The 72089-nt window shown below is 38.4% G+C and overlaps 1 protein-coding gene across 1 annotated transcript; it reads right to left on the bottom strand.

The window, feature by feature from the left end:
• Positions 1 to 59304: 59304 nt before the first annotated feature.
• Positions 59305 to 65369, bottom strand: LOC133333855 (collagen alpha-1(I) chain-like; the record flags this gene model as incomplete). Its single annotated transcript, XM_061542166.1, has 10 exons — positions 59305 to 59448; positions 59519 to 60076; positions 60155 to 61212; positions 61271 to 61541; positions 61606 to 62181; positions 62241 to 63158; positions 63219 to 63479; positions 63547 to 63657; positions 63728 to 63802; positions 63862 to 65369. Coding segments are annotated over 10 exons (5480 nt in total), but the record flags the coding sequence as incomplete, so codon positions are not given.
• Between the last annotated feature and the right edge of the window lie 6720 nt (positions 65370 to 72089).

Genomic DNA, 72089 nt, shown 5'->3' with positions numbered 1-72089 from the left:
GACCCCTTAAAAAAATTATTTAAAAAATCCACGCCTTATATAGACCCCTGAAAAAAAAAATATTTAAAAAATCCACGCCATATATAGACCCCTTAAAAAAATTATTTAAAAAATCCACGCCTAATATAGACCCCTGAAAAAAATTATTTAAAAAATCCACGCCTAATATAGACCCCTGAAAAAAAAATATTTAAAAAATCCACGCCTAATATAGACCCCTGAAAAAAATATTTAAAAAACCATGCCTAATATAGACCCCTGAACAAAAAATTATTTAAAAAATCCACGCCTTATATAGAGCCCTGAAAAAAAAGTAATTAAAAAATCCTCGCCTTATATAGAGCTCTGAAAAAAGTATTTAAAAAATCCATGCCTAAAATAGGCCCCTGAAAAAAATTATTTAAAAAATCCATGCGTTATATAGAGCCCTGAAAAAAATATTTAAAAAATCCACGCCTTATATAGAGCCCTGAAAAAAAAGTATTTAAAAAATCCACGACTAATATAACCCCAGAAAAAATATTTCAAAACTCCACGCCTAGTATAGACCCCTGAAAAAAAAATATTTCAAAAATCCACGCCTAATATAGACCCCTGAAAAAATTATTTAAAAAACCAGTAAGGAAAGTAGTAAAGTCGGAGTGGGCCGACTATATAATACCCTTCACCACTTTGGGTATCTATATCTAAACCGACTCCCATCAATCCCTACACATGTCATTCTACAACCTATGCTAAATTTTGTGAATCGATTTAAAGCAAACTTGACAAACGCTTTACTAAAATTCGTGAAAATCGAATGATATATATGGTGCACCATTTACCTAAAATCCTACGAAAAATTATATGGGATCTATATCTAAATCTGAACTGATTTTCGCGAAACTATACAAAAATTCGTGCAAATCGAATGATTTTCAGGGACTTTGGTGCACCTAAAATCGGGCAAAGCTACATATGGGAGCTTAGCACACATCATTCTAGATCTGATTCAGTACGCTATAACAAATTTCGTGCAAATCGAAAGATATATAGGGACTTTGGTGTCCCCTTTTACCTTAAATCGGACGAAAGTATATATGGGAGCTATATCTAAATCTGAACCGATTTTCACGAAAATTAACACACATCATTCTGGACCTAATTCAGCACTCTATGCCAAATTTCGTGCAAAGCGAAAGATATATAGGGACTTTGGTGCACCATTTACCTAAAATCGGACGAAAATATATATTGGAGCTATATCTAAATTTGAACCGATTTCCACTAAACTTAGCACACATCATTTTAGACCTAATTCAGTACGCCGTGCATATTTTCGTGCAAATCGAACGATATTTAGGGACTATGGCGCTCCATTTACCTAAAATCGGGCGAAACTATATGTGGGAGCTATATCCAAATCTGAACCGATTTCCATGAAACTTAGCATATATCATTCTGGATCTGATTCAGTACGCTATGACAAATTTCGTGCAAATCGCATGATTTTTAGGGACTGTGGCGCTCCATTTACCTTAAATCGGACGAAAATATATATTGCTGCTATATCTAAATCTCAACCGATTTTCACGAAACTTAGCACACATCATTCTAGACCTAATTCATTACGCTGTGCCAAATTTTGTGAAAATCGAAAGATTATAGGGACTTTGGTACACCATTTGGCTAAAATCGGGCGTAATTATATATGGGAGCTATATCTAAATCTGAACCGATTTTCACGACACTTAACACACATCATTCTGGACCTAATTGAGCACTATATGCCAAATTTCTTGCAAATCGAAAGATTTATAAGGACTTTGGTGCCCCATTTACCATAAATCGGACGAAAATATAGATGGGAGCTATATATAAATCTGACCCGATTTTCTCGAAACTTGGCACACATCATTGTTGACCTAATTCAGTACCCTATGCCAAATTTCGTGCAAATCGAAAGATATATAGGGACTTTGGAGCCCCATTTACCTTAAATCGGGCAGCTATATCTAAATCTGAACCGAATTTTCCCAATTTTAATAGGGTTCGTTCTTGGGCCAAATAAGTGCACCATTTACATTAAATCGGATGAAAATATATATTGGAGCTTTATCTAAACCTTAACCGATTTTCACGAAACTTGGCACACATCATTCTGGATCTGATTCATTGCGCTATGACAAATTTCGTGCAATTCGAAAGATATACAAAAATTCGTGCAAATCGAATGATTTTCAGGGACTTTGGTGCACCTAAAATCGGGCAAAGCTACATATGGGAGCTTAGCACACATCATTCTAGATCTGATTCAGTACGCTATAACAAATTTCGTGCAAATCGAAAGATATATAGGGACTTTGGTGTCCCCTTTTACCTTAAATCGGACGAAAGTATATATGGGAGCTATATCTAAATCTGAACCGATTTTCACGAAAATTAACACACATCATTCTGGACCTAATTCAGCACTCTATGCCAAATTTCGTGCAAAGCGAAAGATATATATGGACTTTGGTGCACCATTTACCTAAAATCGGACGAAAATATATATTGGAGCTATATCTAAATTTGAACCGATTTCCACTAAACTTAGCACACATCATTTTAGACCTAATTCAGTACGCCGTGCATATTTTCGTGCAAATCGAACGATATTTAGGGACTATGGCGCTCCATTTACCTAAAATCGGGCGAAACTATATGTGGGAGCTATATCCAAATCTGAACCGATTTCCATGAAACTTAGCATATATCATTCTGGATCTGATTCAGTACGCTATGACAAATTTCGTGCAAATCGCATGATTTTTAGGGACTGTGGCGCTCCATTTACCTTAAATCGGACGAAAATATATATTGCTGCTATATCTAAATCTCAACCGATTTTCACTAAACTTATCACACATCATTCTAGACCTAATTCATTACGCTGTGCCAAATTTTGTGAAAATCGAAAGATTATAGGGACTTTGGTACACCATTTGGCTAAAATCGGGCGTAATTATATATGGGAGCTATATCTAAATCTGAACCGATTTTCACGACACTTAACACACATCATTCTGGACCTAATTGAGCACTCTATGCCAAATTTCTTGCAAATCGAAAGATTTATAAGGACTTTGGTGCCCCATTTACCATAAATCGGACGAAAATATAGATGGGAGCTATATATAAATCTGACCCGATTTTCTCGAAACTTGTCACACGTCATTCTGGACCCCATTCAGTACTCTATACAACATTTCGTGCAAATCGAAAGATATATAGGGACTTTGGAGCCTCATTTACCTTAAATCGGGCAGCTATATCTAAATCTGAACCGAATTTTCCCAATTTTAATAGGGTTCGTTCTTGGGCCAAATAAGTGCACCATTTACATTAAATCGGATGAAAATATATATTGGAGCTTTATCTAAACCTTAACCGATTTTCACGAAACTTGGCACACATCATTCTGGATCTGATTCATTGCGCTATGACAAATTTCGTGCAATTCGAAAGATATATAGGGACTTTGGTGCACCATTTACCTTAAATCGGACGAAAATATATATGGGAACTATGTCTAAATCTGGACTGATTTTCAGGAAACTTAGCACACATCATTCTGGATCTGATTCAGTACGCTATGACAAATTTCTTGCAAATCGAAAGATATGTAGGGACTTTGGAGCCCCATTTACCTTAAATCGGGCAGCTATATCTAAATCTGAACCGAATTTTCCCAATTTTAATAGGGTTTGTTTCTTGGGCCAAATAAGTGACCTATGCCAAATTTCAACCAATTCCGATCATAAATGCATACTTTGTAGTTTATTTACAATTTAACATGGACAGACAGACAGACGGACGGACATGCATAAATCGACTCAGAAAGTTATTCTACGCATATTCTCAAAAGGAACCATGTATCTATCTCGTTTCCTTTTGCCTGTTACAAATATATGCACAGAGACATAATACCCTGTACCAAAGTGTGATGAAGGGTATAAAAATCTTCGCCTAATATAGATCCCTGAAAAAAATTATCGAAAAAATCCACGCCATATATAAAGCCCCGAAATGTAAACAATATATATATATATAAAACCAGTAGGCGGAGCAGTATAGTCGGACAGGGCCGACCATACGATACCGTACACAACTACCACGGGACTCTAACTTCCTGTGGATTTTTATTCCGAGCCTGGGCAATATTTCCTAATATTTGCACCCTCTTACCTGATTAGAGATCAACAGCTCTTCCTTATACAGACATATTTTCCGAATAGTTCTAATATTCGGTACATATCTTTATTCCATTCCCCGTGGGTTATGTTTTGATGTTCTTCATAAAATTGTGGCCTATATATCGACTCGAAAAACAACACAAAAAAAACAGTTTTCGGTCCACTTTATCCCAAAATGATTATCTGATCATCACCGAAAATTATAGGCGTTGGCCTTGACCATAACTGGAACCTCATGGAACATTTCAAAGCGATCAACGCTATATATCCGCCCTCTAGTGTGGTAATGGTTTACTAAATGATATCTGAATACGTAAGCACCTGTAAATATTTAAGTGCAACTCCCACATCTGAGTACATACGACAATATAATTGGTATCAATTTAATGGTCAACCACTCCTCTTGGATCTATGTCCTTCAGGGGCAAATATATACGCCATATTATACAAAATTTTGTAATTTTTAACACAAAAGTCAGGGTCCATTTGACGCGCTAAATATTGACCAATATTTATCAAAACAGGCATTCTTATTCGTTAACCCAATTCCTATCTCCATGTAAAATTTCGCGACGTTCGGCCATAATTGCGGCCTCTGGAGCGACCAGAAAAACGGACAAATATTAAGTATATGGTCCATTTCATCCCCTAAATATAACCCGATCTTTAACAAAAACAATAGAGTTCTTCATTGGCCAGAACCCATCCTACATCCCAAATTTCGTGAAGATTGGTCAATAACTGTGACATGTATCGTGTTTACAAATTATAATGGACAGACGGACGGCCGGACACACATGTCTAGATCGACTCAGCTAGTCGAGATATGACGATCGGTATACTTAAAGGTGGGTCTAGGACCAATATTTCGCGGCGTTACACACTCTTGGGGCTGCACAAAGCTATAAAACCCTGACAACATAGTTGTGTAGGGTACAATTATTTTAAAATATAAAAAATCCACGCCTTAAGAGGGTCCTTGAAAAAAATATTTTTTTTAATCATCTAAATTTGTAACCCCAAATTGCTGATGACAGCAAATACATAATTTCCATTTTAATAATGGTCGTGATGAGGATGATTCGGATGTGACACCACATAAATGAGAGATTAAAAAAACGGAAGGAACAACAAATTGCCATCATGTAAATTTTCCACATCATTTGATGTTACTTTTTTTGAAAAAAAAAAACATTGATGAATTAATTTTAAGCTTATATCTTTATGACAAGCACTCACCCTCCACCTCCATCCACCAAATAAAAAATATAACACCCAGTCCTTGTCCATACCCTTATCACAGCAATTTGTCATCAGACAACAACAATCAAATGAAGTGAGGAGAACAAAAGGAAATAAAACATCTTTCAGCCACAAATCTTCTTACAAACAACAAAAAAAGTAGCAGCCAAATGCAAAGGAAAAAGACAAATCGTTCGGTGGGAAAAACAGCGCATCTAAGAGTTCTTTTTTTTCAAAAAATAAATCCCCAAACAAATACCATTAAAAAAGTGCTAACATAATTTGTCGGAACCCCCATTCCTGTCTTCTTTTCGTTTTTTACTTCTCACTTACGCAGTCATTTAGCGGAATTTACAAATGGTGAATTTTGTTTTTCTTAGAGTGAGGTTAGGATTTTTTTCGTCTACCTTCTGCTTCTAAGAAAATCGCTATACATTTGTAAAATGTTTGAGGATACCAGGAAAGAAAAAATCTACGGATGTTAGTGGCTGGTAATGAACAGGAACGATTTTTTTTTACAAAGATTCATGGCAATATTTATTACAAAGGTTCACGATAGACGTAGATTTTTTTAAATATTTTTTCAAAGGTGCCAAATTGGAGTGGATTTTCAAAAAAATATTTTGTCAAGGTTTAAACAAGGCGTGGACATTTATATCATATCATTCAAGTATTATAGGATTTTAAGTAATTTTCTAGAGGATCTAACAAAGACGTGGATTTTTAAATAATTTTTAAGAAGGTACGGATATTTGAAATAATTTTATTCAGTTCGTTTCGAGGCTTTGATTTAAAAAAAAATGTTCTGATGTCTATCCAAGGCGTATTTTTTTAAAAATATTTTTTTTCAGAGGCCTAAATTAGCCGTAGATTTTTTAATAATTTTTTTGAGGTCTATCTAATGCGAAAATATCCACCCAAGGAGTAGATTTTTTAAATATTTTTTTTTTCTGAGGACTATCCGAGACGTAGATTTTTTTAATATTTATACCCTTCACCACACTGTGGTACAGGGTATTATGTCTTTGTGCATATGTTTGTAACAGGCAAAAGGAATCGAGATAGAACCATGATTCCTTTTGAGAATATGCCTAGAATCACTTACTGAGTCGATTTACGCATGTCCGTCCGCCCATGTATTTTTGTGAACAAAGCACAGGACGCATTTATGCTCCGATTTGGATGAAATTTGGCACAGTTCACTTATTTTGCCCAAGGACGAACTCTATTGAAATTGGAAAAAATCGGTTTTCAGCTTTACATATAGCTCCCATATATAGTTTCGTGCGATTTGATGTTAATGATGCACCAATCTCTCAATATTTGTTTTGCTGGAATCGGTTCAGATTTAGATATAGCTCCCATATATAGTTTCGTCCGATTTTATGTGAATGATGCACCAAATTCCCAACATTTGTCCAATTGGGAAAATTTTTGCATAGAGTACTGAATTGGGTCCAGATTGTTGTCGGCGAAATTTTGTTAAAACCGGGTCAGATTTAGATATAGCTCCCATATATACTTTCGTCCAATTTTATGTGAATGATGCATGAAACACCCAATATTTGTGCGATTGGGGCAAAATTGTGCACAGAGTGCTGAGTCTAGACTGATGTCTGCGAAGTTTTGCTACAATCGGTTCAAATTTAGATATAGCTCCCATATATATAGTTTCGTCCGATTTTATGTGAATGATGCACCAAATTCCCAATATTTGTCTGATAGAACAAATTTTTTTAATTTTTTGAATGCAATTGAGGAAAAAATGATGTGTGATAAGGTCTGTTGAAATCGGTTCATATTTTGATATAGGTCTTATATATATATATTCTTTCGATTTTATGTAAATGGTGCACTGAATGGCCTATGTTTGTTCGATTTACACGAAATTTGGCAGAGGGTTTTAAACTGAATTTGGAGTAATAACATAAAAACAAATGGTGTTCGTTAGGTCCATACATAATTAGGTCCACACATAATTTTACTCGATTTCATACAAATGGTACACCAAAGAATCCAAGTCTGCCCGTTTGACATGCAATTTTTCATTGATTTCAGAATGGTATGTGTATGGGTTTTTTTCCATTGGTTCAAATATCTATCTAGATTGCACATTTAATTTCGGCCCACATTCCATCTCAATGGTCCTGCAAAGATTCTATGTCTGTTCTATCTACAGGATTTTGTAGATGTTAACATCTCTTGTATGTACCCAATGTGGTGAAGGGTATCATATAGTCGGCGCGTCCGACTTTTCAACTTTCCTTAATGGTTTTGAATAAAAGAATGGTAAAGGGCTAACCAAGACGTAGATTTTTAAATATTTTTTTTTTCTGAGGACTATCCGAGACGTGGATTTTTTTAATATTTTTGACTATCTGAAGGCTATCCAAGACGTAGATTTTTATACCCTACACAACTATGTTGTCAGGGTATTATAGCTTTGTGCAGCCCCAGAAGTTTGTAACGCCGCGAAATATTGGTCCTAGACCCACCTTTCAGTATACCGATCGTCATATTTCGACTAGCTGAGTCGATCTAGACATGTGTGTCCGTCCGTCCGCCTGTCCATTATAATTTGTAAACACGATACAGGCCACAGTTATGGACCAATCTTCATGAAATTTTGCATGTAGGATGGGTTCTTGCCAATGAAGACCGCTATTGTTTTTAGGAAAGATCGGTTAATATTTAGGGGATGAAATGGACCAAATACTAAATTTTTGTCGGTTTTTCTGGTCGCTCCAGAGGCCGCAATAATGGCCCGAACATCGTGAAATTTTGCATGGAGAAGGGGATCGGGCCAAAGAATAAGCATGCCTGTTTTGATAAAGATCGGTCAATATTTGGCGAGTCAAATGGACCCTGACTTTTGTGTGAATAATGACAAAATTTGTATTCTATAGCGTATATATTTACCCCTGAAGGACATAGACCCGAGAAGTTGATATTACATCCAAGAGGAGTGGTTGACCTTTAAACTAATACCAATTTTATTGTTGAATGTGCTCGGATGTGGGAGTTACACTTAAATATTTAAAGGTATCTCCGTATTCGTATATTATTTAGTAACCCATTATCACTCTAGAGAGCGGAACTATAGCGCTGATCGCTTTGAAATGTTCCATGAAGTTCCAGTAATGGTCAAGGACCTATAATTTTCAGTGATGATCTGATAATAATTTTGGAATGAGGTGGACCGAAAACTTAATTTTTTGTGTTATTTTCGAGTCAATATATATAGACCAAAAATGAAAGCCGAACACCACAACACAACCCACGGTGAAGGGAATCTGGACAATAGCTGTACTGAATACTCGTAATATTCGGAAAATATGTCAGTTTAAGGAAGAGATGATGTTCACCTCTAATCGGGCAAGAGGGTGCAAATATCACGAAATATTGCCCAGGCTCGGTATAAACATCCGCAGAAAGTTTGATTTCCGTGGTAGTTGTGTAGGGTATCGTATGGTCGCCCGTCCGACTATACTGCACCGCTCACTGGTTAAATTATAAATGTAAATAATTCTTCTTAAGACTTCAAATATTTCGTATAATCCTCCTTTAAATGATAATGGAGATAACAAAAAATTGCCAAACATAAATAAAGTATCACATCAGTATTCCCCAATAAGCTAAGAGGTTGAATTGGGATGAAGGAATGAATTATTAAGGATACCAATAAAAAATAAATGGCAACAGAGGAAAATCAAGAATTCGAACGAAAAGCCTCTATTGTTTACAATAAATATCTGAGAAAATCATTTAAGCGCATAATGATGATGGTTATGCCACTGTAAGTGTCACATAAAGGGGGGTTGGAGCATTGGCATGATATGATTTTTATGTTGAGGTCAAAATTTATTTCTTTAGCGTGAATTCGTAGACAAAATGATGGAGATTTGGAAGAGTTTTTGTTTTCAATGGAGACATTTTATCATTTATTCCTTCATTCCTCCATCGAAAATTATATCATCCTCTTCTTCTACTTTGCCGATGAAATATTATTTGTTTTTATAATACCCGAAATAAAGTGGAAAAACAAACAAAATTCGTCACAAAAGAAAAACCCAACTACGATGCCATTCATCTCCATCTCCTCGGCAATAGAACATCAAAAGAAATGTAACAAAATGTTGGTCTCTTTATTTTTCACCTTCCACCACAACCACCACTACGACTATTGCCACCAAATCATCTGTCATATTTTCCATTTTCTCCCCCCCTTCGGGAGAACAAAGAAAAGATGAAGGAAAACCACATCGCAAGAAAGATTGGCTTGCGTTGACATGAAAAGCAAATAAGTTATTATGGGAAAATATGACGAAATGAACATATTTTTATGCCATCCTCGCGACCTTTTTGCCTTGAGGGGGGTTTTTACTTTTCCTCTTAAATCTGTCATTCGTACGGTGGCATTTTAGCGTATTTCTTAAAAGGCAATAAAAATTGTGTTTTTTCTAGAGCTTATGACAAATAAATGCTAAATGTTCGGTATTCAGGAGGACGGTTCTTTTTGTGGTAATAAATTCAGCTGTCACAAGTAAAAGTAGAAGGTCAAATATAATAAAAAAACTCAGGAACTTGCACCTTGAATGGTCCTAAAAAAACAAATATTTAAAATAATCTACGTCTGTGTTAGACCTCTTAAAAATAAAAAAACATTAAAAATAAAGAAAAAATTGTTAAAAAATCTACACCATGTTTGGATCTCAAAAAAAAAAAAATATTTAAAAAAACTACACCTTGTTTGGATCTCAAAAAAAAAAAATTTTAAAAAATCTACACCTTGTTTGGATCTCACAAAAAAAATATTTAAAAAATCTACGCCTTGGCTGGTACCCAGAAAAAAATTATTTAAAAAATCTACGCCTTGTTCGGATCTCAAAAAAAAATTATTTAAACCAGTAAGGAAAGCTCAGAAGTCGGACTGGGCCGACTATATGATACCCTTCACCACATTGGGTACATACAAGAGATGTTAACATCTACAAAATCCTGTGGATAGGACAGATGTAGTATGTTTGGAGGACCATTGAGATGGAATCGGCCGAAATTAAATGTACTATCTAGATAGATATTTGAACGAATTGAAAAAAATCCCATACACATACCATTCTGAAATCAATGAAAAATTTCATGTCAAACGGGCAGACTTGTATTCTTTGGTGTACCATTTGTATGAAATCGAATAAATTTATGTATGGGAGCAATATATAAACACATGGACCCAATGGAGCAACCGTTGCATACAACATTTGTTTTTTGTTATCACTCTATATTCAATGTAATAGCCTCTGTCAAATTTCATGTAAATCGAAGAAACATAGGTCCTTTGGTGCACCATTTACATAAAATCGAACGACAATATATATATAAGACCGATATCAAAATCTGAACCGATTTCAACACACATAATTTTTTCCGCAAATGCATTCGCTATGCAAAATTTTACTCAATCAGACAAATATTTGGAGTTTGATGTATCATTCACAAAAAAAAATCGGACGAAACTATATATGAGAGCTATATCTAAATCTGAACCGATTTTAACAAAACTTCGCAGACATCAGTCCGGAACTAATTCAGTACTCTGTGCAAATTTTTTCCACAATCGTACAAATATTTGGAGTTTGATGAAACATTCCCAAAAAATCGGACGGAACTATATATGGTAGCTATATCTAAATCTGAAACGATTAAAAAAAATTCGCAGACATCAGTACGGACCTAATTCAGTACTCTGTGCAAATTTTTCCCCAATCGGACAAATATTTGGAGTTTGGTGCATCATTCACCTAAAATCGGACGAAACTATATATGGGAGCTATATCTAAATCTGAACCGATTTTCACGAAACTTAGCACACATCGTTCTAGACCTAATTCAGTACGCTGTGCAAATGTTTTCCCCAATCGGACAAATATTTGGAGTTTAGTGCATCATTCACCTAAAATCGGACAAATATTTGGAGTTTGGTGCATCATTCACCTAAAATCGGACGAAAATATATATAGACCTCAAGATCCCAAAAAATTATTTAAAAAATCTGCGCCTTGAATAGACCTCAAGATCCCAAAAAAATTATTTAAAATATCTTCGCCTTGAATATACCTCAAGATCCCAAAAAAAAATATTTAAAAAATCTACGCCTTGAAACGACCTCAAGATCCCACAAAAATATTTAAAAAATCTACGCCTTGAATAGACCTCAAGATCCCAAAAAAATTATTTAAAAAATCTACGCCTTGAATAGACCTCAAGATCCCAAAAAAATTATTTAAAAAATCTTCGCCTTGAATAGACCTCAAGATCCCAAAAAAAAAATATTTAAAAAGTCTATGGCTTGAATAGATCTCAAAAAAAATTAAAAATCTACGCCTTGTTTGGATCTTTAAAAATAATTATTTTAAAAATCTATGCCTGGTTTGGAAAAATCCACGCCTTGAAAAAAATCCTTTAAAAATTCCACGTTTTTGTTTTTGATACCCCGAAAAATATTTGTAAAAAATCCCCTCTGTTTTAGACCCTAGAAAAATACTTTTACAAAATTTAGGCGTGAATTTTGATGACCCTTGAAAAAATAATTTTAAAAAATCTACGCTTTGGGAAATAAAAAATATTTTAAAACCAGTGAGCGGAGCAGTATAGTCGGACGGGGCCGACCATACGATACCCTACACAACTATAACGGAACTCAAATTTTCTGCGGATGTTTATTCCGAGCCTGGGCAATATTTCGTGATATTGGCATCCTCTTGCCCGATTAGAGGTAAACAGCACCTCTTCCTCACACTGACATATTTTCCGAATATTACGAGTATTCAGTACAGCTATTGTCCAGATTCCCTTCACCGTGGGTTGTGTTGTGATGTTCGGCTTTCATTTATGGTCTATTTATCGACTCGAAAATAACACAAAAAAATTAAGTTTTCGGTCCACTTCATTGCAAAATTATTATCTGATAATCACCGAAAATTATAAGCGTTGTCCTTGACCATAACTGGAACCTTATGGAACATTTCAAAGCGATCAGCGCTATAGTTCCGCGCTCTAGAGTGATAATGATTTGGTAAATAATATACGGATACGGAGATACCTGTAAATATTTAGGTGTAACTCCCACATCCGAGCACATACAACAATATAATTGGTATTAATTTAAAGGTCAACCACTCCTCTTGGATATAATATCAACTTCTCGGGTCTATGTCCTTCAGGGGTAAATCTATACGCTATAGAATACAAATTTTGTAATTTTTCACACAAAAGTCAGTGTCTATTTGACCCGTTCAATATTTGCCGATCTTTATCAAAACAGGCATGGTTATTCTTTGGCCCGATCCCCTTCTCCATGCAAAAATTTCCGGTGTTTGGCCCATAATTGCGGCCTCTGGAGCGACCAGAAAAACCGACAAAAATGAAGTTTTTGGTACATTTCATCCCCTAAATATTAACCGATCTTTCCCAAAAACAATAGGGGTCTTCATTGGGCAGAACCCATCCTACATGCAAAATTTCGTGAAGATTGGTCCATAACTGTGGCCTGTATCGTGTTTACAAATTATAATGGACAGACGGACGGACGGACACACATGTCTAGATCGACTCAGCTAGTCGAGATATGACGATTGGTATACTTAAAGGTGGGTCTAGGACCGATATTTCGCGGCGTTACAAACATTTGTGGCTGCACAAAGCTATAATACCCTGACAACATAGTTGTGTAGGGTATAAAAACTTCGCAGACATCAGTCCGGACCTAATTTAGTACTCCGTGCAAAAATTCAGACCATTATGCCAAATTTCGTGCAAATCGAAAGATATGTAAAGACTTTGGTGGCCCATTTACCTCAAATCGGATGAAAATATATATGGGAGCTATATCAAATCTGAACCGATTTTCTTCAATTTCAATAGGGTTCGTCCTTGGGCCAAATAAGTGAGCTGTGTCAAATTTCATCCAAATCGGATCATAAATGCGACCTGTACTTTGTTTACAATTTAACATGGACAGACAGACGGACTGACGGACATGCATACATCGACTCAGAAAGTGATTCTATGCATATTCTCAAAAGGAATCATGTGTCTATCTCGTTTCCTGTTGCCTGTTCCAAACACATACACAAAGACATAATACCCTCTACCACAGTGTGGTGACGGGTATAAAAATCCACGTCTTGGAATGTCTTCACAAAAAAATGATTTAAAAAATCTACGCCTTGGATGGTACTCAGAAAAAATAATTGAATTGACCTCCAAGAATTTCTTCTTGAAGAAATTTTTATTGAGAATTCTTATACCACCATCAAATCAATATACCAAATTTTTTGCACCTTATCCCATCCCTTTCCCCCTTCTCTTAAATACCACAAACTTGCAAATTGTCACGTAACCTGACCTGATGTAAAATAAACATTAATTGTCAATAAACAAAACACACACACACGCACCAACACACAAAAAAGTTGCCTTATTTTGACATTGAATTTTTAGCTTTTAGCTATTTACCATAGAGATATGCGGATACAAGAACAACCAACATATACACACACATGAACACTCTGACTATTACATTGACTAAAAATTAATTTATATTACATACATGTTGTCCAGTATCCATTCTTTTTTGGTGTGTTTGTACAGTACTTTAATATTGACATTTAAAATGTCTGTGTTTAAATACGAATTGAAAAAAAAATCGAGGAGAAAAAATTTTTTTAAATGAAATGCCATCACATTAATGGATAAAACAATCAGACAACGATATACAATCAAACAGACACACACACAGCCACTCACACACATACACCCCCATACATTTGTACATTAAATGTTATTGCCGCCGCCATCACCATCCATCTGAAAGTCTGAAAGTGCATTTGTGTTGGAAATGATTTATTAATGTTTTGGCCCGAGGATATTTTGTGTCAACATAATATTGTGACATTCAGGCTCATTCGTTCATTCATTCATTTGTTTCACTCAATAATTATAATTGTCATCATCGACATCATGAGCTTGACAATTATCATCAGCAGAAGTTTTATTAACACAGACATACGCACACATACACATGTGTATATACATATGTGTAGGCATATAACTTTGAAATCAAATGGAAGCCATTTGGCAAAAAGGATATATGTATGAGAGAACAGCATACATACTCACCCACACTCACATATATACACACAAATATATGTGTGAACATAACATTGACAGGACATTTTAATTAGATGCCACCTTAGCATTTCTCAATAGGTGTTGTAAGGAATTCTAGCTTAAGGACATACCACAGAAAGACATCAAGGATATGAGGGGAAAAATAAGGATAGAGAGAGAGAGAGAGAGAAAAGTAAAATTGATAACAAAAAAGACAAACATTTTTAAAGGTCGATTTCTGAGGACGATTCAAGGCGTAGATTTTTTAAATAATTTTTTTCTGAGGTCCTCACAAGGCGTAGATTTTTTAAATAATTTTTTTCTGAGGTCCTCACAAGGCGTAGATTTTTTAAATAATTTTTTTCTGAGGTCCTCACAAGGCGTAGATTTTTTAAATCATTTTTTCTGAGGTCCTCACAAGGCGTAGATTTTTTAAATAATTTTTTTCTGAGGTCCTCACAAGGCGTAGATTTTTTAAATAATTTTTTTCTGAGATCCACCGTCCGTCCGTCCGTCCATTATAATTTGTAAACACCATACAGGCCACAGTTATGGACCAGTCTTCACGTAATTTTGCATGTAGGATGAGTTCTGGCCAATGAAGACCTCTATTGTTTTTGGTAAAGATCGGTTAATATTTAGGACCAAACACTTAATTTTTGTCGGCTTTTCTGGTCGCACCAGAGGGCGCAATGATGGCCCAAACATCGCGAAATTGTACAAGGGGAGAAGGGGATCGGGCCAGAGAATAAGGGTGTCTGTTTTGATAAAGATCGGTCATTATTTAGCGGGTCAAATGGACCCTGGGTGGCGTAGGGGATGATAGATAACAATGAACGGCTCTGATTGGATTTAACATGGCGAAGTCCAGGCTTACCTTGGTCACACTTTCATATCAATTGTGGACATTGACCTCCCGCGGTGTCACCTGGGGTAGCTATTTTTCATCGCCCGTTGAAATAGTGAGCTAATATGTGCTGCGAGTTCACCCATAAGGACTATAAAAAAGGGTTGAGGCGTCGGGTAGAAAACCTCTCCTACTATGAAAAAGCAAAGAAAAAGAAAACCAAACCCCCCTAATGTTGACGACCCCCGCAAACGTATACAGAACAGGCGCAGTTTTCGCTTTGGCGGATGTACTCAAGAAGTACAAAGCCGATATTATTGCCTTACAGGAACTATTCAAGACTTGTGGCCAGATGCTGGTTAGGTGCATGCACCAGCTGATTAGTACAATTTGGCTAGAGGAATGCATGCCCAATGATTAGAACCTCAGCATACTGTGTCCCGTACACAAAAAATGAGACAAGACGATATGTGCTAACTATAGGGGAATTAGCCTTCTTCCCATAGCATATAAAGTCCTACCCAGTGTGCTGTGTGAACGATTGAAGCCAATGATCAATGACTTTATTGGACCATAACAATGCGGCCAAATCCTGGAAAAGACCCTCGAAAAACACATCGACACATTCCACCTATTCGTCGTATAAAGCCATGTCTGCGTTTGGTATTCCTGCAAAATTAATTCGGCTATGCAGAATAATTTTAAGTGGCATAAGGTCAGCAGTAAAAGTCGGAAAGGATCTATCCCAGTCCTTTAATACCGAACGAGGATTCAGACAAGGTGATAGTTTGTCGTGTGATCTTTTTAACATCCTGCTGGAAAAGGTCACGCGAGACGCAAAGGTGAACAGAAATGACACTCTGTACACCAAACAACACATGTTACTCGCCTACGCCGATGACATCGACATAATGGGTCGAACATTGCGAGCGATACCAGCCACCTTTGAACAAATTGAGAAGGAGTCTGCCAAAGTGGGTCTGGCAGTTAACGACGAGAAGACCAAGCTGATGGTATCAACGCGCAAGACGTCCAGTAGACTCGGACCAACTGTGGAACTTGGGAACTATAGCCTAGAGGTAGTTAAAGATTTTATATACCTCAGTACCGCAAGGTATATAAAACGAATGACATCAGTTGTGAAATTTATACGCGGACATCGACATTGTCAGTCGTATTGAGCTGAAGCGACTGCGATGGCTAGGCCATGTTGTGCGAATGAATGAGAATGCCTCAGCTCAAAAGGTATATAAAAGCGAGCCTACTGATGGTTCCCGTAGAAGGGAAAGGCCATGAATCAGATGAAAAGACCAAGTAGAAAACCACATCTTGCAACGTGGTCTTTTAAATTGGCGGAGATGCGCACAAGACCGACGCCCTTGGAAATCTTTTTTAAGCCAGCTTAGTAAGTAAAGTAAATGGACCCTGACTTTTGTGTGAAAAAATACAAAATTTGTATTTCATAGCGTATATATTTACTCCTGAAAGGCATAGAGCCGTGAAGTTGATTGTACATCCAAGAGGAGTTGTTGGCCTTTCAATTGATATCGATTATATTGTCGTATGTACTTGGATGTGGTAGCTACACGTAAATATGTACAGGTACTTACGTATTCATATATTATTTAATAAACCATTACGCCACTAGAGGTCGGAAATATAACGCTGATCGCTTTGAAATGTTCCATGAGATTCCCATTATGGTCAAGGACAACGCCTATAATTTTCGGTGATGTTCAAATAATAATTGTGGGCTACAATTATAAGCCGAACATCACAACACAACCCACGGTGCAGGGAATTTGGACAAGTAATTAAAAGGGCTGTACTGAATATTGGTAATATTCGGAAAATAAGTCAGTGTAATGTAGAGGTGCTGTTGACCTCAAATCGGGCAAGAGTGTGCAACTATCACGAAATATTACTCAGGCTCTAAGAACCAAACAAGGCGTAGATTTTTTAAATAATTTTTTCGAAGATCCACACAAGGCGTAGATATTAAAAAAAAATTCTGAGGTCTATTACTTCACTCTAAAATAAATAATTAAAATTTAAACAACAACACCCCATCATGTAAAACCTCTACCCATATCCTGAGCCGCATTGTACTGCCTTTTAATATACAACCCTTTCATTTATCGCATCATGTTATGTTTTGTTCCTTTAATCCTTTTCAACATGTGAAATTCTCATGCACTTGTATCGTATTTTTCTGTTTTTTCATTACACGACAATTTGCAGGGTATATCCTTTCGTAAAAATGTTCCCGGTAACAATTATACCTTTAGCTCTCACATATATATGAGGGGGGAATGTAAGCCACTGGATATGCTTCTGAAGAGTTACAATAAACTATGGTGAGAAGGGGGGTATGGGACATGGTGGGTGTTTACGTTGTCATTTGACATTTCAGCCTACAAGTGTGTGACATCATAAAAGTGAAGTGTCAGTGTCAACATTAAAATCGGATTAAAACAACAGCAGCAGCAACAACAAAAACTGCAGGAGGAGCGCAGGGTGATGCAGCAAAACACACGTGAATTGAAACGATGGAAAGGGGTAGATGTGTAAGAGTTTAAATGTGGATTTTTTAAAAATATTGGACAGACCTCAACAAAAATTATTTAAAAACCAGTAAGGAAAGTAGTAAAGTCGGACGGGGCCGACTATATTATACCCTTCACCACTTTGGGTATATTCAACAGATGGAATCCTAACATACGTCGAATTTTTGAAGGACCATTAACATGAAATTAAACATGTCATTCTGCTAACCTATACTAAATGTTGGTCAGATATATAGTTGCTTCTTACAATGGGACAAGAAAGGAAATAAATTTAAAGCAAAATATCGAAATCTATTTCCGATTTCATCGAAACTTGTCACATGTTAGGTTACACTTATTTCAGTATGTTTAGTGCATTCGGCCACATTTTGAGTTAGGGACTTTGGTGCACCATTTACATTAAATCGGACGAAAATATATATGGGAGCAATATCCAAGTCTGAACCGATTTTATACATAAAATCGGACGAAAATATATATGGGAGATATATCTAAATCTGGACCAATTTTCACGAAATTTAACATACATCGTTCTAGACTTAATTTAGCACGCTGTGCCAAATTTCGTGCAAATCGAAGGATATACAAGGACTTTGGGCCACTATTTACCTAAAATCGGACGAAAATATATATGTGAGCTATATCTAAATCGGAACCGATTTTTACAAAACTTAGCACACATTTTCCAGATTAATTCAGTACGCTGTGCCAAATTTCGTGCAAATCGAATGATTTTCAGGAACTTTTATGCACCATTTACCTAAAATCGGGCGAAGCTATATATGGTAGCTATATCTAAATCTGAACCGAATTTCATGAAACTTAGCACACGTCATTCTAGACTCAATTCAGTACGCTGTGCCAAATTTCGTGCAAATCGAAGGATATATAGGGACTTTGGTGCACCATTTACCTAAAATCGGGCAAAGCTATATATGGGAGCTATATCTAAATCTGAATAGATTTTCTCGAAACTTAACACACATCATTCTAGACCTAATTCATTACGCTGTGCCAAATTTCGTGCAAATCGAAAGATATATAGGGACTTTGGTACACAATTTACCTTAAATCGGACCAAGATATATATGGGAGCTATATCTAAATCTGAACCGATTTTCAGGAAACTTTGCACACATCATTTTAGACCTTATTCATTACGCTGTGCCAAATTTCGTGCAAATCGAAAAATATATAGGGACTTTGTGCACCATTTACCTTAAATCGGACGAAAATATATATGGGAGCTATATCTAAATCTCAACCGTTTTTTCCTAATTTCAATAGGGTTCAACCCTTGGTTTTCAAGGCTTAAACCCTTGAAAAATTATTTAAAAAATCTACGCCTTGTGTGGACCTTAGAAAAAATTATTTAAAAAATCTACGCCTTGTGTGGACCTTAGAAAAAATTATTTAAAAAATCTACGCCTTGTGTGGACCTTAGAAAAAATTATTTAAAAAATCTACGCCTTGTGTGGACCTTAGAAAAAATTATTTAAAAAATCTACGCCTTGTGTGGACCTTAGAAAAAATTATTTAAAAAATCTACGCCTTGTGTGGACCTTAGAAAAAATTATTTAAAAAATCTACGCCTTGTGTGGACCTTAGAAAAAATTATTTAAAAAATCTACGCCTTGTGTGGACCTTAGAAAAAATTATTTAAAAAATCTACGCCTTGTGTGGACCTTAGAAAAAATTATTTAAAAAATCTACGCCTTGTGTGGACCTTAGAAAAAATTATTTAAAAAATCTACGCCTTGTGTGGACCTTAGAAAAATTATTTAAAAAATCTACGCCTTGTGTGGACCTTAGAAAAAATTATTTAAAAAATCTACGCCTTGTGTGGACCTTAGAAAAAATTATTTAAAAAATCTACGCCTTGTGTGGACCTTAGAAAAAATTATTTAAAAAATCTACGCCTTGTGTGGACCTTAGAAAAAATTATTTAAAAAATCTACGCCTTGTGTGGACCTTAGAAAAAATTATTTAAAAAATCTACGCCTTGTGTCGACCTTAGAAAAAATTATTTAAAAAATCTACGCCTTGTGTGGACCTTAGAAAAAATTATTTAAAAAATCTACGCCTTGTGTGGACCTTAGAAAAAATTATTTAAAAAATCTACGCCTTGTGTGGACCTTAGAAAAAATTATTTAAAAAATCTACGCCTTGTGTGGACCTTAGAAAAAATTATTTAAAAAATCTACGCCTTGTGTGGACCTTAGAAAAAATTATTTAAAAAATCTACGCCTTGTGTGGACCTTAGAAAAAATTATTTAAAAAATCTACGCCTTGTGTGGACCTTAGAAAAAATTATTTAAAAAATCTACGCCTTGTGTGGACCTTAGAAAAAATGATTTAAAAAATCTACGCCTTGTGTGGACCTTAGAAAAAATTATTTAAAAAATCTACGCCTTGTGTGGACCTTAGAAAAATTATTTAAAAAATCTACGCCTTGTGTGGACCTTAGAAAAAATTATTTAAAAAATCTACGCCTTGTGTGGACCTTAGAAAAAATTATTTAAAAAATCTACGCCATGTGTGGACCTTAGAAAAAATTATTTAAAAAATCTACGCCTTGTGTGGACCTTAGAAAAAATTATTTAAAAAATCTACGCCTTGTGTCGACCTTAGAAAAAATTATTTAAAAAATCTACGCCTTGTGTCGACCTTAGAAAAAATTATTTAAAAAATCTACGCCTTGTGTCGACCTTAGAAAAAATTATTTAAAAAATCTACGCCTTGTGTGGACCTTAGAAAAAATTATTTACAAAATCTACGCCTTGGTTAGACCCTTTAAAAAATTATTTAAAAAATCTACGCCTTGTGTGGACCTTAGAAGAAATTATTAAAAAAATCTACGCCTTGTGTGGACCTTAGAAAAAATTATTTAAAAAATCTACGCCTTATGTGGACCTTAGAAAAAATTATTTAAAAAATCTACGCTTTGTGTGGACCTTAGAAAAAATTATTTAAAAAATCTACGCCTTGTGTGGACCTTAGAAAAAATTATTTTAAAAATCTACGCCTTATCGGGACTTCAGAAAAAATTATTTTAAAAATCTACGTCTTATCGCCGTCACCTTGGATGGACCTCAGAAAAAATCCAAATTATTATTTCGATTTTTAAAAATATTTTTTCAAGGATTATACAAACCTCCCCCTCTGAACCAGATATTTTCTGTTATCCCCGAATATCCTTCCACTTCATTTAATACGCCAAATGATCTATGACCAAACATTTTGACATGGTAATCTTTTTCTAAATTGCAATATTTGTCAATAAACTTTCAATTGTTGCCGAACGAGAGCCATCATCAGCAGCATTATTCTAGAATCCTTGCTCATCCCAGCCAACCGATAGAATATTTCTCCAAACAAATCCCATCTAAAAACTCGACAAAGGCATGAAGTGTAAACACTTTTCCACTTTCGAGATGGGATAATACTTGTAATCCGCTATTAGATTGTTTTTGAATAAAACAAAAATAACAACAACAACAGTGCAGCGAATGTTTGTCATAAGCCTCTGGAAACAGTGGCAAAGGACTCACACCCACACCCACCACCAACAACAACATTCACCAACTAACCAACCAACCACCATATCAACATAATTCACCACTTTTGGCCTTTGAACATTAAAACTTTTGCACTCTTTCCGGGAATATGATTGCATAAAAGGTTGGTGGCTCGATTGTCTGTCTGTCCGTCCGACCAACCGACCGACCTCACCATTCATTCACTTCCATTCATTTTCAGTAATTTTTGGTATTTTCACAACCGCTGTAGCTTTCTAGCTAGTAGCTGGCACCACAAACACACACAGACACATTCACACACACAGTCGCACACCATGTCGATACATTCATACCAGAACAGAACGAAGAGGTTTTGTTGGTTGCTTTTTTTTTGGGAAAATGTGTTTCAATTCCCACGTTTTGTCAGAGGATTCTTCTCACTTTTATGATTATTTTCATGGTCTATTATTTTGCCACTTTTCACCCACCCAGCCACCCAAATTTAAGCACAGTGGTACTCCGCGTACTTTATTTAAATAACATTTTCTGAGATCCACCCAAAGCGTAGATTTTTTAAATAATTTTTATTGAGGCCTATCCAAGGCGTAGATTTTTTAAATAATTTTTATTGAGGCCTATCCAAGGCGTAGATTTTTTAAATAATTTTTATTGAGGCCTATCCAAAGGCGTAGATTTTTTAAATAATTTTTATTGAGGCCTATCCAAGGCGTAGATTTTTTAAATAATTTTTATTGAGGCCTATCCAAGGCGTAGATTTTTTAAATAATTTTTATTGAGGCCTATCCAAGGCGTAGATTTTTTAAATAATTTTTATTGAGGCCTATCCAAGGCGTAGATTTTTTAAATAATTTTTATTGAGGCCTATCCAAGGCGTAGATTTTTTAAATAATTTTTATTGAGGCCTATCCAAGGCGTAGATTTTTTAAATAATTTTTATTGAGGCCTATCCAAGGCGTAGATTTTTTAAATAATTTTTATTGAGGCCTATCCAAGGCGTAGATTTTTTAAATAATTTTTATTGAGGCCTATCCAAGGCGTAGATTTTTTAAATAATTTTTATTGAGGCCTATCCAAGGCGTAGATTTTTTAAATAATTTTTATTGAGGCCTATCCAAGGCGTAGATTTTTTAAATAATTTTTATTGAGGCCTATCCAAGGCGTAGATTTTTTAAATAATTTTTATTGAGGCCTATCCAAGGCGTAGATTTTTTAAATAATTTTTATTGAGGCCTATCCAAGGCGTAGATTTTTTAAATAATTTTTATTGAGGCCTATCCAAGGCGTAGATTTTTTAAATAATTTTTATTGAGGCCTATCCAAGGCGTAGATTTTTTAAATAATTTTTATTGAGGCCTATCCAAGGCGTAGATTTTTTAAATAATTTTTATTGAGGCCTATCCAAGGCGTAGATTTTTTAAATAATTTTTATTGAGGCCTATCCAAGGCGTAGATTTTTTAAATAATTTTTATTGAGGCCTATCCAAGGCGTAGATTTTTTAAATAATTTTTATTGAGGCCTATCCAAGGCGTAGATTTTTTAAATAATTTTTATTGAGGCCTATCCAAGGCGTAGATTTTTTAAATAATTTTTATTGAGGCCTATCCAAGGCGTAGATTTTTTAAATAATTTTTATTGAGGCCTATCCAAGGCGTAGATTTTTTAAATAATTTTTATTGAGGCCTATCCAAGGCGTAGATTTTTTAAATAATTTTTATTGAGGCCTATCCAAGGCGTAGATTTTTTAAATAATTTTTATTGAGGCCTATCCAAGGCGTAGATTTTTTAAATAATTTTTTCCAAGGTCTATCCAAGGCGTAGATTTTTTAAATAATTTTTTTCAAGGTCTATCCAAGGCGTAGATTTTTTAAATAATTTTTTCCAAGGTCTATCCAAGGCGTAGATTTTTTAAATAATTTTTTTCAAGGTCTATCCAAGGCGTAGATTTTTTAAATAATTTTTTCCAATGTCTATCCAAGGCGTAGATTTTTTAAATAATTTTTAAGAATATTTTTGAGAGCCCTGAAAAAATATTTTTTTAAGAAATCCACGCCTATTATTAAAAAAATTCACGCCTCCCTTGAAAAAGTATTTTAAAAAAACCATGCCTTTTTGGAACCTTAAAAATATTACTTACTTACTTAGCTGGCTTGTTACAGAACGATTGTGCCATAAGCCGACCTTAAAAAAGATTTCCAACGCGTCGATCTTGTGCGTATCTCCTCCAATTTAAAAAATCACGTTCCAAGATGTTGTTTTCTACTTGGTCTTGCCATCTGATTCGTGGCCTTCCCCTTCTACAGGAACCATAATTAGGCTCGTTTTTATATGCCTTTAGGGCTGGCGCTTCTACATCATTCCCACAACATGACCTAGCCAACGTAGTCGCTGCAGCTCAATACGTCTAACAATGTCGATGTCCGAGAATATCTGGTACAGCTCATGGTTCATTCGACGCCGATATTCACCGTCAACGCAGATCGGCCCGTAGATCTTTCGGAGAATTTTTCTTTCAAACACCCCAAGAGCTGTCTCATCTGCTTGCGTAAGTACATATGCTTCAGATCCATATAACAGCACGGGTAGTATCAGCGTCTTGTAAAGTGTGAGTTTGGTCTGGCGGGAGGTGGCCTTGTTTCTAAACTGCTTACTTAGACCATAGTAGCACCGGTTGGCCATCACAATCCTTCTCCGAATTTCAAAACTGATGTCATTTGTTTTATTTATGGCAGTACCAAGTTATATAAAAAAATCTTTAACTACCTCGTAGCTGTAGTTCTCAAGTTCCACAGTTAGTCCGAGTATACCGGACGTCTTGCGCGTTGATACCATCAGCATGGTCTTCCCGCCGTTTACTTCCAGACTCACTTTGGCAGACTCCTTCTCAATTTGTTCAAAGGTGGCTGTTACCGCTCGCAATGTTCTACCCATTATATCGATGTCATCGGCGTAGGCGAGTAACATGTGTTGTTTGGTGTACAGAGTGTCATTTTTGTTCACCTTTGCGTCTCATATGACCTTCTCCAGCAGGATGTTAAACAGGTCACACGACAAACTGTCACCTGAATCTCAACCCTCCTTCGATATTGAAGGGCTCCAATAGGTCCTTTCCGACTTTAACTGCTGACCTTATGCCACTTAAAGTTATCCTGTATAGCCGAATTAATTTTGCAGGAATGTCGAACGTAGACAAAGCTTTAAACACCTCTGAACGGATAGGGCTGTCGAATGCGACTTTATAGTCGACGAATTGGTGGAATGTGTCGATGTGTTTTTCGTGGATTTTTTCCAGGATTTGGCACCGAGTGAAAATCTGGTCAATGGTGGATTTGCCAGGTCTGAAGCCGCATTGGTATGGTCCAATAAAGTCATTGACCATTGGCTTCAGTCGTTCACACAGCACACTGGGTAGGACTTTATATGCTATGGGAAGAAGGCTAATTCCTCTATAGCTGGCACATATCGTCTTGTCTCGTTTTTGTGCACGGAACACAGGATGCTGAGGTTCCAATCATTGGGCATGCATTCTTCTAGCTAAATTGTACTAATCAGCTGGTGCATGCTCCTTACCAGTATCTCACCACCAGTCTTGAATAGTTCGGCTGGTAAGCCGTCGGCTCTTGCTGCTTTACTGATCTTGAGCCGATTGAGTGCTATTCTGACCTCATCTTGGCTAAGTGGTATACACGCTGTCTGTATCCGTCACAAGGTTTCCTTCTTCATCTCTACAGGAGGATGTGCCTGACTCCTGTACATCTCGATTTGTTCACGCTCACGTTTTTCTTGTTCTTTCTTCTTTTTTCTGAAAACACGTTTCTCCTCTCTTCTTTTCTCCCGATAGTTCTCCACCACATTACGTGTTGCTACTGTCCGCAGGGTTGCCCTGTACGCTGCGGTTTTCATATCAGTAGCATTACGACACTCCTTATCGGATGGATACCATGGATTTCTTGATGGAGGTTTTTGGTACCCAAGTGTTGCTTTTGCTGCAGTTTGTAGGGAGTGTGCAATTCTTTGCATTGTGCTTCTATACTATTATCGGGACAAGAAGTGCTTTCGTCAAGCAGGTGAGTAAGTTGAGCGGAGTAGGCCTCGGCTACCTGTTGAGTTTGCAGCTTCGTCGAGTTTCCGTGTTGTGTTAGATCGCACCATTGCTGCTACATTAAGACGAGTGCGTACCTTGGCTGCCACAAGGTAATGGTCCGAATCGATATTTGCTCCTCAGATCGATCGAACGTCTAATACACTGGATGAATGCCTTCCATCTATCACAACATGATCGATTTGTTTTCTCATTGTTCGATCGTGTGAAATCGAAGTGGCCTTGTGTACATCGAGAGTCTTTAATCTGGTGCTGCTAACTACGAAGTTTTTGCTGCCGCGAAGTCAATCAACCTCATGCAGTTTTCTGATGTTTCTTCATGGACGCTGAATTTTCCGACGGTGGGGCCAAAAATATTTTCCCTTACGATTTTTGCATTAAAATCCCCTAGCAGAATTTTAATGTCATGGCCAGGGAAGCGATCATATGCTGTTTCTAGGCGCTCATAAAATATGTCTTTGGTCTGTTCATCTTTGTCTTCGGTCGGAGCATGTGCGCAAATGAGACTGATGTAGAAGAACTTCGCTTTTATACGGATTATAGCAATTCGCTCATCTACTGGAATGAATCTGGAGACGAGGTCTTTTATTCTCCTGTTAACCATAAATCCGCTGTCAAATTCATGTCTCGTTTTATGGCAGCTATAACAGAGGGCGTAATCATCTGATTTACTTACGCCAGTTCCTTTTCACCGCATTTCCTGTAAGGCAATAATATCGGCTTTGTACTTCTTGAGTACATCATCCAAAGCGAAAACTGCGCCTGTTCTGTACAAGGCGCGCACATTCCAAGTTCAGATTCGCAGATCGCGGTCCTTTATACGTTTGCGGGGGGTTTGGTTTTCTTTTTCTTTGCTTTTTCATAGTAGGAGAGTTTTCCGAGTGTGGGCAACTAACCTGACGCCTCAACCCATTTTTTATAGGTCTTATGGGTGAACTCGCGGCACATATTAGCTCACTATTTCAACGGGTGATGAAAAATAGCTACCCCAGGTGACACCGCGGGAAGGTCAGTGTCCACAATTGAGATGGGAGGGGGACCAAGATAATCCTCGACTTCGCCATGTTAAAGCCAATCAGAGCCGTTGCTTGGTATCTATCATCCCCTACGCCACCTTTAAAAATATATTTTACTTAAATTTCCTCCAGTGTATTTTTATTCTGTTATTTTTCTTTCCCGCCCCCCTTTGTTATCGATGTTTTAGTTTAGATAATTTTTTGGTTTTTCTGTGTTTTTATTCGTATATCTAAATCTAAATACGTGTTTGTTTATTTGTAGAGGGTAGGGTATTTTTCCCCCAACCTCCCTTATTGGAGCACGTTTGAGGCTAACTTCGTTTGGTCCATGCGAATGGACTTAATCGCTTTTGTGTCTTTATGCTACATTTAATATTGGCTTAAAAGCTTTAAAGCTACATACATACATACACAGATACATAGCATTGGGGATAGATGTGTGGCCACCGAACATGTGGGGTTAAATTGAATTATTTTGGATAGGGGATATTTAAATAAAATTTAGAAATCAGAATTTTTCTCAGAGGGCTGCAATAAAACCCATATTTCCATATATATACCATAGTGGGATATCCTGAAAGGAATACTTTTATTATCCTTTGTTTATAGAAGCAAAAAATTCCCTTTGTGAAAATAACCCTAAGCCTTGGCCTCAGCAACACCTTCCGAATTCCAACAAACTCCTTTCCGACCAGAAGACAAATAAATATAAAAAATATTCGAGTTCTACAAACGATATTATCATTATCCTTGTGGTATGTCAGAGCAAAAAAAAACGTTTACATTTTTAATGAGCAACATCCTGCTACCAAGGTAGAACTTCCTCCTTACACTCACCCACACACACTGACACTTAAACCCCAATATAATTTCTTCTTAACTGATTATAAATCGTATTTTGCATAATTAATTTTATTTTCTTAACATAATACAAGGATAACAAGCTGTGGGAGGACGACAATTCCTTACGGGCTTCTTGTTGTTATTTTAAGACCGTGCGGAATCACTTCTCCAAATTAGAAGTTAATTTTATCTTCAGTATGGGAAGGGGGAATTTTTTTCTACTTACCATCTTTATTCATGGCCGATTGAAAACATTTATTTAGACGGCAGGCTCGACACTGGTTACGATGTGTTTTGTCGACAGGACAGCGGCCTTTCATGTCGCCCGTTGCCTTACAGGTGTAAATACGATTGCGATGGATACTGCGTTTGAAAAAGCCGGAGCAACCTGGAAAAGGGAGAAAAATAATAATTTAATTGAGAAATTAGAAGTCGATTTTTTAAATAAATTTTTCAGGCGTCATAGACCAGCGTGGATTTTTTAAATAAATTTTTCAGAGGCCATAAACAGGCGTGGATTTTTTAAAGAATTTTTTTCAGAGGCCATAGACAGGCGAAGATTTTTTAAAAATTTTTTTCAGAGGCCATAGACAGGCGTGGATTTTTTAAAGAATTTTTTTCAGAGGCCATAGATAGGCGTGGATTTTTTAAAGAATTTTTTTCAGAGGCCATAGACAGGCGAAGATTTTTTAAAGAATTTTTTTCAGAGGCCATAGATAGGCGTGGATTTTTTAAAGAATTTTTTTCAGAGGCCATAGACAGGCGAAGATTTTTTAAAAATTTTTTTCAGAGGCCATAGATAGGCGTGGATTTTTTAAAGAATTTTTTTCAGAGGCCATAGATAGGCGTGGATTTTTTAAAGAATTTTTTCAGAGGCCATAGATAGGCGTGGATTTTCTAAATAATTTTTCAGGGGTCATAGACAGGCGTGGATTTTTTAAATAAATTTTTCAGGGGTCATAGACAGGCGTGGATTTTTTAAATAAATTTTTCAGGGGTCATAGACAGGCGTGGATTTTTTAAATATTTTTTTAGGGGTCATAGACAGGCGTGGATTTTTTAAATAATTTTCATCGAGACCTATAGACAGGCGTGGATTTTTTAAATACATTTTTTCGAGGCCTTTAGACAGGCGTGGATTTTTTAAATAAATTTTTCAGGGGTCATAGACAGGCGTGGATTTTTTAAATATTTTTTTAGGGGTCATAGACAGGCGTGGATTTTTTAAATAACTTTTTCAGGGGTCATAGACAGGCGTGGATTTTTTTAAATAATTTTTATCAGAAATTTATATTAAGCGTGGGTTGGCGTAGGAGATGAAAGATACCAAGAAACGGCTCTGATTGGCTTTAACATGGCTAAGTCCAGGCTTATCTTGGTCCCTCTTTCATCTCAATTGTGGACACTGACCTCCTCGTGGTGCCATCTGGGGAGCTACTTTCATCACCCGATGAAATAGTGAGCTAATATGTGCCGCAAGTTCACCCATAAGAACTATAAAACATGGGTTAGTTGCCCGCTCTCGGAAAACACAACCTACTATGAAAAATCAAAGAAAAAGAAAACCAAACACCCCCTAATGTTGAGGACCCCCGCATACGTATAAAGGACCACAACCTGCGAATCTGCACTTGGAATGTGCGCCCGTTGTACAGAACAGGCGCAGTGTTCGCTTTGGCGGATGTACTCAAGAAGTACAAAGCCGATATTATTGTCTTACAGGAAATGCGAAAATGCCTAACGTAAGTAAATCAGACGATTACGCCCTGTATTATAGCTACCATGAAACGATACATGAATTTGGCTGCGGATTTATGGTTAACAGGAGAATAAAAGACTTCGTCTCCAGATTCACTCCAGTAGATGAGTGAACTTCTATAATCCGTATAAAAGCGAAGTTTTTCTACATCAGTCTTATTTGAGCCCATGCTCCGACTGAAGATAAAGATGAACAGACCAAAGACATATTTTACGAGCGTCTAGAAACAGCATCGTTGCCCTGGCCATGACATTAAAATTCTGCTAGGAGATTTTAATGCAAAAATCTAAGGGAAAATATCTTTGGCCCCACCGTCGGAAAACTCAGCGTCCATGAAGAAACATCAGACAACGGCATGAGGTTGATTGCCTTCGCGGCAGCAAAAAACATGGTAGTTAGAAGCACCAGATCTCGATACACAGGCCACTTGGATTTCTCCCGATCGAGCAACGAGACATCAAATCGATTATGTTGTGATAGACGGAAGGCATTCATCCAATGTTTTAGACGTCCGATCGATCCGAGGAGCGAATATCGATTCGGACCATTAACTTGTAGCAGCCAAGGAACGCATCCGTCTTAATGTAGCAGCAAAGGTGCGATCTAACATCTAAAACACGGAAACTAGACTTCGAAAAGCTGCAAACACAACATGTAGCCGAGACCTACTCCTCTCAACTTACCCAACAGCTTGACGAAAGCACCCCTTATCCCGATAATAATATAGAAGTACAATGGCAAAGAATTACTCACTCCCTACAAACTGCAGCAAAAGCAACACTTTGGTACCAAAGACCACCATCAAGAAATCCGTGGTACGATCAGGAGTGTCGTAATGCTACTAATATGAAAAACGCAGCGTATAGAGCAACCCTGCGGACAGTAGCAACACGTAATGTGATGGAGAATTATCGAGAGAAAAGGAGAGAGCAGAAACGTATTTTCAGAAAGAACAAGAAAAACGCGAGCGTGAGGAAATCGAGATGTACAGGAGTCAGAATGAAGTCCGAAAATTCTACCAACGGGTAAAACACCAAACCGAAGGCTTTGGTACAGGTACATCCTCCTGTAGAGATAAAGACGGAAACCCGGTGACAGATACAGACAGCGTGCTGAGGATCTGGAAGGAGCATTTTGAAAAACTTCTGGTATCAAAAAGTAGCAGTGAAGTGGATACCCCCGAACCAATTAGAGATGATGGTATAGAGTTTGAAGAATAATAAAGCAGCAGGTGCCGATGGGTTACAAGCCGAACTATTCAAGACTGGTGGTGAGATACTGGTAAGGAGCATGCACCAGCTGATTAGTACAATTTGGCTAGAAGAATGCATGACAAATGATTGGAAACTCAGCATCCTGTGTCCCGTGCACAAAAATGGAGACAAGACGATATGTGCCAACTATAGAGGAATAAGACTCCTTCCCATCGCATATAAAGGGCTACCCAGCGTACTGTGTGAACGACTGAAGCCAATGGTCAATGACATTATTGGACCATACCAATGCGGCTTCTGACCTGGCAAATCTACCATTGACCAGATTTTCACTCTACGCCAAGTCCTGGAAAAAAAAACACTAAAAACACATCGACACATACTACCTATTCGCTGACTATAAAGCCGCATTCGACATCCCTATCCATTCAGAGGTGTTTAAAGCCATGTCTGCGTTCGGCATTCCTGCAAAATTAATACGGCTATGCAGGATAACTTTAAGTGACACAAGGTCAGCAGTTAAAGTCGGAAGTGACATATCGGAGCCCTTCAATACCGAACAAGGATTCAGACAAGGTGACAGTTTGTAGTGTGAGCTTTTTAACATCCTGCTGGAAAGGTCATATGAGACGCAAATGTGAACGGAAATGGCACTCTGTACACCAAACAACACATGTTACTCGCCTACGCCGATGACATCGATATAATGGGTCGAAGATTGCGAGCGGTAAAAGCCACCTTTGAACAAATTGAGAAGGAGCCTGCCAAAGTGGGTCTGGCAGTACACGGCGAGAAGACCAAACTGATGGTATCAACGCGCAAGACGTCCAGTAGACTCGGACCAACTGTGGAACTTGAGAACTACAGCTTCTAGGTAGTTATTTATGGTACCGCCATAAATAAAACGAATGATATCAGTTTTGAAATTCGGAAAAGGATTGTTATGGCCAACAGATGCTACTATGGCCTAAGTAAGCAAATTGGAAACAAGGCCACCTCCCGCCAGACCAAACTCACACTTTACAAGACGCTGATACTACCCGTGCTGTTATATGAATCTGAAGCATGGGTACTTGCGCAAGCAGATGAGGCAGCTCTTGGGGTGTTTGAAAGAAAAATACTTCGAAAGATCTACGGGCCGATCTGCGTTGACCATGAGTTGTACCAGCTATTCTCGGACATCGACATTGTTAGACGTATTGAGCTGCGTTGGCTAGGTCATGTTGTGAGAATGGATGAAGATGCCCCAGCCCAGAAGGCATATAAAAGCGAACCAGCTGATGGTTCACGCAGAAGGGGAAGGCCAGGAATACGATGGAAAGATCAAGTCGAAGACAACATTGCCGAAAATGGACTTTCAAATTGGAAAAACTGCGCAAAAGACCGACGTGCCTGAAAATCTTTTCTAAGCTCGGCTTATGGAACGAAAGTTCTGTCACAAGCCAGCTATGTAAGTAATATTAGGCGTGGAATTTTTAAATAATTTTTTAGGGGGTCCTCTATAAGGCCTGGAGTTTGTAAATCATTTTTAGGGGCTCGCTATAAGGCCTGGAGTTTTTTAATAATTTTATAGGGGGTCGCTATCAGGCCTGGAGTTTTTTAATAAGGGTCGCTATAAGGCCTGGAGTTTTTTAATAATTTTTTAAGGGGTCGCTATAAGGCCTGGATTTTTTAAATAATTTTTTTAGGGGGTCACTATAAGGCCCGGAGTTTTTAAATAATTTTTTCAGAGGCCTGTTTGGGTTACTTACCATCACAACTGTAGATGCCATAATGTTTGCCGGAACTGCGATCACCGCACACCTTACAGGGTATATCCAAAAGGCGGTCTCCTGAAAAATAAAACGGAAAAACAAAGGTTAGAAAATTTAAATTTCGGAAGGACACAGCCTAAATTCATTAAACCTTTTTGTAGTCTGAAAGCAAAAAAAAAAAATAATTTTGCAACCAGTTGCGAAACTCCTTTCCCCCTTTGGACGGATATGTTAAGGATGCTTATTGGCAATTCGTATGCCATTTATTTTACTAATCCCTGGAATTTCGCTGTGCACGTAAAACCATTTTATTTTTGAAACATTCAAAATTCATCCTTGACACTTGCCAAAACAAGCCCAACCGACCGGCAGCAGCAACAGGACGAACATATGTTCTCCCTCCGTTGAGGAATTAGTGACAATTGTCATATTGTTGTTGTTGCTGTTATTGTTTTTGTTGTTCCTGGGAGAACCAAAAGTTATGATATGAACCGATTAAGCAAAACCCCCATACACTTCAAATAACAGCCGTATCCTGTCCGCCGGCCAGCTAATCAATGACGCGTGCCGCACAATTTCACACCCTTCGAAGGGGTGAAGTGTGTGCACAATTATCCAGTATTTGTTAAGTTTAACACCCAGGGTCTTGGCTTAACAACAAAAAAGGTAATGTTTTGCTAGCACTGTGACACACCACAATGTGAGTGTGTGTTTTCACTTCACACCACTTTAAAGGACCTTGTGCCTTTTCGGTTGTTTGATTTTGTTTATATTGGAATTTTCGTCTTGTACATTTTTTTGTTCACCTCTAACCTTTGATAAAATTTTTAAAGAGGTCCCTCAATAATTTTGTCTGCCTCTCCCCTCATCCCTCACCTCATCTCTCTCATCAAACCCCTTACCTCACATTGTGGCTTATAATTTTCTGGTGTATCCTTTTTTATTTGGTGTGTGTCACTAGTTGTTGTAATAGTTTTTCTTCTTTGTGCCCCCTTTTGTTGTTTTTTCAAAATTGTCTTTTCAAAAAAAAAAAACTTTTTGATGTCACCATTTGTTTATCTTTTTAAAATAAACTTTGTTGGTCCTTTTTTATACCCTTCACCACACTGTGGTACAGGGTATTATGTCTTTGTGCATATGTTTGTAACAGGCAAAAATAATCGAGATAGACACATGGTTCCTTTTGAGAATATGCATAGAATCACTTTCTAAGTCGATTTATGCATGTCCGTCCGTCCGTCCGTCCGTCCGTCTGTCCGTCTGTCCGTCTGTCCGTCTGTCTGTCCCTGTTAAATTGTAAACAAAGTACAGGCCGCATTTATTATCCGAATTGGATGAAAATTGGTATAGGTCACTTATTCGGCCCAAGGACGAACCCTATTGAAATTGGGAAAAATCGGTTCAGATTTAGATATAGCTCCCATATATATATTTAACCGATTTAATGTAAACGATCCCTATATATCTTTCGATTTGCACGAAATTTGGTACAGCCTAATCATTTAGGTCTAGAATGATGTCTGCCAATTTTCGTGAAAATCGGTCCAGATTTAGATATAGCTCCCATATATAGTTTCGCCCGATTTCATGTAAATAGTGCACCAAAATCCCTATATATCCTTCGATTTGCACCAAATTTGGCATAACGTACTGAATTGAGCCTAGAATTATGTCTGCCAAGTTTCGTGAAAATCGGTCCAGATTTATATATAGCTCCCATATATAGTTTCGTCCGATTTCATGTAACTGGTGCACCAAAGTCGCTATATACCTTTCGATTTGCACGAAATTTGGCATAACGTACTGAGTTGAGCCTAGAGTCATGTCTGCCAAATTTTGAGAAAATCGGTTCAGATTTAGATATACCTCCCATATATAGTTTCGTCCGATTTAATGTAAATGGTGCCCCAAAGTCCCTATATATTTTTCGATTTGCACGAAATTTGGCATAACCTACTAAATTAAGCCTAGAGTGATATCTGCCAAGTTTCGAGAAAATCGGCCCAGATTTAGATATAGCTCCCATATACAGTTTCGTCCGATTTCATGTAAATGGTGCACCAAAGTCCCTATATATCCTTCGATATGCAAGAGATTTGGCATAACGTACTGAATTAAGCATATAGTGATGTCTGCCAAGTTTCAAGAAAATCGGTCCAGATTTATATATAGCTCCCATAGATAGTTTCGTCCGATTTCATGTAAATGGTGTACCAAAGTCCCTATATATCCTTCGATTTGCAAGAGATTTGGCATAACGTACTGAAATGAGCCTAGAGTGATATCTGCCAAGTTTCGAGAAAATCGGTCCAGATTTCTCCCATATATAGTTTCGTCCGATTTCATGTAAATGGTGCACCAAAGTCGCTATATACCTTTCGATTTGCACGAAATTTGGCATAACGTACTGAATTGAGCCTAGAGTTATGTCTGCTTTTTTCGTGAAAATCGGTCCAGATTTAGATATAGCTCCCTTTTATTATAGATTGATTTTAAGTAATTGACGCACCAAGGAACCAATAGGCTGATAGGAACAAAACTTTCTGAAATTAGAACAACCTAACCTGTGACAAGTTTGTTTCAAATCGCTTAATATTTGGATGGAGCTTCCATATATATTTTCCCCCGGTTTCAAGTAAATTGGGCATCAAACTCCTCATGTTAGTCAGACTGACATCAAATTTTGCACAACTTACAAAATTTAGCATAGAATTAGGTAGTTGCGTTTTCTAGAAGTACAGACATAGCCCAACGGATGACCTATTTATATTTGTTTGAAGTCGATTTACATATTTTATGGATATATCTAGGTAGATTCACATTTAAATAAATATCAACTATTTTAGTTCATCCAATTTCATTTTAATGGTCCTTTTGAATACACCCAAAGTGGTGAAGGGTATCATAAAGTCGGCCCCGTCCGACTTTACTACTTTCCTTACTGGTTTTTTTTCGGATTTTTGGGAAACGTGCTATTGTTGTTCTTTCTCAATTGTGAGAAATTTTGATTTTAATATTTCTCTTTTGTGAATTGTTGTTTTTATTATTCAAAAGAAAACATATGGAAATTTGTTGCAAAATTTATTTAACAGCGTTCGATGTTTATTTAAAATTTTTCAATAAAATCAGAAAGATAAGTTTTGAAAAATTCCCAGGGGTTGTCGGGGTTCCTTTCCTAAGCATCAGATTAAAAAATATGTTATAGGAAATACTAATTTTTAACGAGTTAGGAGCGGGGAATTTTTAAAAATCTTTTTTCAAGGTTCTCTGATAGGAGTTTTTAAAATATGTTCAAGGCGTGGATTTTGTAAAAATATTTTTAAGATTTATACATGGCGTGGATTTTTTTAAAAATATTTTTAAGATTTATACAAGGAGTGGATTTTTTAAAAATATTTTTAAGATTTATACAAGGCGTGGATTTTTTTTAAAATATATTTAAGATTTATACAAGGAGTGGATTTTTTAAAAATATTTTTAAGATTTATACAAGGAGTGGATTTTTATACTCTACACAACTATGTTGTCCGGGTATTATAGCTTTGTGCAGCCCCAAAAGTTTGCAACGCCGCGAAATATTGGTCCTAGACCCACCTTTAAGTATCCCGATCGTCATATCTCGACTAGCTGAGTCGATCTAGACATGTGTGTCCGTCCGTCCGTCTGTCCATTATAATTTGTTAACACGATACAGGCCACAGTTATGGACCAATCTTCACGAAATTTTGCATGTAGGATGGGGTTTCTGGTCGCTCCAGAAATAAGTCAATAATCCTAGTTCATACGAGAGCCAGACATGTACTCTTTCTGACACCGTTGGAATTTTCGGATTCCGATGTTCCAGTGAGGAGTTATCATGCCCGCCATCAAAAATAAGAACATTTCTTTGATCACAAAAAACAACAACAACAATTTTTTGTAAATTATTTTTCGTCCTTTTTAAATTTTCAAATATAAATGTGCAAAGTTACAAACCTTAACAAGCATTGGTATTCATTTACCAGCCCTTTTAAAATCTTATAAATAAAAAAATCGAGAATGGGGGTGTTCACAGGTGCTTACGAATTCATATATTATTTAGCAACCCATTACCACACTAGAGGGCGGAAATATAGCGCTGATCGCTTTGAAAATTTCCATAAGGATCCAGGCATGGTCAAGGACAATGCCTATAATTTTCGGTGATGATCAGATAAAAATATTGGGATGAAGTGGACCAAAAAATCATTTTTTGTGTTTTTTTTTCGAGTCGATATATAGGCCAAAATTGAAAGCCGAACATCACAACACAACCCACGCTGAAGGGAATCTGGACAAGTAATTAGAAGGGCTGCACTGAATATTAGTAATATGTGTTGACCTCTAGTGGGTCAAGAGGGTGAAAATATTGCCCAAGCTCAGAATATAGAACCACACAAAGTTAGATTTTCGTAGAATTTGTGCAGGGTATCGTATGGTCGGCCCCCTCCGACTATACAGCTCCGCTCACTGGTTTAAAATTATATATTTATGTGTCATTTAAAGATATGGATTTTTAAAGATATATATTTTTGGCGCACCGGCTGTTGCTAACGATGTCATTCAAACTTTGCACATCGTAATATTTCATCCAAACTTAGTTTATGTTCAAATATGGAAAATATCGATCCACTCCATCAGGTCCACAAAAATGGTCAAACGTGTGCAAAAATAAATTTTTTAATATCATGCGAACGGACTATCCGATTTGAACCAAACTCGGCACAACCTATTACCTTTACCATGCTTAGAACAAGTCCGAAACTATGACTCATTGGTCCAATCCTTCTAAATCCAATTTTAGGCGAATGGACTAATCGATTTGAACCAATCTTTACACAACCTATTATCTTCACCAAGCCTAGATAAACTCTGAAGATGTGATCCATCGGTTCGCTCATTCTCGTTCCTCGTCCACAAAGGGTAATTTTTTTACAAACTTGTAAATTTAATTAGAAGTGAATTGAATAACCAACATTAACTCATTTTAATTCTTTAATAAAGCACATAATTAAACCTGTATGTAATTCCGAAGAACTCCGCAAACTATAGACTGAGGTACATTCCTATCGTCAACACCGACTGATACTTTTTTACTTGTTGGTAGGAAGATGTATTACTCAATGAGAACCCAAAATATAAAATTGCCATCAATTCTGTTGAAAATTTGGTTGATGCCGCTATGCGGAGGTTATCATAAAAAGGGTAAAATATTGATCATCATCAGTAGGAAGATTTGATACCCAATGAAAAATTCAAAATACCAAATCACTAAAATATCGAACATTTCCCACATCCTAGGAGTAATAATATTTTTTTAGTAACCATCCACAAGCGTACATTTTTTTAAACGCAAGACGTGGATTATATAAAAAATATATATTATTACAAGGATCATTTAAAGGAAGAATTTTTTAAGAAAAGTTTTTTTTTCAACAACTAAGTTTCCCATATATATCTTCGCCCGATTTATGGTAAATGGTGTACCAAAGTCCCTATATATATTTTGATTTGACCGAAATTTGGCATAGCGAAATGAATTAGGTCTAAAATGATGTGTGTTAAATTTCCTGAAAATCGGTTCAGATTTAGATATAGCTCCCATATATATTTTTGTCCGATTTAAGGTAAATGGTGTACCAAAGTCCCTATATATCTTTCGATTTGCACGAAGTTAGGCATAGCGTACTTAATTAAGTCTAGAATAGTGAACGTTAAGTTTCGTGAAAATCGGTTTGGATTTACTTATAGCTCCTATATAAGTTTTCGTCCGATTTAATGTAAATGGTGTACCAAAGTCCCTATACATATTTCCATTTGCACAAAATTTAGCATAGTGTACTGAAATGAGTCTAGAGTGATGTGTGTAAAGTTTCCTGAAAATCGGTTGAGATTTATATATAGCTCCTATATGTTTTTTCTTCCGATTTTCTGTAAATTGTACACTAAAGACCCAAAGTTTGTCCGATTGCCACACAATTTTGTACAATAAACTGTAGTTAATATAAGTTAACCTCTGTCATTCTCATTGAAATCGGTTCAAATTTTGATATAGCTACTACATATATATTTTCGTCCGATTTTACACAAATTTTTGCACAACGTACTAAAGTTTTGAAATGTGGAAAGTTTTGAAATCGGTTCAGATTTGGATAGAGCTTCTATATATATTTTCTCCCGATTTCAGGTAATTTTGTCCCATTGTAAGAAGCAACCCTTAACAAATGGAAAATTTAGTATAGGTTGCAGAATTCGACGTCTGTTAGTATTCATCTGTTGAATATACCCAAAGTGGTGAAGGGTATCATATAGTCGGCCCCGCCCGACTTTACTACTTTCCTTACTGGTTTTCTATTCATTTTCTATTTCTATTCTATTTTTCGCTATTCTTCTATTTATTTTCTCCACTTCCCCTTCGGTGGGGAAATTTGACCTGCCAGATTCCTGGCGAATAAAAAAATTCTTTATTGTCAATGTGTTTGTTACATCATTACACTTCAATATACCCGCTTAACACCGAGTAATCCTGCGACCTCTTCCATATATGTGATAAGATCGACTATATAGGCACACTTGCATTTACAAAACAATAAAAATAATACTAAATAATATTTTTAAAGCAGTTTCAATACTGGCAAACAGAACATGGATTTTTATTTTAAAAAAATGCGGACTTTTTTATTAAATATAATATTTCTAATATATGCGATCTTTATCTAAATGTGGACCGACTTAGATCAATCCACAAACATGTCATTCGTTTGTTACAATGGGACAATATTAAGAAAATCGATTTAAAGCAAATATTAACCGTTTATAATTTGAAGACCAATTAACATGAAGTCGGTCGAACATATATATTGTATATGTCTGCATTTCCACAAAACGCAATTACATCATTCATCAATTTTATACGTTTCATGTCAATCTGACAAACAAGAGAAGTTTTGAGAATCATTTACTTAAAATCGGACGAATATATGGAAGCTATATTTCCCAATATGAACCGGTTTAATCGAAACTTTATGGCCCTACTTTCTTTATCTATCGGCCATATTTCGGTCCTTGCTGAATCACTTACTTAAAATCAGACGAAAATATGTATGGAAACTTTATCTAAATCTGATCCGATTTCAAGAAAACTTGGCACACTTTAGGCTACAATAACATTAGCAATTTGTGCCAAATTTTGGCCAATCGACCTAACCTTGGGCCTTTGGTGCCTCATTTACTTAAAATCCGACGAAACTATATATGTGAGCCATATGTAAATATGAACCCATTTTTCCCAATTTCCTGTGCCAAATTTCATACAATTCGGATCATAAGTGCGACCTGTACTTTGTTTACAATTTAACATGGACAGACGGACGGACGGACATGCATAAATCGACTTAAAAAGTGATTCTATGCATATTCTCACAAGGAACCATGTGTCTATCTCGTTTCCTTTTGCCTGTTACAGACATATGCACAAAGACATAATACTCGGTACCACAGTGTGGTGAAGGGTATAAAAATGCACGCCTCTAATAAAAAATCCACTCCTATTTGGATGCTTGAAAAATATTTTTTTTTAAATCCACGCCTTGAAACAATATTTCTTAAAAAATCTACGCCTCTTGATGGCCCTTGAAAATATATTGTTAAGAAGTCCACTTCTATTTGAGCCCTTGATGGAATATTCCTTTAAAAATACACGCCTCTCTGAAGAAAAAATATTTTAAAAATCCTCAGATGTGATCTTTGAGAAAATAGTTATAAAAAAGCTGCACATATCGATGGTCCTTCAAAAATGTTTAAACATTTACGCCTATCGATGGTCCTTTAATATATTCTTAAATAAGATCCATGATTCTGCTGATCCTGGAGTAAATATTCTTTAAAATCGCATGCCATTTTAAGAATTTGAAAAAAGAATGCTCATTAAAAAAGAACAAAGCCTATAGACGGTCCTTGAAAAAATATTCTTTAAAAAATCCATGCCTCCGCTGAATCTTGAAAAAATATTCTTTGAAAAATACACGCCTGTTCTAGTCCTTCAAAAATATATTCTTTAAAAAAACCATACTTAAAAAAATACTCTTCAAAAAATATGCTCCTCAGATTGGTCTTTGAAAAAAAATTTAAAATATTATTTAAAACCAGTACAGAAAGGAGTAAAGTCGGACGGGACCGACTATATGATACCCTTCACCACTTTGGGTATATTCAATAGATGGGATCCTAACAGACGTCGCATTTTTGAAGGACCATTAACATGAAATTAAACATGTCATTCTGCAACCTATACTAAATTTTGGTCAGATATAGAGTTGCTTCTTACAATAGGACAAAATTATGTAAATAAATTAAAAGCAAAATATCGAAATCTAAACCGATTTCATCGAAACTTGTCACATGTTCGGCCACATTTTGAGTTCTTCATTTACTTATAAATCCATGCAAATAGAAGGATATATAGGGACTTTGGTGCACTATTTACATAAAATCGGACGAAAATATATATGGGAGCTATATCTAAAATCTCTAGGGTTCGTCCTTGGGCCAAATAAGTGAACTGTGCCAAATTTTATCCAAATCGGATCACAAATGCGACCTGTACTTTGTAAACAAAAATACATGGACGGACGGACAGACGGCATGTCCGTCAAGTCCGTTAATCGACTTACAAAGTGATTCTATGCATATTCTCAAAAGGAACCATGTGTCTATCTCGTTTCCTTTTGATGTTACAAACATATGCACAAAGGGTATCCTTATATGGGGGCTACCCGAAAAAATTGCCCTATATTTAGAATTTATAGTGGAGAGATTTGCTACCTAATAAGAACTCGATGTACTAAATTACAGTCAATTCGGTCGAAAAATACGATCAGAACCCCTAAAATACCAAAAATTTGGGGGTACCATTATATGGGGACTACCAGAAAAACTGGACCTATATTTATAATTTTTAGTGGAGTAATTTGGTACCCAATAAGAACCCAATGTACAAAATTTCAGAGAATTCAGTAATAAAACGAGCCCAAGAACCCGAAAATACCGAAAATTGGGGGTACCCTTATATGGGAGCTATGCCTAAACGTGGACCGATTTTCTCCAATAGGGTTCGTCCTTGGGTCAATTAAGTGACCTATGCCAAATTTCATTCAAATCGGATCATAAATGCGACCTGTACTTTGTTAACAAAAATACATGGACGGACGGACAGACGGACATGCATAAATCGACTCAGAAAGTGATTCTATGCATATTCTCAAAAGGAACCATGGGTCTATCTCGATTATTTTGCCTGTTACAAACATATGCACAAAGACATAATACCCTGTACCACAGTGTGGTGAAGGGTATAAAAATCATATCTATTTTGATCCTTGAAAAAAAAATATTCTTCTAAAATGTACGCTTATTTTGATCCTTGAAAAAATATTCTTTAAAAAATATTCCTTAAAAATTGACGCCTATTTTGATCCCAACATTTCATAAAAATCCTTGTAAATTTTTCCAGCCGTCGGTATATTTCACACCTGCTGTTTATTTCAAAATCCGCCGGTGCTTTGTTTTATTGTTGTGTTGTATTTTCAAATACCTACCACTTCCTGTGCCCATCTTCCGCTGATGGAAATATTTAAAACTTAAGGTATCCAGGATGATTGTGTTTATTTGCAATACTAATTTTTAGATTATAATTTTTTTCAAGAACACAAAGGATATTGTTTTAAGTATTCACTAAGGATTTTATTTTAATTTTTTTTTCAAGAATTTAATTTTTTTTTTAATTTATTTTTTTCTAATTATTCTTTACTTCAAATTATCGATTTTTTTATTTTTTTAACGCACCACAACCCGTTTAAGAACCAAATTCAACTTTTCTTATCCGATTTCCGATGTTAACGTTACGATTTACAAATAACAACAGACTCTGCGAAGCCTTTTTTTGCATCCGTCACAGATTCCGAAACAGTGGCCAAGGAGATTTTTTTATTTGATTTTTATTTTTTTGTGATTTTTTGAAAAAAATGTCCGTTTCAAGTTGATTGTTGATTTTGTTTCTGTTGTTTTTCAAAGCTCATTCACTCACGGACTAAACAATGTTCACCGAAAAACTGATGCAGAGGACCACGATGGATGGATGGCTGTTGGCTGACGGAGTGGCTAGATGGCTTTGGCCGACAACGCTGTATGCTGCCTGCTAAGCGACTATTTGACAACAGAGACAACAACAAGGATGAAAGCTACTGATGCTGAAATAGATCTTGTGAAAGTTAGCAACAACAACAACAACACGCTCGCTTTGATATAAAGCCAAACCCACACCCCCACAAAAATTTGCGGGTGGGTGGTGGTAACCACCACCACCAGGCTTACTCTCTTTTAACAGCAGCTTGAAACCACCCACCAATCCAAAAATTAGTAACAACACCACCACTACAACCACAGACTACAAGAGGGCAGCAAGTCCTTTTTTACACACACACCGACATACTCAACTACAACCACTCGATTCCGAAAATCACGAAAAAATAAACAAAAAAGTCGAAAATTTTACAAAAGCCACTAAATACATTGATACCAAAGCCATGTAAGTGAAGGAGGGCGGGGGAGCTATCACGAGGGAGGGGGAAATCCCTTAACGAAAAAATCCCACCCATATCCAAAACACCCTTAACAACTTTACGACCTCTGGAGCGCCACTGCCAAACTGGTGTGTGTTTCAATCAGCCAACCGGAAAACGCCTTCTATTTTTTAATGCCAAACACACAGTCACACTCAAACATATACCACCCACACCCTCATAAAATTTTGGCTGCGGATTTTTTTTTTTTCTGCTCTGAAAAAAAATACGAAGCGATTACAACAAATCAAACTTCCGGCCGCACTTACATAACCTCTCTTTCTCTGATGCTGCCACAATAACAAAGCGACTTCTGAAAATCAGGCGCACACACACATTCACCCACACATTCACCCAACAACGACTTTGTTGGAAATGATGGCTTTTAGACAGAAATTCACCACAAAATGTCAAGCATACAGAAGCAAAAGCTAGAGTAAATGTCACTACACTTCGAAGGATAACGGGCCACCCACCCGACCTGACGAACCCTCACCCACCAACATGGACACCAATACAGAGGTAGGCACTGAAAATTCAATATTATGGCACAGTATTTTTGTCAGGACCCAAATGAAAGGATTTTTTAAAGAATATTTTTTCAGGGGTCTATCAGAGGCGTGGATTTTTGAAAGAATATTTTTTCAGGGGTCTATCAGAGGCGTGGATTTTTTAAAGAATATTTTTTCAGGGGTCTATCAGAGGCGTGGATTTTTTAAAGAATATTTTTTCAGGGGTCTATCAGAGGCGTGGATTTTTTAAAGAATATTTTTGGATTTTTTAAAGAATATTTTTTCAGGGGTCTATCAGAGGCGTGGATTTTTTAAAGAATATTTTTTCAGGGGTCTATCAGAGGCGTGGATTTTTTAAAGAATATTTTTTCAGGGGTCTATCAGAGGCGTGGATTTTTTAAAGAATATTTTTTCAGGGGTCTATCAGAGGCGTGGATTTTTTAAAGAATATTTTTTCAGGGGTCTATCAGAGGCGTGGATTTTTTAAAGAATATTTTTTCAGGGGTCTATCAGAGGCGTGGATTTTTTAAAGAATATTTTTTCAGGGGTCTATCAGAGGCGTGGATTTTTTAAAGAATATTTTTTCAGGGGTCTATCAGAGGCGTGGATTTTTTAAAGAATATTTTTTCAGGGGTCTATCAGAGGCGTGGATTTTTTAAAGAATATTTTTTCAGGGCTCTATCAGAGGCGTGGATTTTTTAAAGAATATTTTTTCAGGGCTCTATCAGAGGCGTGGATTTTTTAAAGAATATTTTTTCAGGGCTCTATCAGAGGCGTGGATTTTTTAAAGAATATTTTTTCAGGGGTCTATCAGAGGCGTGGATTTTTTAAAGAATATTTTTTCAGAAGGGTCTATCAGAGGCGTGGATTTTTTAAAGAATATTTTTTCAGGGGTCTATCAGAGGCGTGGATTTTTTAAAGAATATTTTTTCAGGGGTCTATCAGAGGCGTGGATTTTTTAAAGAATATTTTTTCAGGGGTCTATCAGAGGCGTGGATTTTTTAAAGAATATTTTTTCAGGGGTCTATCAGAGGCGTGGATTTTTTAAAGAATATTTTTTCAGGGGTCTATCAGAGGCGTGGATTTTTTAAAGAATATTTTTTCAGGGGTCTATCAGAGGCGTGGATTTTTTAAAGAATATTTTTTCAGGGGTCTATCAGAGGCGTGGATTTTTTAAAGAATATTTTTTCAGGGGTCTATCAGAGGCGTGGATTTTTTAAAGAATATTTTTTCAGGGGTCTATCAGAGGCGTGGATTTTTTAAAGAATATTTTTTCAGGGGTCTATCAGAGGCGTGGATTTTTTAAAGAATATTTTTTCAGGGGTCTATCAGAGGCGTGGATTTTTTAAAGAATATTTTTTCAGGGGTCTATCAGAGGCGTGGATTTTTTAAAGAATATTTTTTCAGGGGTCTATCAGAGGCGTGGATTTTTTAAAGAATATTTTTTCAGGGGTCTATCAGAGGCGTGGATTTTTTAAAGAATATTTTTTCAGGGGTCTATCAGAGGCGTGGATTTTTTAAAGAATATTTTTTCAGGGGTCTCAAACAGGCGTGGATTTTTTAAAGAATATTTTTTCAGGGGTCTCAAACAGGCGTGGATTTTTTAAAGAATATTTTTTCAGGGGTCTCAAACAGGCGTGGATTTTTTAAAGAATATTTTTTCAGGGGTCTATCAGAGGCGTGGATTTTTTAAAGAATATTTTTTCAGGGGTCTATCAGAGGCGTGGATTTTTTAAAGAATATATTTTCAGGGGTCTATCAGAGGCTTGGATTTTTTAAAGAATATTTTTTCAGGGGTCTATCAGAGGCGTGGATTTTTTAAAGAATATTTTTTCAGGGGTCTATCAGAGGCGTGGATTTTTTAAAGAATATTTTTTCAGGGGTCTATCAGAGGCGTGGATTTTTTAAAGAATATTTTTTCAGGGGTCTATCAGAGGCGTGGATTTTTTAAAGAATATTTTTTCACGGGTCTATCAGAGGCGTAGATTTTTTAAGGAATATTTTTTCAGGGGTCTATCAGAGGCGTGGATTTTTTAAAGAATATTTTTTCACGGGTCTATCAGAGGCGTGGATTTTTTAAAGAATATTTTTTCAGGGGTCTATCAGAGGCGTGGATTTTTTAAAGAATATTTTTTTAAGGTGCTAGTCCCTCAGGACAACACTGTGCCTTATCTACATTCACATTCTACCCTTTCCATCCCCATCATCCAATTTGTGGGAGTATACAACATTTTCTCCAGCTCTCCATGGTCCTCGTCTTGTTTCTCTGCATTGGTACACATGGTTGGTAAATAAGCCAACAAAGGACTTTCATGATAGTGTCGAAGTTGTTGTTGTTATTGTTTTTATTTTGTCAATATGTATGTGTGACAGTATCACTATATTACGCTTATGTACGACTATGTGTGTGTGGGTGTGCGTGTATTTTTATTTTTACTCGGCTAGCAGTCAAGCTGGATTACCAGTTGCAAAGTCAATTAACAGGGGCGTTTCGCAAAGTCTGCCGAGACTTCAACCTATCTGAAGTTTTTTTATTTTTTTGTCTGGGAAATAATTAATTAAACAAACAACAACAGCGACAAGAATAAAATGGACTTAAGCAGATATGTGGAGAACCGAGAACGACAGGATTTTCAAGAAATTGAAACACATTTTTTCAGAGGCCTTAGACAGGCGTGGATATTTTAACTAATTTTTTCAGAGGCCTATATAAGGCTTCGATCTTTTAACTAATTTTTCAGAGGCCAAGACAGGCCTGGATTTTTTAGACAAACTTTTTCAGAGACCTATATAAGGCGTGGATCTTTTAAATAATTTTTTCAGAGGCCTATATAAGGCGTGGATCTTTTAAATAATTTTTTCAGAGGCCTATATAAGGCGTGGATCTTTTAAACAATTTTTTCAGAGGCCTATATAAGGCGTGGATCTTTTAAATAATTATTTTAGAGGCCTATATAAGGCGTTGTTTTTTTTAATATTTTTTTCAGAGGCCTATATAAGGCGTGGATATTTTTAAATATTTTTTCAGTTAAACTATCCACGCCTTATATAGAGGCCTATATAAGGCGTAAATCTTTTAACTAATTTTTTCAGAGTCCTATATAAGGCGTGGATTTTATAGGTGGCGTAGGGGATGATAGATACCAAGCAACGGCTCTGATTGGCTTTAACATGGCGAAGTCCAGGCTTATCTTTGTCCCTCTTTCATCTCAATTGTGGACACTGACCTCCCGCGGTGCCATCTGGGGTAGCTATTTTCATCTCCCCATGAAAAAGTGTGCTAATATGCGCCTCGATTTCACCCATAAGAACTATAAAAAATGGATTGAGGCGTCGGGTTAGTTACCCACTCTCGAAAAACCCAACCTAGAAACAGCATATGACCTACTATGAAAAAGCAAAGAAAAAGAAAACCAAACCTCCCTAATGTGGACGACCCCCGAAAACGTATTAAGGACCACGATCTGCGAATTTGCACTTGGAATGTGCGCACGTTATACAGAACAGGCGCAGTGTTCGCTTTGGCGGATGTACTCAAGAAGTACAAAGCCGATATTATTGCCTTACAGGAAATGCGATGGAAAGGGACTGACGTAAGTAAATCAGATGATTACGCCCTGTATTATAGCTGCCATAAAACGAGACATGAATTTGGCTGCGGATTTATGGTTAACAGGAGAATAAAAGACCTCGTCTCCAGATTCACTCCAGTAGATGAGCGAATTGCTACAATCCGTATAAAAGCGAAGTTCTTCTACATCAGCCTTATTTGCGCCCATGCTCCGAACGAAGATAAAGATGAGCAGATCAAAGACATATTTTATGAGCGCCTTGAAACAGCATTTGACCATTGCCCTGGCCATGACATTAAATTTAGGAGATTTTAATGGAAAAATCGGAAGGGAAAATATCTTTGCCCCCACCGTCGGAAAATTCAGTCTTCATGAAGAAACGTCAGACAACGGCATGAGGTTGATTGACTTCGCGGCAGCAAAAAACATGGTAGTTAGCAGCACCAGGTTCAAGCATCTCGATATACACAAGTCCACTTGGATTTCTCCTGATCAAGCAACGAGAAATCAAATTGATCTAGTTGTGATAGACGGAAGGCATTCATCCAGTGTTTTAGACGACCAATCGATCGGAGGAGTGAATATCGATTCGGACCATTACCTTGTAGCAGCCAAGGTACGCACTCGCCTTAATGTTGCAGCAAAGGTGCGATCTAATGTAACACGGAAACTCGACGTCGAAAAGCTGCAAACACAACAGATAGCCGAGGCCTACTCCGTTCAACTTACCCACCTGCTTGACGAAAGCACCCCTTGTCCCGATAATAATATAGAAGCACAATGGCAGAGAATTGCCCACTCCCTAAAGTGTTGCAAAAGCAACACTTGGGTACCAAAGACCACCATCAAGAAACCCATGGTACGATCAGGAGTGTCGTAATGCTACTGATATGAAAAACTCAGCGTATAGGGCAACCCTGCGGACAGTAGCAACACTTAATGCCATGGAGAACTATCGGGAGAAAAAGAGAGAGGAGAAACGTATTTTCAGAAAAAAGAAGAAAAACATGAGCGTGAGCAAATCGAGATGTACAGGAGTCAGAATGAAGTCCGAAAATTCTACCAATGGGTAAAACACCAAACCGAAAGCTTTTGGTGCAGGCACATCCTCCAGTAGAGATGAAAAAGGAAACCTGGTGGCAGATACAGACAGCGTGCTGAGGATCTGGTATCAAATAGTAGCGGTGTAGTGGATACCCCAGAACCAATAATAGATGACGGTATAGAGTGTATACCACCTAGCCAAGATTAAGTCAGAATAGCAATCAATCGGCTGAAGAATAATAAAGCAACAGGTACCGATGGGTTACAAGCCGAACCATTCAAGACTGGCGGTCAGATGCTTGTAAGGAGCATGCACGAGCTGATTAGTGCAATTTGGCTAGAGGAATGCATGCCAAATGATTGGAACCTCAGCATCCTGTGTCCCGTACACAAAAAAAGGAGACAAGACGTTATGTGCTAACTATAGAGGAATAAGTCTCCTTCCCATCGCATATAAAGTGATATCCAGTGTGCTGTGTGAACGATTGAAGGCAATGGTCAATGACATTATTGGACCATACCAATGCGGCTGGCCAATGAACCATACCAATGAAAATCTGGTCAATGGTGGATTTGCCAGGTCTGAAATCCACCATTGTCCAGATTTTCACTCTGCCCCAAATCCTGGAAAAAAACACGAAAAACACATCGACAAATTCCGCCTATTCGTCGACTATAAAGCCGCATTTGACAGCCCTATCCGTTTAGAGGTGTTCGGCATTCCTGCAAAATTAATACGGCTATGCAGGATGACTTTAAGTGGCACAAGATCAGCAGTTAAAGTCGGAAAGGACCTCTCGGAGCCCTTTAATACCGAACGGGGATTGAGACAAAGTGACAGTTTGTCGTGTGATCTTTTTAACATCGTGCTGGAAAAGGTCATACGAGAGACAAAAGTGAACTGAAATGGCACTCTGTACACCAAACAACAAATCTTACTCGCCTACGCCGATGACATCGACATAATGGGTCGAACAAAAAATAATCTTTAATAAATCCACGCCTCAGTTGGCCCTTGAAAAATAATCTTTAATAAATCCACGCCTCAGTTGGCCCTTGAAAAATAATCTTTAATAAATCCACGCCTCAGTTGGCCCTTGAAAAATAATCTTTAATAAATCCACGCCTCAGTTGGCCCTTGAAAAATAATCTTTAATAAATCCACGCCTCAGTTGGCCCTTGAAAAATAATCTTTAATAAATCAACCCTTGAAAAATATTCTTTAATAACTTGAAAAATAATCTTTAATAAATCCACGCCTCAGTTGGCCCTTGAAAAATAATCTTTAATAAATCCACGCCTCAGTTGGCCCTTGAAAAATAATCTTTAATAAATCCACGCCTCAGTTGGCCCTTGAAAAATAATCTTTAATAAATCCACGCCTCAGTTGGCCCTTGAAAAATAATCTTTAATAAATCCACGCCTCAGTTGGCCCTTGAAAAATAATCTTTAATAAATCCACGCCTCAGTTGGCCCTTGAAAAATAATCTTTAATAAATCCACGCCTCAGTTGGCCCTTGAAAAATAATCTTTAATAAATCCACGCCTCAGTTGGCCCTTGAAAAATAATCTTTAATAAATCTACGCCTTCAGTTTGTCCTTGAAAAATAATCTTTAATAAATCTACGCCTTCAGTTTGTCCTTGAAAAATAATCTTTAATAATACACTCGACTCAATTTCTTAACACCATGGCAAGGTATCTCTCCTCTGTTACCCCGTCCACCTCTCTTCCTCTATCAGAAATTGGTAGCCATTATTTGCTGGTTGCTGAAATGTTTCACCTGTTCGCAAATCCTTTTACGCCACCCATTTTTATTGATTTTTCTGTGCGAAGCAAAGAGTGTGGCAGAGTGAGCGGATCGGTGTGCGTGCATGTGCGTGTGTGTATGTGTGTTCGTTGTATACCCACCATTACAGTCAAACGAATTTGTGGCATCAAAAAGTCGCTTTTTTATTATGGTCCTTAATATCTGGTTATACAAGGACTCACAGCGACTCACACCGCAGGAGAACACATACACACACACCAGCAGCAGCTATAAAGTTAAACTACCCCCTCACCAATACTAATGACAAAAGTCATTCGCTGTGTGTGTATTGGTAACTCCTCCCATTTTTTCCTTGACTGTGTGAAGACGTCCATTTTTAAATTCGGACAGGCGCATTGCCTGCGTGGTGAATAGGGTGAATTTTTATTGGGCGAATCCTGTAAGTAAGCAGTGCTCAGGAGAGAGAGAAAATGGTTCTCTCTCACTCTCTTGGTTGGAATATGCGCCATCTATTTTGCTGGTCAGGCCGTTTTAATATTGAGTTTCGAAATTTTGGGTTGAGGTTAACGACAGCTGCTTTAATTTAACTTTTTGATTTTGTATCAGGTGCAAAAGTCACGTGATTGACTTTTACGCACATAAATACCTACGCACACAGGCACGGACACACACACACTCATACGCATATACATATGATTATGCATATTGCTACATATATCTGAGCGATGGAATTAATAATAATTTAATAAGTTTTAATTAAAGGGAGGGAAAAAATTATTTAAAAAATCTACTCCTTAAATCGATGTCAGAAAAATTTATTTAAAACCTCTACGCCTTAAATCGAAGTCAGAAAAATTTATTTAAAACCTCTACGCCTTAAATCGAAGTCAGAAAAATTTATTTAAAACCTCTACGCCTTAAATCGAAGTCAGAAAAAATTGTTTAAAAATCTACGCCTTAAACCGAAGTCAGAAAAAATTATTTAAAAAATCTACGCCTTGTATAGGACTCTGAAAAAATTATTTAAAAAATCTACGCCTTATATAGGACTCTGAAAAAATTATTTAAAAAATCTACGCCTTATATAGGACTCTGAAAAAATTATTTAAAAAATCTACGCCTTATATAGGACTCTGAAAAAATTATTTAAAAAATCTACGCCTTATATAGGACTCTGAAAAAATTATTTAAAAAATCTACGCCTTATATAGGACTCTGAAAAAATTATTTAAAAAATCTACGCCTTATATAGGACTCTGAAAAAATTATTTAAAAAATCTACGCCTTATATAGGACTATGAAAAAATTATTTAAAAAATCTACGCCTTATATAGGACTATGAAAAAATTATTTAAAAAATCTACGCCTTATATAGGACTATGAAAAAATTATTTAAAAAATCTACGCCTTATATAGGACTATGAAAAAATTATTTAAAAAATCTACGCCTTATATAGGACTATGAAAAAATTATTTAAAAAATATACGCCTTATATAGGACTCTGAAAAAAAAAATTATTTAAAAAATCTACGCCTGTCCTACTTTACTTACTTAGCTGGCTTGTTACAGAATGGTTGTTCCATAAGCCGAGCTTAAAAACGATTTCCAAGCGCGTCGGTCTTGTGCGCATCACCTCCAATTCGATAGACCACGTTCCAAGATGTTGTTTCCTACTTGGTCGATGCATCTAATTCGTGGCCTTCCCCTTCTACGGGAACCATCAGTAGGCTCGCTTTTATATGCCCTTTGAGCTGGGGCATTCTCATCCATTCGAACAACATGGCCTAGCCATCGTAGTCGCTGCAGCTCAATACGACTGACTATATCGATTTCCGCGTATAAATTGTAAAGCTCGTGGTTCATTCGACGTCGATATTCACCGTCGACGCAGATCGGACCGTAGATCTTTCGGAGAAATGTTCTTTCAAACACCCCAAGAGCTGTCCTATCTACTTGCGCAAGTACCCATGCTTCAGATCCATATAACAGCACGGGTAGTATCAGCGTCATGTAAAGTGTGAATTTGGTCTGGCGGGAGATGGCCTTGTTTCTAAACTACTTACTTAGACCATAGTAGCATCTGTTGGCGATCACAATCCTTCTCCGAATTTAAAAACTGATGTCATTCGTTTTGTTTATGGCGGTACCAAGGTATATAAAATCTTTAACTACCTCGAAGCTGTAGTTCTCAAGTTCCTAGTCTACTGGACGTCTTGCGCGTTGTTGCCTTCAGCTTGGTCTTCTCGTCGTTTACTGCCAGACCCACTTTGGCAGACTCCTTTTCAATTTGTTCAAAGATGGCTGTTACCGCTCGCAATGTTCGATCCATTATATCGATGTCATCGGCGTATGCGAGTAACATATGTTTTTCGGTGTACAGAGTGCCATTTCTGTTCACCTTTGCGTCTCGTATAACCTTTTCCATAAGGATGTTAAAAAGATCACACGACAAACTGTCGCCTTGTCTGAATCCTCATTCGGTTTTAAAGGGCTCCCAGAGGTCTTTTCCAACTTTCACTGCTGACCTTGTGCCACTCAAAATTATCCCGCGTAGCCGTATTAATTTTGCAGAAATGCCGAACGTAGACATGGCTTTAAACACCTCTGAACGGATAGGGCTGTCAAATGCGGTTTTATAGTCGACAAGTAGGTGGTATGTGTCGATGAGTTTTTCGTGGGTATTTTCCAGGATTTGGCACAGAGTGAAAATCTGGTCAATGGTGGATTCGCCAGGTCTGCAGCCGCATTAGTATGGTTCAATAATGTCATTAACCATTGGCTTCAATCGTTCACATAGCACACCGGATAGCACTTTAAATGCGATGGGAAGAAGGCTAATTCCTCTATAGCTGGCACATATCGTCTTGTCTCCTTTTTTGTGCGTGGGACACAGAATGCTGAGGTTCCAATCATTGGGCATGCATTCCTCTAACCAAATTGTACTAATCAGCTGGTACATGCTCCCGACCAGCATCTGACCACCAGTCTTGAATAGTTCGGCTGGTAACACGTCGGCTCCCGCTGCTTTATTATTCTTTAGCCGATTGGTTGCTATTCTGACTTCAACTTAGCTAGGTGGTATACACTCTATACCGTCATCTATTATTATTCTGGGGTATCCTTTTCACCGCTACTATTTGATACCAGAAGCTTTTCAAAATGCTCCATCTAGATCCTCAGCACGCTGTCTATATCTGTGACCAGGTTTCCTTCTTCATCTCTACAGGAGGTTGTGCCTGCACCAAAGCCTTCGGTTTGGTGTTTTACCCGTTTGTAGAATTTTCGGACTTCATTCTGACTCCTGTACATCTCGATTTGTTCACGCTCACGTTTTTCTAGCTCTTTCTTCTTTTTTTCTGAAAATACGTTTCTCCTCTCTCCTTTTCTCCCGATCGTTCTCCATCACATTACGTGTTGCTACTGTCTGTAGGGTTGCCCTATAGGCTGCGTTTTTTACATCAGTAGCATTACGAACTCCTGATCGTACCATGGTTTTCTGGATGGTGGTCTTTGGTACCCAAGTGTTGCTTTTGCTGAAATATGTAGGGAGTGGGCAATTCTTTGCCACTGTGCTTCTATATTATTATCGGGACCAGAAGTGCTTTCGTCAAGCCGGTGGGTAAGTTGAGCGGAGTAGGCCTCTGCTACCTGTTGTGTTTGCAGCTTTTCGACGTCGAGTTTCCGCGTTGTGTTAGATCGCACATTTGCTGCTACATTAAGACGGGTGCGTATCTTGGCTGCCACAAGGAAATTGTTCGAATCGATATTCGTCGACGTCGGACGTCTAAAACACTGGATGAATGTTTTCCGTCTATCACAACATGATCGATTTGATTTCTCGTTGCTTGATCGGGAGAAATCCAAGAGGCCTTGTGTATATCGAGTTGCTTGAATCTGGTGCTGCTAACTACCATGTTTTTTGCTGCTGCGAAATCAATAAACCGCATGCTGTTGTCTGATGTTTCTTCATGAAGGCTGAATTTTCCGACAGTAGGGCCAAAGATATTTTCCTTTCCGATTTTTGCATTAAAATCTCCTAGCAGAATTTTAATGTCATGGCCAGGGCAACGATCATATGCTGTTTCTAGGCGCTCGTAAATTATGTCTTTGGTTTGCTCATATTTGTCTTCGGTCGGAGCATGGGCGCTAAGAAGAAGATTATAACAATTCACTCACCTACTGGAGTGAATCTGGAGACGAGGTCTTTTATTCACCTGTTAACCATAAATCCGCAGCCAAATTCATGTCTCGTTTCATGGCAGCTACAATACAGGGCGTAATCGTCTGATTTACTTACGCCTGTCCCTTTCCATCGCATTTCCTGTAAGGCAATAATATCGGCTTTGTACTTCTTGAGTATATCCGCCAAAGCCAAAACTGCGCCTGTTCTGTACAACGTGCGCACATTCCAAGTGTGCACATTCGCAGATCGTGGTCCTTTATACGTTTGCGGGGGTCGTAAATATTAGGTGGGTTTGGTTTTCTTTTTCTTTGCTTTTTATACCCTACACAACTATGTTGTCAGGGTATTATAGCTTTGGGCCGCCCCAAGAGTTTGTAACGCCGCGAAATATTGGTCCTATTGGTTGACCTTTAAATTGATACCAATTGTATTGTCGTATGTACTCGGATGTGGCAGTTACACTTAAAGGCTAAGCAGAATGCTCGCGTTGAGCCATCCGTCGCGTTATATGTTATCGAAAATACAACAACCACAAGGAAACGATATTCGTTTGTGTTATCGTTTCCTCGTTCAGATATTATTTAGTAACCTATTACCTCACTAGAGGGCGGGAATAGCGCCGGTCGCTTTGACATTTTCCATGAGGTTCCAGTGATGGTGTTTTTTGTGTTTTTTATGGTCGATCGATTACAAAACAATCCACGGTGAAAGGACTCTGGACAAGTAATTAGAAGGCCTGTACTGAATATTAGTAATATTTTTTTTGGCCTCTAGTCGGTCAAAAGGGTGCAAATATCGCGAAATATTGCCCAAGCTCAGAATATAGAACCACAGAAAAATAGATTTTCATGGAAGTTGTGTGGGGTATCATATGGTCGGCCCCGTCCGACTATACTGCTCCGCTGATCCCTGGTTCATAGTAGGATGGGTTTTCCGAGAGTGGGCAACTAAACCGACGCCTCAACCCATTTTTTATAGTTCTTATGGGTGAACTCGTGGCACATATTAGCTCACTATTTCAACGGGTAATGAAAATAGCTACCCCAGGTGGGACCACGGGGAGGTCAGTATCCCAAATTGAGATGAAAGAGGAACCAAGATAAGCCTGGACTTCGCCATATTAAAGCCAATCAGAGCCGTTGCTTGGTATCTATCATCCCCTATGCCACCCAATATAGGCCTGTGAAAAATTTATTTAAAAAAATATATTTTTTGGATTGGTCTCAGAAAAAATGTCCACGTTTCTTATTGAAATTTAACATAAATAAAGTCCTCCAAATCGCTCCTCTCTAAACGAAGTTGCTAATGTCTCTTCAAATAAATCTAAATTAAGTATCCCAAAAAAGAAAATATAACGAAAATTGTTCCATAAAACAATGCCCGAGAAGTCCTTAACAAATAGAAGGCTTTCAGCGACAATTAATGGCCAGTTGTTGTGCCACGACAAATTTTAACTACTACCGACAAAAAAAAATACACAGCATTGTCCAAATGTATGTATTTGGGCATTACAATTGTTTTGGCATGTGCTATAAATGTTATTTTTTCCATACACTCGAAGAAAAATATCCGATAAAAACTAGGATTCCTATTCGAAATGAAAATCTCCCGCTAAAAGGAAGACCTCTTCGTATTCTATGTGTGAGAAACCTTTGAGTGTCCTTCTTAACTAACATTTTTCCTTGGGTGTATGGAACTGCATATTAATTCATTCCGGCGAATAACAAAAAACAACATCACAATAAAATATGGTCCAAACATCTGATGAATAACTGCGAAAAAAATTGTCGTAGAAATGCAAAAATGAGAAATCCTGAAAAATATGAAACGTAAAACAGAAAAAAAAAACGTTAACACAAATATTTACGTAATGGATTTATAATGTTTCACGTTCTAATTGCTGGGGATAACAAATTCAGTGCTTGCTTACGTGTCTGGGCAAAATATTTCGACATTTTTTTTACGCGAGGTAAAAAAATAAGCCCAAAATGGAAATGGAACGAAATTAGAGGCATTTAAATAAAAGTGAAACACCAAAAAAAAAACAAATTAAAAAAATCTGAGGTCTATCCAAGGCGTGGATTTTTAAAAATTTTTTTTCAGAGGCCATAGACAGGCGTGGATTTTTTAAATAATTTTTTCAGAGACCCTAGACAGGCGTGAATTTTTTAAAAAAAATTTCAGAGGCCATAGACAGGCGTGGATTTTTTAAATAATTTTTTCAGAGACCCTAGACAGGCGTGGATTTTTTAAAAAAAATTTTCAGAGGCCATAGACAGGCGTGGATTTTTTAAATAATTTTTTCAGAGACCATAGACAGGCGTGGATTTTTTAAATAATTTTTTCAGAGGCCATAGATAGGCGTGGATTTTTTTAATAATTTTTTTTCAGAGGCCGTAGACAGGCGTGGATTTTTTAAATATTTTTTTTTTCAGAGGCCATAGATAGGCGTGGATTTTTTAAATATTTTTTTTTCAGAGGCCGTAGACAGGCGTGGATTTTTTAAATATTTTTTTTTCAGAGGCCATAGACAGGCGTGGATTTTTGTAGGTGGCGTAGGGGATGATAGATACCAAGCAACGGCTCTGATTGGCTTTAACATGGCGAAGTCCAGGCTTATCTTGGTCCCTCTTTCATCTCAATTGTGGACACTGACGTCCCCGTGGTGTCACCTGGGGTAGATATTTTCATCACCCGATGAAATAGTGAACTAATATGTACCGCGAGTTCACCCATAAGAACTATAAAAAAATGGGTTGAGGCGTCGGGTTAGTTGCCCACACTCGGAAAACCGAACCTACAATGAAAAAGCAAAGAAAAAGAAAACCAAACCCCCACCTAATGTTGACGACCCTCGCACACGTATAAAGGACGACGATCTGCGAATCTGCACTTGGAATGTGCGCACATTGTACAGAACAGACGCAGTGTTCGCTTTGGCGGTTGTACTCAAGAAGTACAAAGCCGATATTATTGCCTTACAGGAAACGTGATGGAAAGGTACAGGCGTAAGTAAATCAAAATGTTACGCCCTGTATTATAGCTGCCATGAAACGAGACATGAATTTGGCTGCGGATTTATGGTTAATAGGAGAATAAAAGACCTCGTCTTCAGATTCACTCCAGTAGATGAGCGAATTGCTATAATCCGCATAAAAGCGAAGTTCTTCTACATCAGTCTTATTTGCGCCCATGCTCCGACCGAAGATAAAGATGAGCAGACCAAAGACATATTTTATGAGCGCCTAGAAACAGCATATGATCGCTGCCCTGGCCATGACATTAAAATTCTGCTAGGAGATTTTAATGTAAAAATCGGAAGGGAAAATATATTTAACCCCACCGTAGGAAAATTTAGCCTTCATGAAGAAACATCCGACAACAGCATGAAGTTGATTGACTTCGCGGCAGCAAAAAACATGGTAGTTAGCAGCACCAGATTCAAGCATCTCGATATACACAAGGCCACTTGAATTTCTCCCGATCGAACAACGAGAAATCAAATCGATCATGTTGTGATAGACGGAAGGCATTCATCCAGTGTTTTAGACGTTCGATCGATTCGAGGAGCGAATATCGATTCGGATATTAACTTGTGGCAGCCAAAGTACGCACCCGTCTTAATGTTGCAGCAAAGATGCGATCTAACACAACACGGAAATTTGACGTCGAAAAGCTGCAAACACAACAGATAGCAAAAGCCTACTCCGCTCAACTTACCCAACTGCTTGACGAAAGCACTTCTTGTCCCGATAATAATATAGAAGCACAATGTCTGAGAATTGCCCACTCCCTACAAACTGCAGCAAAAGCAACACTTGGGTACCAAAAAACCACCATCAAGAAATCCGTGGTACGATCAGGAGTGTATAGGGCAACCCTGCGGATAGTAGCAACACGTAATACGATGGAGAACTGTCGGGAGAAAAGGAGAGAGAGGAGAAACGTATTTTCAGAAAAAAGAAGAAAGAACAAGAAAAACGTGAGCGTAAGCAAATCGAGATGTACAGGAGTCAGAATGAAGTCCGAAAATTCTACCAACGGGTAAAACACCAAATCGAAGGCTTTGGTGCAGGCACATCGTCCTGTAGAGATGAAGAAGGAAACCTGGTGACACATACAGACTGCGTGCTGAGGATCTGGAAGGAGCATTTGAAAAACTTCTGGTATCAAATAGTAGCGGTGAAGAGGATACTTCAGAACCAATAATCGATGACAGTATAGAGAGTATACCACCTAGCCAAGATGAAGTCAGAATAGCAATCAATCGGCTGAAGAATAATAAAACAGCAGGTGCCGATGGGTTACCAGCCGAATTATTCAAGACTGGTGGTCAGATGCTAATAAGGAGCATGCACCCAATGATTGGAAGTTCAGCATCCCGTGTCCCATGCACAAAAAAGGAGACAAAACGATATGTGCCAACTATAGAAGAATAAGTCTCCTTCCCATCGCATATAAAGTGCAATCCAGCGTACTGTGTGAACGACTGAAGCCAATGATCAATGATATTATTAGACCATACCAATGCGGCTTCAGAACTGGCAAATCCACCATTGACCAGATTTTCACTTTGCGCCAACTCCTGGAATAAGCCTCCTTACCACCTATCGTCATATAAAGTGCTATCCAGCGTGCTGTGTGAACTTAAAGTGGCACAAGGTCAGCAGTTAAGCCAATGGTCAATGACAGGACAGTTTGTCGTGTGATCTTTTTAATGCGGAAAAGGTTCAGACCAAAGGTGAATAGAAATGACACCATGTGACCAAACTTTTCATTCTGCGCCAAATCTTCGAAAAAAACCCACGAAAAACACATCGACACATTCCACCTATTCGTCGACTATAAAACCGCATTCGACAGCCCTATCGGTGGATCTGAGGCGTAGATTTTTTAAATATTTTTTTCAAGGGCCTATATTAGGCGTGGATTTTTTAAATATTTTTTTTCAAGGGTCCATCTGAGGCCTACATTTTTTAAATATTTTTTTTCAAGGCTCCATCTGAGGCCTACATTTTTTAAATAATGTTATCAAGGGTCTATTTGAAGCGTAGATTTTTTAAAAAAATTTTTCAAGGGTCCATCTGAGGCCTACATTTTTTTAAAATGAATAAAAACATTTTTTTTATAAAAATCGGAAATTTATTTATTAGCTAAAAATTCGTTGCTTACACACCTAGAAGACTCTCTCAGCTTACGAACTAACCTTAAATTTAGGGACTTAAATACACAAAAAACAATGACTTAATTAACAAATGGCATTACAGATGGCAGTGTCAGAATGGGCTCTCAGCTGGCTACATTAGATCATCCTCAGGATCACTTAAAACACACTGGTCCCACCTTGAAACCAAAGGCTTGGTTCTCCTTGGTATAGTCGAGAGGCAGGAAATCATTGATGGGCAGATAATTCAAACGCTTGGATGTGATCGTCAAAACTGTGGATCCAGAGGCTTGAGGGTTCTGCAAAGAAAACAAAGAAACCATTTTTTCAGGACCCACTTTAGTTTAAAAATAAATAGTGGCTACTTACCGCACATTCATCCTTCACCACCTGCACCTCCACTGCCTTACTTTCCCTTCCGATTTCCATTTCATTGTCACCCAAAAATGTCAAAGCCTTGTGATAGCTGTTCTCCTTCCGATCATGCCAGGCCACCGAGTTACGACAATAGTAGGTGAAATTTTGCACCGCCACCTGATAGGACATTTTCAAGAATGTCAATTGGACCGTACCCACACCATCATAGGTTATCTTCGAGCCACCCTGAATTTTCGAAAACCATTGCTTATCCTCTACCGATTTCCATGGAACCAATGGCATTTCCGCCGTATGGACATCAGGATAGATGCAGGTCTCCCCACCGCTGGTCATATTACAGTACACATGAATAGCATCATCTGGCATACCACCATTCGGATCAATCCAATACCAATCATTTTCAAAGTGCGGATGGGCAAAATGTAGATCTCGGCAGGTCCGACCAGGATTTTCTTGCGTGCCTGTTGGTTTACGTATCCGATCCATTTCCTGGCGTATGGAATATATGGCATTGTACATATCGACAATTTTATCATTGGCCTCGGTGACCTCATGTTTTGGCTTCTTCTTTTTACGTCGTAACTTCTTACGTTCCTCACTGTTTTTGTGGTGTGCCGGAGCTGCCACGGTTTCCACTCCCATCAATTCATTGAAGTCGTCATCATCCTCAGCGAAGGCTGCAAAATCCACATCTCTTCTTCTTCTCGTCTCAGCCTTGGTGCTCGAGAATTGCTGCATTTGGAAAAGTAACTCCGGTGGTATCATAGGAGCCTCGGCTGGGGCTCCTGGTGGTCCAGGAGGGCCAGGTGGACCAGTATCTCCTTTATCTCCCGCCCGACCATCCACACCCTTGGGACCGGTGGGGCCATGCATTCCTGGCAAACCAGGAGGACCATCATTGCCTTTAGGCCCCACCAGACCCCTTGGTCCCGGATCACCTTTAACACCCTCAGGACCTTGTGGTCCCCTTGGTCCTCTATCTCCTTTCTCGCCCTGTTCACCTTTCATGCCCACCATACCAAGTTCACCGCGATGCCCCTTAGGTCCTCTTCTGCCACGATCTCCTTTAGGACCTGTTGGACCGGGTAAACCAATTTGTCCGTCCTTACCAGGGGCACCCACTTGGCCTGGAGCACCTGTTTCTCCAACCAAACCAGGCAGACCTCGTTTACCGGCAGGACCTTGCAAACCCACTGGACCTGGAGGACCAGACATACCAATAGGGCCCTCTGGGCCCACATCTCCTTTATCTCCCTTCTCGCCTTGTACACCGGCTGGACCTTGCATTCCTGCAGGGCCTTCAGGACCTTGTTTGCCTGGTGGTCCCGTCTCACCCATTCTACCTTCCGGTCCTTGTTCTCCTGGAGGACCTGGTTCACCCGGTTTACCATCTTCACCCTCGGGACCGATATCACCTTTAGGTCCCACCAAACCCGGTTCTCCTCTTGCTCCTGGGAAACCCCTAGGGCCCATTTCTCCCTTTGGACCCTCCACACCTTGTATGCCAGGTTTGCCTGGGGCTCCCATGGGTCCCGACTTGCCTTCTTCACCTTTAGGTCCCATTACACCCTTCTCGCCTTGCCTGCCCATGGGACCAACTGGACCTGGTGGGCCAGGGGGACCATCAGCACCCGTTAAGCCTGGGGAACCTCTAGGGCCAGGTTTACCCTGATGACCATGGGCACCTGAAACACAGAAAATTATAGAAACCGATTTAAAAAAAATTCCAACCTCACCCCTTACCTTTAGGTCCTCGTCTTCCCTGTTCTCCGGGCGGGCCTGGAGGTCCCACAGGACCCATTAAGCCATCATCACCACGTTCTCCTTTAATTCCTGCGGGACCTGGCAAGCCTTGCAGGCCAGGTTTTCCTGGCAGACCTTGGATACCCGGTTGGCCATCCTCACCCTTAATACCTCTGTGGCCCTGATCACCTGGTGGTCCTTTTTCACCAGGCGAACCAGGGGTGCCAGGTTCTCCACGAGGTCCCTGGGGACCGGCTGGACCAGCGGGACCCTAGAAATAAAACAATCATTAAATGTTCTGCAACTCCTCCCCTCTCTTCAGCCTCCTGACTTACCGTTTCACCTTGATTACCCTTGAGGCCCTTTTCTCCCGGCATACCAGCATCTCCCTTATCACCATCTTCACCCGGCGTACCAGTGGGACCTGGTGGTCCTGGTAGACCTCTCAAACCAGGTGTACCATCTCTGCCAATCGGACCTACGGGACCTTTTTCTCCCACTTCACCTTTAGCTCCCGGAGCTCCAGGATTTCCTGGTGGACCATTATTACCCTGCGGTCCAGGAGGACCCATTTGCCCAGGGGCGCCATCTTGTCCTTTATCTCCTCTTAATCCGGGTGGACCCATTACGCCTTGCTCACCTTTTAGACCCGGTAAACCAGGTTGTCCTTGATGTCCACGTTCGCCAGGGAATCCGGGTAAACCAGTGGGACCTTGGGGACCCGGATTGCCTGTAGGACCTGGTGGACCAGGAGGACCCTCTTTGCCGGATTCTCCTGGTAAACCAGGTTCTCCCGGTTGTCCTGGTAAACCAGGTATACCAGGCTCACCAATTGGACCCATTTCTCCAGGAGCGCCACGAGGTCCAATTACGCCAGCTTCACCCATTGGACCGGGTTTTCCAGGTTCGCCCTGTAAAAATGGAGGAATTATGTTTTGGTTTTGTTGTTGTAATTGACGAAAAAACTTACCGGTTGTCCCCTCTCACCCGGTGGTCCTGCGGGACCAGGTTTTCCATCTACACCTGGACTACCAGGCATACCAATAAATCCTCGCGGACCTTCTGGACCCTGGGGACCCCGTTCACCTTGAGGTCCCGGTGGACCAGGCTGTCCGGAATCACCCTTAGGTCCAGGATTGCCATCACTACCTCGTCTACCCCTTGAGCCTCTAAAACCTCTGGGTCCCATTTCACCTCTGGCCCCTTGGGGACCTTGAGCGCCGCGTTCTCCTTTCATGCCAACTGGCCCAGCTGCACCTGTGGCTCCTTTGTCGCCCTTGTCACCAGATGGTCCTGGATATCCCTGAAAACCCTGAGGACCTTGTTTTCCTTTTTCTCCCGGTAACCCAGGTGGTCCAGTTTCTCCCCGAGGACCTTCAAAACCCTTTGGACCTTCAGGACCCTCGGGACCGGGAGCTCCAGCCAAACCGGCTGGACCCCTCTCACCAGGTGGACCCATTTCTCCCTTTTCGCCATCCATACCACGATCTCCTGTGTCACCTTTGTCGCCTTGTGGACCTCGCGGACCTTCATCTCCCTTTGAGCCTCGTGGTCCAGGAAAACCTACTGGACCCTGGGGACCCTGAACTCCTTGATCACCTTTGTGGCCGGCAGGTCCAGGTAGACCAGGCACACCAGGAGAACCATCTGCACCAGGGAGACCTGGTAAACCAGGTTTACCGCTAGGGCCGGGTATGCCGGAGGGGCCAGTTTTGCCTTGGGGTCCAGGAGAACCTGGAGGACCGGGTGGTCCCTGTTGACCTGGAGCTCCTGGTTGGCCGCTGGGACCTGTGTTACCTTTGGGGCCAGCTGGACCTTCATTGCCCTGGGGACCCGGATTGCCGGTGGGCCCAGGAAAGCCTCGAGGGCCAGGGAAGCCACGAGGACCCTAAAATTGGAGACAGGGTTATATTTATTATATATATTAGTTATGTAGGTTTTGACTTACCAATTCACCTGGCAGACCGGGCAAACCAGGGGGTCCATCCTCTCCGGGGTGACCTTCAACACCTTGCTGACCCTTTTCGCCTCTTTGACCGGGAGAGCCTCTGTGACCCTTTTCACCTGGTATACCCATCGGTCCCATGGGACCAACTTCACCCTTAATGCCTTGGGGACCCTGAGGACCCCTCTCACCATCACGACCCGAACGACCACGTCTGCCTTCTCGTCCCTGAGGACCGGTTGGTCCACGTAAACCACGCAAACCCTGTCGCAAATAAATGTTCTAAATGAAATTCACTAATTTGAGGGGAGAGGGCCGATCTAAGACTTACTGGTTCTCCAGCATCACCAGGTTCTCCCTTTTGACCCCGGGGACCAGGTGTGCCCGGTGGACCGGGTGGTCCTGTCAAACCCATTGGACCTTCGGGACCACGTAAAGCCATCTGGGGGAAAGGAAAAAATAAAACATGGTTAGAAAGTTATTCGGAATGGGGGAAGGAGTTCGGAACCTACCATATGCTGGGAAATCATTTGCCTTAGTAGGTCTGCCTGATTGTCAGGACCCTTTTCATTGCCATTGTTGAGAGTCTGAAAATAATTTTGAGGTTAAAAATGGGTAAGCAGAAGTTGATTTTTTTCGAACCCACCGGCACCACAAAAACATGACCCGGCGGACCCTGTATACCATCTGTGCCCGACAAACCATCCCTTCCAGGTTCTCCTTTAGGGCCTCGTTCACCTGGTGGCCCAGGCACGCCGGTATAACCTCTAGGTCCTGGATAACATGGCTGTCCTCCGGTTTCGTATGGTCTGCCAATTGCGGATCCACTTGAATTTCCACTAACCACTGGATCCTCGACGCCTACTCCTATATCTACGGTTGCTGGCAAATTTCCCGAATTCGGTTCTTTCGAATTTTTCGTCGTCTTATTTTTCTTTTTCGGATTTTTTGAAGTCGAAGTTCCATTTTTGCCGGGTATCTGCTCAGCATCTAAATCTTCCGAGGTGATTTCAGGTTCGTTGTCTTCAGAGGTAAATAGCGAACCATAATCCAAATCCATTGTGGCTTCTTGGTTGCCAGCCGAATGGGAACCTTGAATTGTGGAACCTGTTCCGATTAATGTTGGTTGATTTAAGACCGGGCCTAATAAAGCATCGCCTCCTTCAATGTCTATGAAATTTTGACCACCGCTAGTACCCACAGAATCTCCGCCAGATATTTGCCTATTTTCACCTGCAAAGGTAGCCATGTTCGGAATTCCGCCAGTACCCAAGGAACCACCTCCAAACACTTGGGTATTTCCACCAATAGAGCTGGAAATAATTTGAGGGCCTCCAGCACCATTTACACCTCCAGTGGAGGTGTAAAAACTTTCACCACCAAAAACTCTACCTCCACCTCCCGCTCCTCTTCCTCCTCCAGATGAAAAACTTGAACTGGAACTTGAATGAATATAACCAGGACCCGACATTAGCAACTCATTCGCCAGCTCCCCAAAGCCATCGTCACCATAACCTCCCCGGCATTCCGGAACATATTTCATACAGACATCATAACCCGCCTGCGGGGTATCGAAAATGGCCATCATTTGTACGTCACCAATAAAGAAGCCGTCATCGTTGCTCATCTGAACGCCAGTCAAAATCAAACCATTTGTCGAAATGGTACTACCCATCGAACGTTCCACGCGACGTGTAACCTGCTTCGTACAATCCAAATTTAGCGTGGCCGAGGTTCCCTTAACACTCAACCCAATACGATGCCATTTCTGATCATCGATTCCGATACCAAAATTAATATCATTATGTTGATTAAATCCTGCATCGATTTGTTCGTAACTCAGTTTGATTTCAGGACCGATACTTAGCGAGAGGACTTCTTCACTTTCATCGGAATATATCGTAAATATGGGCGCTTTCGTTTGATTCGATCGTTCGTTACGCAATGCCAGGACAATGGAAAAATCCGATGGGAAGCCATCGGGAAAAACACTGGAGGTCTGTACCGTCAATATGGCATCCTTTGTGATACTGTAGGCGGGTGACTTATGGGTCTGGTAGGCATTTCGCTCATCACCGCAAATACCAGGTGCAGCTTGTATACCGGGTGGTAGGTCTGGCAGACCAAATTCTTTTATGAGGTCGACATAATTGCCTGGAAAAAAAGAAAAGCAATTTAAGGGTCATTATTTTTAAAAATCGTTTTTAAGGGTCACCAATAGGCGTGGATACCCTTAGACGTGGATTTTATAAAAAAATATGTTTCAAGGTCAAGCATTGGCGTGGATTTTTTAAAAAAAAAATTTCAAGGGTCACCAATAGGCTTAGATACCTTTAGACGTGGATTTTATAAAAAAATATGTTTCAAGGTCCAGCATTGGCGTGGATTTTTTTAAAAATATTTTTTCAGGGGGTGACTCCTGAAAAAGGCGTGGAATTTTTAAAAAAATATTTTTTCAAAGTACGAAATGGGACGGTTTTTTTTTAAATCCAGCTTTAACGAATATCAATTCAAAAAACTTCACCTTCAAACATTATGTATGTATGTGTGTATTTGCATTTGTATATATGTAAAAATACATTGTATGTGTCTGTGCCAAATCAATTATGATTTCTAGTCCACTTTTTCTTCGGAATGCCTTCTATCACTGTCAGTCTGCTTCTATGAAGAAAGTGGTACACCGCTGGACTTCAAACTATTTTATGACGTATCGTGTGCGTCAGAACTGAAGGTTTAATTAATTTGATTTCCATATATTTAAATAAACTCTCAGAGAAGCTGTATAACGGCCGTTATACTACTATGTGAGTATAGGACCAATATTTCCTGGCGTTACAAAAAATAAAAAAGTTAAACGAAGGAAAATTTTGGCGAGACCTGTATTCTGAAAATATGTTTTTTATCATTCACGAATGCCATCCATTGAGGTGAGAAAAAATACCAAAACAGAGGTTTCCGACGAATATTAATTACCTAGTACTGCCAGATGTCGTTGATCTGTTCACAAATGATGCTGTACTATCAACAGCCATCGATTGTAAGCAATAAGGCTAAGCACAGCACTCAAATTCAAGATCGACATAATAGTCTTGGAATGCCACTAGAAGAAGTTACCAATATCATTACTTAGCTCACGCCAAAGAACGAACAGCTATCTGGCGCCCAACGGCAGAAATTCACCATAAAAATTTTCAGAAGAGCAAAAGTGTGTAGGAGATTCACATCCGGCCAGTTGAAGAAAGAACTGCAGCAGCTGGTCAAAGATTTTAGTAAACAATAATATCGTACATCACATACTGTAGGAAGGGACCCCATGGATGTTAACTTTCAACAGACATCGAAATTCATACGAAGTTGACTGCAAGAACTGTCTTTCCATGGGAGAAGATCGAACTAAAGACTTTCAGGAAGGTAGACACTCTTTAGCTAGGGTAAGCAGTAACAGTATTTAGAATGGGTTCATACTTAAGATGAGTTGGGCTCCAAATAATGGCACTGATTGTCAAGAAAAAGTCCTACACAAAGAGGATAACAAAATGGAAATCTAAAATATTCTTCAACACAATCCCTCATATTGGCTGATTGAAAATATTCCTTAAACATGAGAAAAAGTCATTACGTTCCGCCGACCACCATCATAGCGCGTACATTCCAAATTCATTATGTGGAATATGCCACTGTAAATTATATTCTAATAGAGTCTTTATTCAGAGAATCAATCTACAGACACTCAGGTTGAAAAGCTGGGCTTGAATTTTTAACAAACCTATAAGAGGGTGGACCATTATATGGGGATTATTTCAATACACCAGTTTATATTTAATCAGTGAGCGTAGTGAGAGTAGAACGGGGCCGACTATATGATGCTCTACACAACTACCACGAAAATCGAACCTTTTGCGGTTCTATATTCTGAGCCTGACAACATTTCGCGATATTTTCACCCTCTTGATCGATTATAGGGCAAAAGCTCCACTTTCTAACTCCGGCATATTTTCCAAATCGTTTTTTCTCGAGGTCAAATTTAGGTCACTTTAGGTTTTGATTGGTTTGACCCTCGGAGTATTAACCGATCATCGTCTAAACAGTCGCTCAAAGTATCCTCTTCACAGTGTAAAATGCGTGATGTTCTGCATACAATAATGGCCTCAAGGAAATCTGAATAAAATAAATTTTCCGATTCATTGCATCCCCCTAAATATCATCTAAACATCTCTGAAACTGATAGGCGTTACCCTTGACCATAACTGGAACCTCATGAAAATGTTCAAAGCGATCAGCGCTATATTTTTCTGACCTCTAGTGTGGTAATGGGCACTAAATAATATATGAATACTTAAGCACCTATAAATATTTAAGTATAACTACCACATCCGAATACATACGACAATATTATTGTTATCAATTTATAGGTCAACCACCCTTCTTGGGTATACTATCAATTTCTCGGGTTTATGTCCTTCAGGAATAAATATATACATCCCAGAATACACATTTTGTAATTTTGCACACAAAAATCGAGGTCCATTTTATTTGGTAAATATTGACCGATCATTATGAAAACAGACAAGCTTCCGGTGTTCCGGTCATAATTGTGGCCTTTAGAGCGACCACAAAGACCGACAAAAAGGTTAATATTTGGTCATTTCATCCCCTAAATATTAACGGATCATTACCAATAACTATTGAGGTCTTCTTTGGCCAGAACCCATCCCACATGCAAAATTTCGTGACCATTGATCCATAACTGTGGCCTGTAAGGTGTTTACAAATTATAGTGGACAGACGGACTCACATGTCTAGATCGACTCGAGCATATAAAAAAGGTCTTTATGTTCCGAAGGCCGAACTTTTTATACCCTCTAGTAGTATTTGACATCATACAATAAGAAGGACAAATGTTATATTGAACATTTTCCTCATAGATTTCTTGCCCTATCCAATATTCTGGAATGTGAATGAAATAATTAATCTTTAAACAATTCAGTCTCCAAAATGTTCTATAAAACAGTGAGCGGAGCAGTAAAGTCGGACGGGGCCGACCATATGATATCCTACACAACTTCCACGAAAATAGAACTATATGTGGTTCTATATTCTGAGCTTGGGCAATACTTTGCGATATTTGCCACCCTCTTGACCGACTAGAGGTAAACAAATACTACTAATATTCAGTACAGTCCTTCTAGTTTTCGGTCCACTTCATCCCAATATTGTTATCTGATAATCACCGAAAAATATAGGAGTTGTCCTGGACCATACCTGGATCCTCATGAAAGAAATCAAAGCGATCCGTGCTATACTTTGAGCAACGATTTTTTCCACAATTTTAGAACAAATTTAATGCAACTATCCTAAATGGGATATGCACAAAATTTGACATCGCTATATCCTTGTATTCGGGAGGTACAGTACATTCTTTCGGAAAAATTAAAGTCCAATATCAAGAAAGCCAAATGCAAAATCAACAGAAAAATAATTCTCTATATTCATTTTTACAAGAATCAAATTGGCCAGAACCCATCCTACATGCATAATTTCGTGAAGATTGGTCCATAACTGTGGTCTGTATCGTGTTTACAAATTATAATGGACGGACACACATGTCTAGATCGATACAGCTAGTCGACATATGACTATCGGTATACTTAAAGGTGGGTCTAGGACAAAATATTTCGCAGCGCTGCAAACTCTTAAGGCTGCACAAAGCTATAATACCCTGACAACATAGTTGTGTAGGGTATAAACATTCAAGCCTCAGTTGATCATTAAAAATTCTGAAAAACATTTCTTTAAAAAATCAACGATTATTTGGGAAAATCCTTAAATAATCTAATAATCAGTAAGGAAAGTAGTAAAGTCGGACGGGGCCGACTATATGATACCCTTCAATACTTTGGGTATATTCAACAGATGGAAGACTAACAGACGTCGCATTTTGGAAGGACCATTAATATGAAAATAAACAGGTCTTTCTGCAACCTATAAATTTTGGTCAGGACAAAATTATGTAAATTAATTTAAGGGTCGTACCTAATTTATTGCGCTCCGTACAAAAATACTCACCTTTTCACCTTTACAGAGTTCGGCCACATTTTGAGTTCTTTATTATAAAAAAACATATAGGGATTTTGCACCATTTACTTAAAATCGGACAAAAATATATATGGGATCTATATCTAAATCTGAACCGATTTTCATGAAATTTTACACACATCCTTCTAGACCTAATTCATTACGCTGTGCCAAATTTCGGGCAAATCGAAAGATATAAATGAACTTCTGTACACCATTTACCTTAAATCGGACGAAAATATATATGGAACTATATCTAAATCTGAACCGATTTTCATGAAACTTAACGCACATCATTCTAGACCTAATTCATTACGCTGTGTCAAATTTCGTGCAAATCGAAAGATATATAGGGACTTTGGTGCACCATTTACATAAAATCGGACGAAAATATATATGTGAGCTATATCAAAATCTGAACCGATTTTTATGAAATTTTACACACATCATTCTAGACCTAATTCATTACGCTGTGCCAAATTTCGTGCAAATCGAAATATATAAAGGAACTTTTGTACACCATTTACCTTAAATCGGATGAAAATATATATGGGAGCTATATCTAAAACTGAACCGATTTTTATGAAATTTTACACACATCATTCTAGACCTAAATCATTACGCTGTGCCAAGTTTCGTGCAAATCGAAAGATATATAGGGACCGTTTACATTAAATCGGACGAAAATATATATGGGAGCTATATCTAAATCTGAGCCGATTTTTCCCAATTTCAATAGGGTACGTCCTTGGCCCAAACAAGTGACCTATGCCAAATTTCATCCAATTCGGATCATATATGCGACCTGTACTTTGTTTACAATTTATCATGGACAGACAGACAGACGGACGGACATGCCTATATCGACTCAGAAAGTGATTATATGCATATTCTCAAAATGAATCTATCTCGTTTCCTTTTGCCTGTTACAAACATATGCACAAAGACATAATACCCTGTACCACAGAGTGGTGAGGGGTATAAAAATCCACGGTTATGGAACCACGGTAGTAACTGACTTCCATGAGTCGCCCTGATGGCCCCATCTTGTCTAGGGTCCCAAAAATTTGCAGAAGGGTTGGGGAACATCCAAACTAGACCCCAATAAAAAATAACTAAAAAAGCTTAACCCATTCGAAAGCTATGACGAATTCACTATGATTGTTTTAGATAGATTTTCATTTAAACATAGATTTAAATATATATTATTTTAATGTATATATAATTTTGAGTTCCTCTCAGATCCATATAGACTAATTTAAAACAAAAAACCGAGCGATAGTCCAATTTTTTAATGAATTGACAGTAGGGTTAAAAAGGTGAATAAATTATATACGATATTATCAGTCGGATCATATATGCGACCTGTACTTTCTTTACAATTTAACATGGACAGACAGACAGACGGACGGACGGACATGCCTATATCGACTCAGAAAGTGATTATATGCATATTCTCAAAATGAATCTATCTCGTTTCCTTTTGCCTGTTACAAACATATGCACAAAGACATAATACCCTGTACCACAGAGTGGTGAAGGGTATAAAAATCCACGGTTATGGAACCACGGTAGTAACTGACTTCCATGAGTCGCCCTGATGGCCCCATCTTGTCTAGGGTCGCAAAAATTTGCAGAAGGGTTGGGGAACATCCAAACTAGACCCCAATAAAAAATAACTAAAAAAGCTTAACCTATTCGAAAACTATGACGAATTCACTATGATTGTTTTAGATAGATTTTCATTTAAACATAGATTTAAATATATATTATTTTAATGTATATATAATTTTGAGTTCCTCTCAGATCCATATAGACTAATTTAAAACAAAAAACCGAGCGATAGTCCAATTTTTTAATGAATTGACAGTAGGGTTAAAAAGGTGAATAAATTATATACGATATTATCAGTGGCTACTCAATATTCTCCCAGATCTCAATTGTGCAAAAATAACTCTGATTTGTCGTGGTAGCTTCAGTCATCGATTGCGGGTGTTATCCGAGGATTGTATTCACTCTGTATTCTTGAATTGCTTGCTCAACTGCAATATTTCCATATTCCTCGTATGGAAAAAACTCTGCTATGTATTATCCCATGACCTGTCCTTGTTGGGCCCTATCTTATGTACGTGAAAACCGTATAGCTTCTAAGTTGTAGCAATGCCTCAAGAGTCTTGGCTTCAGTAACGTGACCACCCTGTCATTTTCCAGCATTGGTGGTTCACGGCAAATTAATGACTGTGGTTAGGTACTCTACTCCTGGTTGCTCTTGCTGTTTAACATCACCATAAAGGTAGTATCAAGCGACTTGAATGATTTTGTGCATCTGATGACACATTCTCTAACGTAAATTTTGGTGATTCCTTCTCCACCTGAAGATATTCCTGCGGCGCAATACTCTACTCTTCGAACTGTCGCTCTCGAGTTGATCTATGGTTGTTCTATACCGGTTAAAAGAGCCTTATGACCCTAGCGTCAGATTATCGATTAGTAGGGTTCATACAACGAAGCATATCGGAATGGTTTGATAATACCGCTACCACCGTTGTGAAGTTAAGCCTTAATTCGGAATTCAACCCAAGGGCAGCTGCAGTTGAGATAATGTACCGAATATTCCTTTCTGTCATCGGCAAATAAAACTTTGAATTCTTTCAAATAGGATTTTCATTGGTTAAGGAAACTACGACCTTCAGATATTATGGAGTTAGGTGGCCTAAATGATGGTTATGATAATAGAGAGGTGGTCCGTGAAATGATGTGTTGCCAATTCACGTCATCCATCAGACCCAGGGACACGAT

The sequence above is a fragment of the Musca vetustissima genome, unplaced genomic scaffold, assembly GCF_032173495.1.
Source record: "Musca vetustissima isolate MV318-11 ecotype Yass unplaced genomic scaffold, APGP_CSIRO_Mvet_v1 utg28239, whole genome shotgun sequence".
Classification (NCBI taxonomy): domain Eukaryota; kingdom Metazoa; phylum Arthropoda; class Insecta; order Diptera; family Muscidae; genus Musca; species Musca vetustissima.
Note: the sequence above shows the minus strand (reverse complement) of the source record. Positions and strands in the feature narration are given on the sequence as shown.